The sequence below is a fragment of the Nicotiana sylvestris genome, chromosome 2, assembly GCF_000393655.2.
Source record: "Nicotiana sylvestris chromosome 2, ASM39365v2, whole genome shotgun sequence".
Classification (NCBI taxonomy): domain Eukaryota; kingdom Viridiplantae; phylum Streptophyta; class Magnoliopsida; order Solanales; family Solanaceae; genus Nicotiana; species Nicotiana sylvestris.
Genome location: NC_091058.1, coordinates 12,864,006 through 12,930,942, shown reverse-complemented (window position 1 = coordinate 12,930,942; position 66,937 = coordinate 12,864,006). Strand labels below are relative to the sequence as shown.

The window sequence follows — 66,937 nt, the reverse complement described above, 5'->3', positions numbered from 1 at the left end:
TTTCTTGAGGCCGAAATGGATCTTTATTTATGTCAAGCGATCTCACAACCATTGCGAGACTCAATGGATGTGCATAGCCATGTAAAATCACTTTAAAACCTTTTCAGTGTATGTTGATTGATGGACAAAAATTCCATTTGGTACATGCTCAATTTGGAGGCCAAGACAAAATTTTGTCTTACCAAGATCTTTCATTTCAAGTTCTTTCTTCAAACACTCTACAGCCTTTGGAAGCTCTTTCAAAGTGCCATGATATTCAAGTCATCAACATACACAACTGTGATGACAAATTCAGATCCAGACCTCTTAATAAAGACACAAAGGCAAATAGGATTATTTTTGTACCCTTCATTTAGCAAATACTCGCTAAGGCGATTGTACCACATCCTCCCTGATTGCTTCAATCCGTATAAGAATTTCTGAAGCTTTATTGAACAAGTTTCTCTTGAACGTTTATGTGCTTCAGGAACTTTAAATCCTTCAGGGATTTTCATAAAAATTTCATTGTCCAGTGAGCCATATAAGTAGGTAGTGACAACATCTATCAACCGCATATCAAGTTTTTCATGGACTGCCAGATTTATTAGATACCTGAAGGTAATTACATCTACCACAAGAGAATATGTCTCCATATAATCAATGTCAGGCCTTTGCGAAAATCCTTGTGCCACAAGTCGTGCTTTATATCTTACGACTTCATTTTTCTCATTTCGTTTTCACACAAAAACCCATTTGTAACCCACTGGCTTGACACCTTCAGGCGTTCGGACTATTGGTCTGAAAACTTCACGTTTTTTGAGTGAAGCCAATTCCGTTTGAATTGCGTTTTTCCATTTTGGCCAATCATTTCTCTGTTTACATTCATCAACAGATTTTGGCTCAAGATCCTCATCTTGTTGCATTATTTCAACTACAACATTATATGCAAAATTGTTGTTAACAACAACGTTATTTCGGTTCCACCTTTTTCCCGTAGAGACATAACTTATTGATATCTCTTCATTTTCATCATTTCTAGGTACTAGAACCTCCTGTGAGGTCTTATCAATTGCTATGTTATGATCAACTTGATCATTTGCTCCTTTCCTTTTTCGGGGATTCTTATCCTTGGAACCAATTGGTCTACCACGTTTAAGGCGTGGCCTAGACTCATTTGCATAATCATACTGTCCAGTTGGGACATCAACTCGAATTGGAGCATTTACAGCTGGAATATGCGATTTAGTAAACTCGTGGAAGGTTAGTAAATGCATCTGGCAATTGATTTGCAATGTTTTGCATATAAATGATCTTTCAAACTTCTTGTTCACATTGATTTGTGCGAGGATCTAAATGAGATAGAGATAATACGTTCCAATCTATATCTTTTTCTAGTTGTTTATTTTCTCCCCCTAATGTTGGAAAAACTGATTCATCAAAATGACAATCAACAAATCTGGTTGTAAATAAATCTCCTGTCATAGGCTCCAAATATTTAATAATAGAAGGAGATTCATAACCAACATATACTCCCAACCTTCTTTGGGGACCCATCTTTGTGCGTTTTGCTGGAACAATTGGAACATATACTGCACATCAAAAATTCTTAGATGGGAAATATTTGGCTCCTGACCAAAAGCCAATTGTAATGGGGAGACTTTATGATAACTGGTTGGCCTTATGCACACAAGTGCTACTGCATGCAAAATAGCATGTCCCCACACTGAAAGGGGAAGTTTTGTCCTCATTAGCAATGGTCTAGCTATTAGTTGGAGGCGCTTAATCAATGATTCTGCTAGACCATTTTGAGTATGAACATGAGCAACCAGATGCTCAACTTTTATTCCAGTGGCCATACAATAGTCAATAAAGGCCTGAGATGTAAATTCACCAGCATTATCAAGACGAATTGTCTTAATTGCATAATCTGGAAATTGTGCTCTTAACCTTATTATTTGGGCCAACAATCTCGCAAATGCCATATTACGAGTTGACAATAAGTACACATGTGACCATCTTGTAGATGCGTCTATCAAGACCATAAAATACTTGAATGGTCCACATGGAGGGTGTATAGGCCAACATATATCACCTTGTATTTGTTCCAGAAATGCAGGGGATTCAATCCCAACTTTAGCTGATGTTGGTTTAATAACCAATTTTCCTTGAGAACAAGCAGCACATGAGAATTCCTTAAATTGAAGAATCTTCTTGTTCTTCAATGTGTACCCATTTGAATTCCCTATTATTCTGCGCATCATGTTAGAACCAGGATGGCCCAACCGGTCATGCCAAATGGTAAAATCATTAGAAGTACTAAACCTTTTGTTTACTATGACATGTGATTCAACCACACCAATGTTTGTGTGGTACAATCCAGAAGAAAATGCGAGCAATTTTTCGTGTACATATCTTTTACCCGTTTTTATTGTAGTAACATAAAAGTATTCAACCTTTCCTTCGTTTGATGTCTCAACATGGTAGCCATTTTGGCAAATACCTTTGAAACTCAACAAGTTTCTTTAAGACTTACTACAATACAATGCATTATCAATAGTTAATATCGTTCCTCCGGGTAATAATAATGTCGCTCTTCCAGATCCCTCAATCAACTTTGTACTACCGGGTATTGTATTAATATAGGCCTTTTTCATAACAAAATAAGAAAAAAATTTCTTTTCTCTTAATATTGTGTGAGTTGTAGCACTATCCAAAAGATATAAATCTTCATTACTCATCTTGGATCCAATTGAAGATTGGGGAATTTTAATTTCTTCATAAAAAGAAATACATCATGAGATATACGGAAACAACTAACATCACCAACGACAACATAAGACAACTTAAGTATTACTTGAAAATAAAAACAACTTCAGACGAGACAAAAACACCGAAAATAAAAATAACAACATAATTGCATTCCCCAGTAAAATGATCAAACATTAGTTTTGATCTACAAAGAAGTATTCAACTTCCAAATGAGTAATATAATCGAGGCCTTGAAAATCATCATCATTCAAAGCAAGATTTGTCTCGGTATTATCATCATTTTTGTTTGAAGGCCCTGCCTCAAAATCATTTTTAAAGGTCAAATGTGACTCCACTGGAGCATTAACAGAAGATGCTCCAACATTATTTACCTTTCTTTTAAAGGAGTTTTGATAAAGCGTGACAAAATGCTCAAGTACACGACATTCAATTTTTCAATGACCTTTCATATCACAGCGGTGGCAGTTACCGTTTTTGCCTCATGAAGGATTGTTTTGAGAACTTATATTATTTTCTCGTTTGCCATGACCACCACGATGACGACTATTATATCGTCTCTTACCATTTTTATGCCCACGTACATTCATATGGCCATGATTATTATTCTGTCTTTTTTCAGACTTATCACGTCTAGCTGTCATATTCGCTTCATGAAGCGGAGCTGACCCTGTGGGATGGACTTCATGATTTTTCAGCAAACGAGTATTATGTTGCTCAGCCACCAGAAGGCATGAGATCAATTCAGAATACTTTTTAAAACCCCTTTCACGGTATTGCTGCTGTAATACCATATTTGAGGCATGAAAAGTCGTAAGAGTCTTTTCCAGTAAATCCTCATCATTCATAACTTCCCTAAATAATTTCAATTGGGAAGTTATTCAAAATACAGCAGAGTTATACTCACTTACAGTCTTAAAATCTTGCAACCGTAAGTGCATCCACTCATATCGAGCCCTTGACAATACCGTAGCCTTAAGATGATCATACTTTTCCTTCAGGCCAGTCCACAATTCAAGTGAATCTTTCACTGTTAAATATTCAACCTTCAAACCGTCATCCAAATGATGACGAAGGAAAATCATGGTCTTCGCTTTGTCCTGGATTGATGCCTCATTACCATGAGTAATGGTGTTACCAAGGTCTTTAGCAGCTAAGTGAATCTCAGCATCGAGAACCCATGATAGATAGTTCTTTCCAGAAATATCAAGTACCACAAACTCAAGCTTTGACAAGTTCGACATAGTAAAGACTATCAAAGAAGATAAATAATTAGAAATTATTAGGATAATAGCGTAAAGAAACAATTACACTAAACTCTTCTGATTCTGTATGATATTTAGGTGAAAAATACCAATCCAAAATGAATGATAATGGTATATTCGTCTATACGTCTATTGTTCCCAATGTACTGGATAATGAAATTTTATTAGCTCCTCTTAGCTATGAGATTATTACTAGGAATATTTACTATAACGTCATGAGATTCATGATTATTTCTGTTTTCCATTGTGTTAGAAGGATTATTTCTATTTTCCAAAAGATTTACACTTTTGTTCATCGATCTTTGTCAGTACTATATTCATGAATAAAAAAAATGATGTTCAAGTTTATATTATGATGAAACATCACAAAAATAAATAAATAAAGGAACCAGTATTCATTTGGTGGAATATACTCATATGTATATCTGGAAAAAAAACTAAAGAATTATTAGGCTTGATAATTTTGACAGTGAATCATAGAGATATACCTCGTAAAAAGTGGAGTTCAACCTTGAGGTTAGAGACTTCGTGTTAATAACGTGTTATAAAATAAAAGCAATTTAGTAAAACATTTAACATGAAATAAAAGCAATTTAGTAAAACATGAACAAAAATAAAGATAGAGAAAGGAAGAGATTTTCTTCTTCAATTGTGTGTATTTTCCTATCTATTACAAGACCTTTATATAGGCATAAAAAGTGAAGAAAATATGTCATGGAATATGTCATTGAACATACAAAATATGTCATTAAATATGTCATTAAGTATTTGAGATGGAAATCATGGAAGAAGAGTAGACATCCACCATAATGTGATATTTATCATATCAATTGTTAAGAATCTCAAGAACGAGTGTGTTAAAACTTAAAACATAGGTATCCCTGGGGATTTCTCTTCCTACTACTGGAGGTGCGAGTGGGCGTGTAAATAGCACATGCTCACTGGTCAACCCTCATGTCGCGTAACTCCTTTTTTCATACTTATTTTAACCCAAAAAGTAGACAAAAGGTACTTCTACTAATTAGTTTGTGTTATAAATATATTATATTATGGATGTTCATTTAGTACTCCGTTGTAAATAAGCTTCTTGAAGAAGCTTATCCATATGGGACTCCACCGTAAATATGTTTATCTATTTAAGTACTCTATTGGAAATAAGATTCCTGAAGAAGCTTATCACTTCGATACCCAGTTATGGATAAAAATTACCCCCGGTAGAAGATTATCCATATCGGGTATAATAAGCTTATCCTTTCAGTACCCAGTTATGGATAAACATTACCCCCGGTAGAAGATTATCCATATCGGGTATAATAAGCTTATCCTTTCAGTACTCCGTTATGGATAAACATTGCTCTCAGTAGAAGATTATCCATATCTGGTATAGTAGCAGCTTACACAGCAGCTTCCTTTCTTCTATAAATAGAAGAGATTTCAGTTCATTATGTACATCAGTTTGAATTCGAATAATATATCAGTTTCTCTCTATACTTGTCTTTACTTTACAGTCTTTATTTTATAACACGTTATCAGCACGAGACTCTGACATCTCGAGCAAATACTTTGAAAGTATTAGAGGTAAGAACTTTCTTTTCCTAAATAATGTCAAATCTTTCTAAACTTGAATTTGTAGCCCTGGATATATCGGGCAAAAGCTACATGTCTTGGGTGCTTGATGCTGAAATTCATCTTGATGTGATGGGTCTGGCAGACACCATCAAGGATAAAAATCAGGCATCAAACCAAGACCGTGCCAAAGCAATGATATTCCTACGCCATCACCTTGATGAGGGCCTGAAAATGGAATATCTCACTATTAAAGATCCAGTCATACTGTGGAATAATTTGAAAGATAGATATGACCACCTGAAGATGGTCGTTCTTCCACAGGCACGTTATGATTGGACTCATCTAAGGCTACAAGATTTTAAATCTATCAGTGAGTATAATTCTGCTATGTTCAGAATTATTTCCCAATTGAAATTATGTGGTGATAATATTACTGATCATGATATGTTGGAGAAAACTTTCACCACTTTTCATGCCTCGAATATGCTCCTGCAGCAGCAATATCGAGAGATGGGATTTAAAAAGTATTCTGAACTTATCTCACATCTTCTTATAGCAGAGCAACATAATGGGCTATTAATGAAAAATCATGAAAGCCGACCTATTGGTTCTTGTCCATTCCCTGAAGTGAATGAGACGAACTTCCACCAAGCTAAACGTGGAAGAGGTCGTGGCCCCAGTCGTGGTCATGGCCGTGGTCGGGGAAGAAACCCCAATCATGGTAATAATAATGCACCAAAGAAGCCTCCTCACCACCAGCAGTGGAAAAGGAAGGAACAAAAGCATGAAGCGGTGCAAGCGCCAAATGCAGAAAATGCATGCTATAGATGTGGAGGAAAAGGGCACTGGTCACGTACCTGTCATACGCCAAAGCACCTGGTTGAGCTTTATCAAGCCTCCCTGAAGAAGACAGAGAAAAATGCTGAAGCAAATTTTATTTTTGAAGATAATTTAGACTTCATGCATTTGGATGTAGCTGATTACTTTGCACTCCCAGAAGGAGAAACAAGTCATGTAATCGGTAGTGAATCTGTAGAAATGTAAATATTTTAATTTTTGTTGTTTGTAATAGATAGTATGGTTATGTAATTGTTGTACATAAATAAAAGTTATGCTTTGATAATGATGTTTACTATAATATATTTTATTTATGTTATTTTGAAGAATATGGATAACCCTCAAATTATGTTTGGATCAAAGACAAATCATGAAGATATTTGTGTTATTGATAGTGGAACAACTCATGCCATATTCAACGATCAGAAATACTTTTCTTATTTGCATAAGGAAAAAACAAATGTTTCAACAATTTCTGGTAATATAAGTTTGATTGAAGGCTCCGGAAGAGCCATAATATTTCTGTCTAAGGGAACAAAACTTATTATAGACAATGCATTGTTCTCCTCCAAGTCCCGAAGAAACTTGTTGAGTTTTATAGATATCCGCCGAAATGGGTATCATGTTGAGACAATAGATGAAATGAACAGGGAATATCTTTGTATTACAAAGAATATTTCTGGCCAGAAATGCATTGTAGAAAAGTTACCAACTTTATCTTCTGGCTTATACTATTCAAAAATTAGTACAATTGAAGCACACTCTATCGTAAACCAGAAGTTTACGGATTCAAATACTTTTGTGCTTTGGCATGGCCGTTTGGGCCATCCCGGATCAATAATGATGAGACGAATTACTGAAAATTCGAGTGGGCATCCATTAAAGAACTTGAAGATTCTTACAAATGACGAATTTTCTTGTGATGCTTGTTATCAAGGAAAAATGATCACTAGACCATCACCAATGAAGGTTGGTATTGAATCCCCTGCCTTTTTAGAGCGTATACATGGGGATATATGTGGACCTATTCACCCACCAAGTGGGTTGTTTAGATATTTTATGGTCCTAATAGATGCATCTTCAAGATGGTCTCATGTGTGTCTACTATCATCTCGCAACCTGGCGTTTGCAAAGCTATTAGCCCAAATAATTCGATTAAGGGCACAATTCCCAGATTATCCTATAAAGGCTATTCGCCTTGATAATGCTGGAGAATTCTCATCTCAAGCTTTTGATGATTATTGTCTATCCGTTGGGATAAAAGTTAAACATCCTGTAGCTTATGTTCATACTTAAAACGGCCTTGCATAGTCATTTATTAAACGCATGCAATTGATAGCAAGACCACTACTTATGAAAAAAAAATTGCCCACTACTGCTTGGGGGCCATGCTATCTTGTATGCAGCATCACTTATCCGTCTCAGACCGACACATTATAATAAATATTCTCCGTCATAATTAGTTTTTGGTCATGAACCGAATATTGTCCATCTACAAATTTTCGGATGTGCTGTATATGTGCCAGTAGCACCACCACAACGTAGTAAGATGGACCACAAAGAAGGATAGGAATATATGTTGGGTTTGAATCACCCTCTATTATTCGCTATCTTGAACCATTGACATGAGATTTATTTACTGCTCGATTTGCAGATTGTCGGTTTGATGAAACAAATTTTCCATAATTAGGGGGAGAGAAAAAGGAAATCAAAAGAGAAATTGTGTGGAAAATTTCATCATTATCTCACTTTGATCCTCGTACCCCTATATGTAATCAGGAGGTCCAGAAGATCATCCATTTACAGAATATAGCAAATCAAATGCCAGATGCATTTACTGATTTGAAAAGGATAACTAAGTCATATATCCCAGTAGAGAATGTGCCTATCTGAATTGATGTCCCAGTAGGACCATCTACTAGCATAAGAGATAGTGAACCTAAAGCACGCCTGAAGCGTGGTAGGCGTTTGGGTTCTAAGGATCAAAATCCTCAAAAAAGAAAATCGACAAATGATCAAAACGATACTATGAAGGGATCTCCTGAAGAGACCCAAAATCTGATTAGTTCTGAGATTCCTAAAGAAATCAATGAACCCGAAGCTCATGTGAGTGAGGAACTTTTAATAAGTTCGATCGGTGATGGGATTAATTTAAATCGATCTGAAATAGTGGTGGATAACATTTTTGCATATAATGTTGCACTTAATATTATGCAAGATAGTGAGGATCTTGAACCTCGATTTGTCGAAGAATGTCGACAAAGATCTGATTAGCCAAAATGACAAGAGGCAATTCAATCGGAGTTGAAGTCACTTGCTAAAAGAGAGGTCTTTGGACCAGTAGTCCAAACACCTGCTGGTATAAAACCAGTTGGTCATAAATGAGTTTTTGTGCGAAAAAGGAATGATAAAAATGAAGTTGAAAGATACAAAGCTCGCCTTGTTGCACAAGGATTCTCACAACGACCTGGAGTCGATTTTGATGAAACATATTCACCTGTTATGGATGCCATAACATTTCGATATCTCATCAGTTTAGCACTACATGAAAAGCTTGAAATACATCTAATGGATGTAGTTACAGCTTATCTGTACGGTTCACTTGATAATGAAATTTATATGAAAATCCCTGAAGGATTTAAAATGCCTGAAGCAAAATCTCAGGAAATGTATTCAATCAGATTACAAAGATCTTTGTACGGTTTAAAGCAATCTGGGCGCATGTGGTATAATCGCCTTAGTGAATATTTGCTGAAAGAAGGTTACATAAATGATGTTATTTGTCCATGTATTTTTATAAAGAAAATGGCATCAGAATTTGTTATACTTGCTGTTTATGTTGATGACATAAATCTTGTTGGAACTCCAGAAGAGCTCCAAAAGGCAATTGAATATCTTAAGAAAGAATTTGAGATGAAAGATCTTGGAAAGACAAAACTTTGTCTTGGTCTGCAAATTGAACATTTAGCAGACGGGATCTTTATCCATCAATCTGCCTATACAGAAAGGGTCTTAAAACGCTTTTACATGGACAAAGCGCACCCATTGAGTACACCAATGGTTGTTCGATCACTTGAAGTGAATAAGGATTTGTTCCGACCTCCAGAAGAGGACGAGGAACTCCTTGGTCCCGAAGTACCCTATCTCAGTGCAATTGGTGCACTAATGTATCTTGCTAATGCTACAAGGCCTGACATAGCATTTTCTGTTAATTTACTAGCAAGATATAGTTCTTCTCCTACACGGAGACATTGGAACGGGATTAAGCATATATTGCGATATTTAAAGGGAACTCTTGATATGGGTTTGTTTTATGCTAACAAAGATAGTGCAAACCTTGTTGGTTATGCAGATGCAGGTTATTTATCTGATCCCCATAAAGCTCGATCTCAAACCGGCTACGTATTTACATATGGAGGTATTGTCATATCATGGCGCTCCACAAAGCAATCTATTGTTGCTACTTCTTCAAATCACGCTGAGATAATAGCTATTCATGAAGCAAGTAGGGAATGCGTATGGTTGAGATCAATAATTCATTTTATTCGAGAAAAATGTGGTTTGGAATGTGAGAAAAGACCCACAATTTTATACGAAGACAATGCTGCATGCATAGCCCAATTGAAGGGAGGATTTATAAAAGGAGATAGAACGAAGCACATTTCACCAAAATTATTCTACACACACGATCTTCAGAAAAGTGGTGACATTGATGTGCAACAAATCCGTTCAAGTGATAATCCAGCAGATTTATTCACTAAATCTTTGCCAACTTCAACTTTTGAGAAGATGGTATACAAGATTGGAATGCGGAGACTCAAATATTTGAAACAAGGTTTTCATCAGGGGGAGTAAAATACGCGATGCACTCTTTTTCCCTTACTAAGGTTTTTTCCCATGGGGTTTTCCTTATAAGGTTTTTAATGAGGCACCTAGCAATGCGTCTTACTAAATATGTGTACTCTTTTTCCTTCACTGGGATTTTTTCCCACGTGATTTTTCCTAGTAGGGTTTTAATGAGGCACATTATCTTTTAATGAACATCCAAGGGGGAGTGTTATAAATATATTATATTATGGATGTTCATTTAGTACTCCGTTGTAAATAAGCTTCTTGAAGAAGCTTATCCATATGGGACTCCACCGTAAATATGTTTATCTATTTAAGTACTCTATTGGAAATAAGCTTCCTGAAGAAGCTTATCACTTTGAACCCGGTTATGGATAAACATTACCCCCGGTAGAAGATTATCCATACCGGGTATAATAAGCTTATCCTTTCAGTACCCAGTTATGGATAAACATTACCCCTGGTAGAAGATTATCCATATCGGGTATAATAAGTTTATCCTTTCAGTACTCCGTTATGGATAAACATTGCTCTCAGTAGAAGATTATCCATATTTGGTATAGTAGCAGCTTACACAACAACTTCCTTTCTTCTATAAATAGAAGAGATTTTAGTTCATTATGTACATCAGTTTGAATTCGAATAATATATCAGTTTCTCTCTATACTTGTCTTTACTTTATAGTCTTTATTTTATAACAGTTTGCACTTTCTCTTCGTCTGACCTTTAGTACATTTTTTCATTCTCTCTCTTCTTCACTGGAAGCAAACAGAGTCCGAAACCAAAGTGGTTTTTTTTTGGGACTCAACACACAAAAATAGGTAAAAAAAAATAACTAATGATCAATTTATATATAATGCATGTGTTGAATGCGCTATACCTTAACCGGCACATGCAAAACGCTATATTTGAATTTGACTAACCCTGAATAATTGGTGGTAGCACATGCATTCATTGCACTACATATATAACGCTTATAATGAATGCGCTATACCCTCAATTATTATACTCTCGCATTGGTTTTTTGCTTATTTAAGAAGTTTCATTGTTTCGCTAAAATCCATTCAGGATAGGCGAGTCTTCTGCATCTTTTTTATTTTCTTTTACTCATTCCGAAATATTTGTTTACTTAACTTTTTCTGCAATTTGTCATAATGTCCGAATAGCAAAAAATTAGGGTTGCATTATATTTTTTTGGGGGGGGGGGGTTGAGGTGATTGAGGTTGTCGTGGAGAATAACTCAGTACACTATAATTATTCTCCTCAGTGTATTGTTAAGTTGCCACTTACAATGGAGTACGATAGATTGGTTTTGTTGTTATAATAAAAATATGAGTGTGAGAAAACGTTCGGTTAATATCAAAGTAACCAGAAGATATTCATATTCTGTTATTCCGCAGGGGGTTGCTTGTTATGCTGAGTTTAACATCGAAAATGATGAAGCTCTGACAGATTTTTTGAGGACTCCGGATGAACACCGGAAACTTTTTGTGATAAAAATATTGGAAATGTACGTCAAGTTTGAAGACATTCGCAATATTGAGCTTCCGTAAAATAGGGATAACCATCAATCATCGGGTGGTGTTTTTGGAGCAGTTTTATCCGAACATGTTCCATTTGAAAGAGTTTAGCTAGATCTAAACTTATCTCCACGGGCGAATGAGTAGCGAGAACATAATTTCTCCCCAAGTTTACATAATCCACACGTGGAGTGGTAAATTTCAATTGTTGTTTGTATTAGTATGTTTTTTTTATGTATCATATTCGTATTAACATTCATGTATTTCATAGAGGGTACCGGCCAGATATGAATTTTACAAGTTATGAACCAACAGAAAGTTAGAATATGCCTAGTTTTGGTGTTTTGGATCATAGTGGTCATCCGGGAATCATCAACTACTTGATAATGTGCATCATGGGATATCAACAAATTTATGAGTTGTAAGTTAAGAGATAAAGTTTATATATAATGTTGGGGACAGAACCAGGTCAGTCTCCCAAAACCTTCAGATTCAGTAGCTACCTTGTTTATTTGAGGTCACAATTGGTTTGCCCATGTTATTCTATGTAGGGATCCAACTATCCACGACTCTTTTGGGGTGCCTTCGCTCCTGTACGGTATCAACTCTGTCTTGAGAATTAGTTTTGGAGGGTACATCTTTGTTCCTCGAGCAAATGCATCACTTCTGTGTGGTACTGGTAGGGCTCAACATGTTTTCTGATATTTATATGCTCTTCCAATTCATTCAGGTTATCCACCAAGTTTCTTGTGGTGCTGTTCCTGTTCAAATTTGGCTATGCCAGGAAACTCTCATATGCTGGCAGGCTTCAAGTAATCAATTCTGTCATATTTTCTATCCACAGTTTTTGGGGCTCTGTGTTCATTCTCCCACAGAGTGTAGTGAAAGAGGTGGACAGGATCTGTAAAGATTTCCTATGGGGAGTTACAGAGGAGAATAGGAAGATCTCCCCAGTAGCTTGGGCTAAAGTCTGCTTGCCAAAAAACAGTGGGGGTTTGAATGTTCAAAGGTGTAAGGAGTGGAATAAGGCTTCAGTTGGGAAGTTGCTTTGGCAACTTATTGTGAAAAAAAGACAGCTTGTGGGTGAAATGGGTACATGGACTATATATAAAAACAGATTCAAGTATCTGGGCTCATACTGCCCCCAGGACAGTAGCTGGCATTGGAGGAAGTTAAACTATTTGAAGCAGGAAATGCATACTTGGTTTCAGCAAGACCAGTACATTTTAAGCCAATCAGGACAATACTCAATTACGAAGAGTTACCTGGCCATTATTGGAACTCACAGGAAACTAGAAACTGCTGACATTATTTGGAATGCAATTGCCCAGCCTAAACACAGATTTATTACCTGGCTGGCTTATCAGAATAGGTTGCTAACAACAGTTACACATCCCAGTCAATGATACTAACTGCTGTATGTGTAATGATCAGGTTGATGAGACTGGGCACCTGTTAATGGAATGTAGTTGGTCAAAAGAAGTGCGAGTTACAGTAATGCAATGGGCTGGTGTTAAATTGTCTGGAGGAGATGTGTGTGCCCCTGGTTCTAAGGAGTATCAAAAAGGATAAATGGAAGCAATTCAAGAAGGAAGTACTTGCCGCTACTCTGGAAGCAGTCATCTACCACACCTGGAAGGCTAGGAACTGGAAAATTGTTAGATGAACTTATGTAAATACTGAGATTACAGTTGTATAGATTAAAAAAGAAGTAGTAGATAGGCTGGAAGTTTAGGAGCTCAAAGAAAGCACAAAAATGTAGAGGTTTTTTTGCAGGCAATAGCTGTATAGTTCAGACATGCTGAGGCAATTGCTCACAGTTTATTGTGAGAAGGTGCTCTTTAGTTGGTAACTGTTTGATTGATATTAATGGTAATTCACAATGTTATAAAAGAAAAACAGTGCAATACAATAAGAGTTTGAAAGGAAAACTACATATTGTACTAAGAAACATGCGAAAGGCATCTGGCATCTCAATATAGATCATCTCAATTATGTGGCATAAATATCTTAGACCTTCAATGTAAAACAAAATAGAAACAAATACTGCAGGAAAATTAAGTCATCACTAACACTTCTTATACAGACCGTCAAACATCTAGGTGGATTTTATTACCAAATCATAGCATCCACAATATTAACTTATATTAGAGGAATAACATTGATCCAATATTTCCTCTTACTTTAAGAAAGCTCCACAAGTATCTGTCCAGTGGGCATACAACTTCGCAGCGGCAGACAGACTCCACAAGAAGTTGGAGAAGAACTACGCTGTGATATTTGATGCAGCTTGAAAAGCTCGGATAAAGCTCTCTGGAGGTTGGCCACCACTCAACTGGTACTTGCCATTTAGCTGCCGAATATAACTGCTTAGTAATTTCTAATTCATGGATTAACATATCGAAAGTGCTCATGGCACAATGTGATAAGTTGTGTGGCATACCACAAAATGTGGAACCCCTGATATATTAGATGAGTACTGCTGAAGCTCTTCATTCACCTTCACATACCAAAAAATAGCAGCATTTACTGGAGATAGTACAAAATTTTGATCTATCTTGCTTCTGAACCAACATGGAGAGTAGTGAATGGGTGTTGCGAATTAGGTAACACGTGATGTGAATGACATGGTCCATCATGGAACAGAACATGGAAAGACTGGCCAATACTGCCAAGTCAAGATATCGTTGAGCTTGGCTGTGCGAGAAATGCTAATATAATTGAACGTGTCGTTACATGTTTCTGAAGCAGAAACTATCTGTCCCTCTCGCTCACAAACCTTCCGAGAGAAAGGAAAGAGCAAGAAAAACAGCAGGCAGACTCTTCGGGTTGACTATTAAATAAAAGCTGTGAAACATACCTCCTTTAGCCCATTGTTCGGATCCTCAAGGAAGTCAGCTGCCCCTTCAACACCAGCCTTTCTTGCAGCTTCTACAAGAAATTCCCTTCAAGTGGAAAATCAAATTTTAGCACATTAAACTCTAAATGATGCACTTTATACCATATACATCACGATATTTAGTATATATAACATCTGATTGTGTTCATAGAGCATTAAAATAAGTAAAGAAAGGTTATCGACAGTGATGCATCACTGTAATGATTAATGATTATCATAGTTGTAGTCAACATTGATGACATCGGACTATCTGAAGCAAAGTTTTCAATATTTAGTAGTGTCCTTAGCAAAAGCACATGACCAATGAATTGCAACTTTCCTCTCCTCAAACCTGACCTCCCCACTAACACCCAGGTATTCCAAAAAGAAAAGAAGGAGAAATAAGAGAAAAACAAAGAAATCGATTCTATTGATTAGGAAAATTGCACGAGCTGGTAAATCACTGGAAAAAGCTCATCAGTGATTTCTATTTGCTTGTAAGCTTCATGCTTAGCTAAATATCAGTGTTGGTCATTGAGCCAAGGGGATTATAAAAGGAAGAACCTTAAAAATCGCTGCTCCTGAGTCACTAAAAACAGGCAGGCCGAAAATCCTATAGAAAGGAAAAAGATAAAAAAAGTTGATTTTTGTTACTGCATAACAGAAGTATGTTAATGCAGCAAATCTTATGCTATCGGGAAGAAAGGCACTAACCTGTCACCTATATACCTTCCCTGGGTGAAATAGCCAAGAAAAAGCTCCTCAGCAAGATTATTTTGCTTGTCAAGCCCCTGTTGTCCTGCGAAATATAGAAGTCTGTGGCTGTCCAAACTACTTCCTCTGCATATCCAAAAAAACCAACCATTTTTTATAACACAAAAGTTTGCACTTCACAGCATTGAGTAAATAAGACACAGACTAATCAGACTTACGTAAGTCCTGACATGTTATATTCCAGCCCAAGGCCCTTAAAAACCTGCACGATTTTGAAAAGATTACAACAAGGCAATTCACTCCACAGGAAACTTTTCAAGACAATTTGTTTGGGCAATAAGAGAAAAGAAGAAAATATGAACCTCTGTCATTCTTGAAGTCATTTGTTCAGAGTGAGGCCCAAACTTACTTCTGTAGTAATCTTTCTTGTTAACCCCTTCTTTAGGCGCAGAAGAGTTGAGAAGATAGGGATGCCATCTAATCTGCAAAACAGCATTTTGCCAGTAAAAGTAAAGGAACCGGTTGAAATGGAAGCACAGATAACAGAATCAAACGGCACCTCAAAATCATACTGATCACTGGCTAATGCTATAGCTTTATCAAGGTTTCTTTTCCCCACAAAGCACCACGGACAGACAGTATCTGAACTGATATCAATTCGAATAAACTTCTTCCCGATGTTGGTGGCCATTGATTGACGCAGGAACCTGATTTCATACATTCAGAAACAGGTCATTTTAACTAACCTCATATCGTTCTTCTGTTATACGGGGTAAACCATTTTAGAATAAAGTGCAGATGAGTTTAGGTTCTCACCTCCCAATCTGTCCTACCTTATATGACAAAAAGAATTTGAATGACAGTGCAGCTCGTGATCACATGATGATCTATTGTCAAGTTCAAGAAATGAAATCACGTCCCCAGATATTAATCTTCTTTAGATTTTTGTATCGAACCATGCAACAGAGGAAAAAGTTTCTCACTAATAGAATGGGTCAATCTAGCCTTCTGGTGAGCGCACTACACCCATTTATTTTGGTTCAGACCTCGACAATTCTACCTACGCGCACGAGTTAAAAAAAATTTATATATGTGATAGACCGTCCGCGTTCTGATTTCACTAACTCTAAATTTCGCTGCCTCCATTTTAAATTATTGGATGTCTATGGTATAAAGCATGAACTTGACTGCTAATAATGGTTTTACACGTCCAAAACCAGAAAATTAGAATTGGCTTTATCCCTATGTTGAACAATGATTCTTCTTATAATCATGGTGTCCGAGCCAACTTATTCCATGGGTACCCGCTACCTCACTCCTAGTGAACTTTAAATCATTCTATCTCAATGTACTTTAGTCTTCAATTATTTGGTCTATAATATGATAGACGATATTTGAAAATTTTACAGGAAGGAGAAAAAATAAATATGAATATTTCAAGAATCCCAATTCATATCTCCCAAGAAATTGGCATCTTCTTCAAAAAAATATGAAGTTCCCAGATTAATAAACTAATCCACCTAAAAGTTAATATATATCCAGAAAAAGAAACTGCTAGAACATATACTCAAAGCTTCAGTTTCATGAGTTCACTTCTTGAACCAAAGCATAACTAAATCAAAATTTGATAAGCAGGAAAATAAAGAGAGGCCAATTTCAGAAATCTGGCGAAGCAAAGTGTTTCTAAATTCTAACACACATATATTATATGGAAAGTAACAAATGGGAAATTGTCAAATTTCAATTCAACCCATTAACTAAGAGTTAATCAGAAAGCTTACCTCGTGGAAATTGGGAATTTCGGAAGACTTAACGAAAGGATATAAATTACGTACTAATCTTTTGGCCCGAAACTAAAATCACGTCTTCTCCTTATGTTAATGTTCTTTAGATGGGGTTTTTTTTTTTTTTTTTGGTGTTGAAAAATGGTTCGTAATTGGTCAATTGTATAAAAAAAAAAACTACTACAGTCTATATGTGGTGTGAAAAATGAAAATGATTATAAGAAATTCAAAGTCTACGCTATGTACGTAGACGGGTTCCGGACTTATTATGTGAAGTGTGAACCACGTTCAATGATCATCAGTTTTTTTTTTATAGTAATTTAAACCAATATCATAGTATAAATAAACTTAAATAAAAAGATAATTTCCATTGACTGCTATTAATTCCCTTGGTCAATATAAACCAAACAAATAAAAGTTTTACACATCCTTATTCATCATGTGATTCAAAGTGAAAAGAAACGAAATGGTATTAGATTAATTTTTAAATATAGCATATGTTTTTTGTAGGCAAAATACATACTTTACCCATCGATTTTGTATTCAAATCCCTCTTACACACCTGTTAAACACGGAAATAGTGTTACGCATCAAAACTTTTAAAAGTGTGTCAATTACACACCTCTTTTGTCATGTGGCACACGCGTGTATTACACATAAAAGAGGCGCGTGAAAATTACAAAATTCATATGAAATTAAGTTTTTTTTTTCCCCTTTTTTTAACTATTTTCTTTTCAAATTAAAGAAGAAAAAAATATAACCCATGTCTTCTTCCCCAACCTACACCCCAGCGTTCCCCTCCCCCCTCCCCGTTTCGTTTTCTTTCCCAACCTCCATTCTAGTTTTGTCTACCCCCTCATGTTTGTCTCTCCAACCCCGATGACTAAGAAGAAAAAGAAAAAAAAAAGAAGAAAAGATGAGCTATTGGGTCTTGTAAAAATCATCATTGTTGACCTTTTGAAAAAACTTGAAAATTTAATCGGGTCTTGTTGATTTTGGTGTTCCATGACCTAAAAAATTAGTTTGAATTCGTGATTATTGTTGAATAAAAATTTACTTAGGTGATTAATTTTGATAAAATTCAAAAAACACCATTAACAAGTTTGAAGTTTTGGGTTTGAGCTTGAATTTGAAATTTGTATAAGGATTTGTGATGGATGTTGTTAAAACTTGCTAAAAATCGGGCAAAGAGTTGAATCTATAGTTAGGGAAAAATGTGCTTGTAGTGAAAGAGTTGGTGGTAGTATGGTAGTGGTGGAGAAGATGATGGGGTTGGGGAGATGAGGACGGGGTGGTATTTTTTCTTTTCTGTATTTTTTTCTTTGGGAAGATGAAGAGAGGGGGTGGAGTGGGGGTGGGGGCAGGGGTTTTTTCAATTTTTTTTTTGATTTATGACATGTGTCAGATGCTGATTGAAGCGTGTAATAACAATCTTTAAGCATATGTGGTCAAACAGCGAAGTGATGTGTAATTGACACACCTTTAAAAGTTTTGGTGTGTAATATTATTTTTGTCTGTAACAGGTGTGTAAGAGGGATTTGGGGACAAGGTCGATGAGTAAAGTATGTATTTTTCCTTTTTTGTAAGGCAGCCTTGGAGCAATGATAAAATAGTGTTTTATGCCTAGGTTCTCCACATCATACTCCTTGGGTTGCGATTTTTTTTGGACCCTGCGTGAACGCGGGATACCTTGTGCATCGTTTTTTTTATTTTTATTATTATATATTTTTTCAAACCGAACTAAAAAGTACAATATCACGTCAAGGCAGAGATAAGGTCTGCATACACGCTATCATCTCCAAATCCCATTATATAAAATTACACCGGATATGTTGTTATTATTGTTGTTATTAAAAGTACAATATCACATACTCTTCCAGTTTATGTGAACCTATTTCTTTTTTGGTACGCTCCAAAAAGAATGACCCCTTTCTAAATTTAGTAACAATATAGCTTAAACTTACAATTATACCCTTAATGAGAAGCTTTTATAACCGTAATTTTGACTTATTTAGTAACACAAATTCTAAAAGTCTTTATTTTTTCTTAAACTTTCTGCTCAGTCAAACATGTTCACATAAATTGGAACGGAGTTAGTAAAATTAAATGAAAGACATATCAAAATTTTGATCAAATAAAATGAAATATAGAGGGTATATATGAAAGTTGATTTGCAGTTAAAGGTCTAGAAAAATCGGTTGGGGCAAAACGGTCGGGCAGGAATCAGCACTGGTGCCTGCCCCTCTCTTCATCCGTCAACTCCCATTTTCTTTGGAGCTGAAACTGCAACCTTAAATTCTTCAAATTTCCCGGAAATATTTCAACCCATTTATATATCCTTATCCATTTCATTTAAGTTCTTCAACTTCTTCGTGCTTACATTTTCTGGTCAAAGTTTGAGACTTGGATTAATTCCATTTGCAAAAATAGCAGCAAAAGATCATTTCTTTAGTATTGTGTGATTTATTAGGTTAACTTTTATTCGTGATAGTTAAATTAAATGGATATTCATGAAATATTTGGGGAGTCCCGGCGGCCCGTGAGTCTACCAAACAAGAGTGCAATTTACGTTTGGGGTTACAACCATTCTGGGCAAACGGGTCGGAGGGACAAAGAGAGGAGCTTGAGGATACCAAAGCAGCTTCCTCCGGAGCTATTTGGATGCCCAGCTGGTGGGAATTCTCGTTGGTTGGATATTGCTTGTGGTCGTGAACACACTGCTGCTGTCGCCTCTGATGGCTCCCTTTTTACCTGGGGTTTGAAATTTTTGGCCTTTACATCCTTCATTTTCAATATCCATCTTTTATTTTGTTTTTTTGGGGTTGCTTTCTTGATTGATCATTAACAAAATTTACCCAAATTTTGGTCTTTTTTCGCCAAGTACAATTTTTTTTTTTTTTTTGGTTACAACTTCAAATGTCTGCATATTTTGTGTTTTTTCTTGACAGAAATTGGATTTAATCGGAGGGAGCCTTGGCGTAACCGGTAAAGTTGCCGCCATGTGACCAGGAGGTCACGGTTTCAAGCCGTGGAAACAGCCTCTTGCAGAAATGCAGGGTAAGACTGTGTACAATAGACCTTTGTGGTCCGGCCCTTCCCCGGACCCTGCGTATAGCGGGAGCTTAGTGCACCGGGCTGCCCTTTTAAATTGGGTGGAATCAAGAAAGAAAAACAGTCTTTAGTTTGATTAGGCTATCATTGGTCTGGTGACATTGCATCAGGCAAGATACAAATAAATCTATCGATCAAAATTTGTTTTAGAAAGAGTTTTCGAAGATGCTATATCCCATGAATGTGCTAAATACATGGATGTAAAACCTGTTGCGGAAGCCAAATGTATAGAGTGTGAATAAGTCACAACTACTATACCAAAAATTATGACAGCCACCAAATAATAAATAAGACAATAAAGCAATAATAAAGGGAACACCAGAATTTACGAGGTTCGGCTAATTCTGCCTACTCCTCGGACACAACCAAATATTTTATTCCACTCCAAAATACAAGTGAAATAATACTAAAGAGAGAAGATACAAATGCCTTAAACAGATGAGAAGGCAAATGAGAGGTGTGTTTCAATCCTAAACATTAGGCCTTCTTTTATAGGGGAAAAATCCCCCCAAACTTAACTCCCAACCAATGTGGGACTTTGGCATTTTGCCAAACTTCAACAAATCTCCACCTTGGCAAAATTCCACATTTTCAATTCTCTCTCAATAACAAATTTTGGTTGTGTCTTCATCTTCAATCTTCAGTGTTCAACAATGTTGATCAAATCCAAACAATGTTGAAACTTGACCGCAGTCACCACCTTTGTCAGCATATCAGCAGGATTCTCTGTAGTATGAATTTTCTTCACCGTGACTCCACCTTCTTCTATGATTTCTCGTACGAAATGATACCGAACATCAATGTGCTTCGTCCTTGCATGATAAACTTGGTTCTTCGCTAATTGAATAGCACTTTGACTATCACAAAAAATTGTGATACCTTTTTGTTCAACACCAAGCTCCTTTAGCAATCCTTGAAGCCAAATTGCCTCTTTCACAGCATCTGTAATAGCCATGTACTCTGCCTCTGTTGTAGACAAAGCAACTGTTGACTGCAAAGTAGACTTCCAACTAACTGGTGCCTTTGCAAAAGTAAACACATAACCAGTAGTTGATCTTCGTTTGTCCATATCACCCGCAAAATCTGAGTCACAATATCCAACTACAAACTGATTGTCTTCCTGCTCAAAAACTAACCCGACATCTACAGTATTATGAATATACCGTAGAATCCACTTCACAGCTTGCCAATGCTCCTTCCCTGGATTGTGCATATATCTGCTAATAACTCCAACAGCTTGTGAAATGTCAGGCCTTGTGCAAACCATTGCATACATCAAGCTACCAACAGCATTTGCGTATGGTACCTTTGACATATACTCTCGTTCAGCTTCATCCATTGGCGACATAGTAGTACTTAGCTTAAAATGGGAAGCAAGTGGAGTACTAACTGGCTTAGTCTTGTCATCTATGCCAAAACGTTGAAGTACTCTCTTCAAATATTCCTTTTGAGATAAACAGAGTTTCTTTGAACGTCTATCTCTAATTATCTCCATGCCAAGAATTTTCTTTGCCTCACCCAAATCCTTCATCTCGAACTCCTTCTTCAGTTGAATCTTCAACTTATCAATTTCTTCCGAATTCTTGGAAGCTATCAACATATCATCAACATATAGGAGAAGATATACAAAGGAACCATCTTTAAGCTTGTGCAAATACACACAATGATCGTATTTGCTTCTCTTGTACCCTTGCCGCAACATAAACTCGTCAAATCGCTTGTACCATTGTCTAGAAGATTGTTTCAATCCGTACAACGATTTTTCAAGTTTGCACACCATATTTTCTTTTCCAGCAACTTTGAATCCTTCTGGCTGAGTCATGTAGATTTCCTCCTCCAAGTTTTCATGTAAAAACGCAGTTTTTACATCCATCTGAACTAGTTCCAAATCCAATTGTGCTACCAAAGCCAACATAATTCTAATGGAGGAATGTTTTACAACTGGAGAAAACACTTCATTGTAATCAATTCCCTCCTTTTGAGCATATCCTTTGGCCACCAATCTTGCTTTGTAGCGAACATCTACTTGGTTAGGAAATCCTTCCTTCTTTGCAAATACCCATTTGCACCCAATTGCTTTCTTTCCCTTCGGGAGATTGGCCAATCTCCATGTATGATTCTGATGAAGGGACTGTATCTCATCATTCATGGCAATCCTCCACTTATCTTCTTCTGAACTTTGAACAGCGTCTTTATAAGTAGTAGGAACATCATCAGCTACAATTGAGGTTGCACAAGCAACCGTCTCTATGAGACGAACAGGTTTCGTTATTGTTCTTTTTGGCCTGCTGGTTGCTATTGATTCAAGTTGTTGTTGAGATTCCTGAGTTGGAATCTCCTCTACTGGCTCTCCTTCCAGAGGGTAATCTTCATTTGTTTCCTCCTCTGCTTCTTGTGTAGGAAAAATAAATTTTCCCTCAAACTCCACCTGCTTAGAAGCACCTTCATTTTGTTTGGTATCTTCTGTTACCTTATTTACCATAGCAAATTCATCAAAGGTAACATCTCTGCTGAATATTACTTTCTTTGTCATAGGGCACCATAAGCGATATCCTTTGACTCCAGAAGTAATTCCCATAAAAATAGCCTTCTTTGCCCTTGGATCCAATTTTGACTCCGTCACATGATAATATGCAGTTGAGCCAAACACGTGCAAAGAGTTATAATCTACAGCAGGTTTTCCGTACCATTTTTCAAATGGTGTTTTGCCATCAATAGCAGCAGATGGTAGACGATTAATGAGGTGACATGCATATGTAATTGCCTCAGCCCAAAATTCTTTGCCCAAGCCAGCATTGGACAACATACACCGTACCTTCTCCAGCAAGGTCCGGTTCATACGTTCTGCCACTCCATTCTGTTGTGGTGTATGTCTAACAGTGAAGTGTCGGACGATGCCATCATTTTCACAGACCTTATTGAAATGATCATTTTTGTATTCACCTCCATTGTCTGTGCGAATACACTTGATCCTCCTGCCTGTTTGATTCTCCACCATCGTCTTCCATTTGAGAAAAATTCCCAGCACTTCATCTTTGTTTTTCATTGTATACACCCACACTCTTCGAGAAAAATCATCAACAAAGGTTACAAAATAGTGCTTCCCACCCAATGAAGGTGTTTTGGAAGGACCCCAAACATCAGAGTGTACATAATCCAAAATGCCTTTAGTATTATGGATCGCTGTACCAAATTTAACCCTTGTCTGTTTCCCTTTGACACAATGCTCACAAAACTCCAAGTTGCAAGCCTTTACTCCTTTTAACAATCCTTGATCTGATAGAGTTTTCAAGGATTTTCCTCCAGCATGTCCCAAGCGCATGTGCCATAGCTTGGTTGCTTCTGCCTCTTTGTCGTCACTGGATGTCACTGTCGCTGTCCCAATAACTGTACTGCCACGATAGCGGTACATATTATTATTCTTCCGATTAGCCTTCATTACCACTAGTGCACCGGAGCATACTCTCATCACTCCATTTTCTGCAATGATTTTGAACCCTTTTGATTCTAGGGCTCCCACAGAGATGAGATTCTTCTTCAAATCCGGTACATATCGAACATCTATCAATGTTCTGATCATTCCATCATGGTTCCTTAATCGTATTGAACCAATGCCATATGAGGTAAGAGGGCTGTTATCCGCTGTGTGGACGACTCCATATTCTCCTTCTTGAAATTCCACGAACCAGTCCCTGTTGGGACACATATGATAGCTACAAGCCGAGTCCATCAACCATATGTCTGAAGATGTTGATGACTCTGTTGTAACTAATGAGAAGTCTGAATCATCACAATCAGCTACATTTGAATCCATAATGGCCTTTCCATTGTTATGTTTGGCCTTATTCTTCAACTTCGGACAGTCTTTCTTCCAGTGCCCTTTTTCTCGACAAAAGGCACATTCATCTTTGCTGGGTCTGGATCTTGACTTGGATCTTCCCTTCTTTGTCCTCGTTTGATTTTGAGGACGACCCCTCACAAATAGTGCTTCTCCTTCTCCGCCCTTCTGTTTTTCTCGCTTTCTTTGTTCATAGCTGTACAAAGCCGAACAAACTTCTCTGAGAGAAACTTCGTCATTTCCATGGAGTAGAGTAGTTTCAAGGTGCTCGTACTCATCAGGAAGTGACGCCAACAACATCAAGGCCAAGTCACCATCATCATAAGTTGTATCCATATTTTGCAAATCTGTAACCAACTTATTGAAACTGGTGATATGTTCATTCATCGTGGTACCAGGAACATAGGTGAAGTGAAACAGTCTCTTCTTCATGTACAATTTATTTTGACTGTTTTTCTTCAAAAATTTATCCTCCAGTGCTTTCCATAATTTACTTGCAGAAGTTTCCTTTGTGTATGGATATTTCTGCTCTCTAGCAAGGTAGGATCGAATGGTACCGCAAGCAACACGGTTGATAATTCTCCAATCTTCTTCTCCAATAACATCTGGTTTCTTTTCTTCAATGGCCAGATCTAGCCCTTGTTGAAAAAGGACATCTAGAACCTCGCCTTGCCACATCCCAAAATGTCCGGACCCGTCAAATATTTCGACCGCAAATTTCGCATTTGACACAATTCTTGTCATAAGCGAAGATGCCAATGATGACGTATTGTTGACACTTGATGTAGATTCTTCTTGTTTATTGTCTCCCATCTTTGACACAAATATTATTTAATAGCTGACGACACAAATCAAGATTATTTCCTTTCTGGTGTGGAAGATCAGACTAAGCTGCAACCACAGAGCATACTCAGACAGAACCTTGACTCAGTTACCAAGATAAATCTTTTCTGATGTGGAAGATCAGACTATGCTGCAACCACAGAGCATACTTAGACAGTACCTTGGCTCTGATACCAATTGTTGCGGAAGCCAAATGTATAGAGTGTGAATAAGTCACAACTACTATACCAAAAATTATGACAGCCACCAAATAATAAATAAGACAATAAAGCAATAATAAAGGGAACACCAGAATTTACGAGGTTCGGCTAATTCTGCCTACTCCTCGGACACAACCAAATATTTTATTCCACTCCAAAATACAAGTGAAATAATACTAAAGAGAGAAGATACAAATGCCTTAAACAGATGAGAAGGCAAATGAGAGGTGTGTTTCAATCCTAAACATTAGGCCTTCTTTTATAGGGGAAAAATCCCCCCAAACTTAACTCCCAACCAATGTGGGACTTTGGCATTTTGCCAAACTTCAACAAATCTCCACCTTGGCAAAATTCCACATTTTCAATTCTCTCTCAATAACAAATTTTGGTTGTGTCTTCATCTTCAATCTTCAGTGTTCAACAATGTTGATCAAATCCAAACAATGTTGAAACTTGACCGCAGTCACCACCTTTGTCAGCATATCAGCAGGATTCTCTGTAGTATGAATTTTCTTCACCGTGACTCCACCTTCTTCTATGATTTCTCGTACGAAATGATACCGAACATCAATGTGCTTCGTCCTTGCATGATAAACTTGGTTCTTCGCTAATTGAATAGCACTTTGACTATCACAAAAAATTGTGATACCTTTTTGTTCAACACCAAGCTCCTTTAGCAATCCTTGAAGCCAAATTGCCTCTTTCACAGCATCTGTAATAGCCATGTACTCTGCCTCTGTTGTAGACAAAGCAACTGTTGACTGCAAAGTAGACTTCCAACTAACTGGTGCCTTTGCAAAAGTAAACACATAACCAGTAGTTGATCTTCGTTTGTCCATATCACCCGCAAAATCTGAGTCACAATATCCAACTACAAACTGATTGTCTTCCTGCTCAAAAACTAACCCGACATCTACAGTATTATGAATATACCGTAGAATCCACTTCACAGCTTGCCAATGCTCCTTCCCTGGATTGTGCATATATCTGCTAATAACTCCAACAGCTTGTGAAATGTCAGGCCTTGTGCAAACCATTGCATACATCAAGCTACCAACAGCATTTGCGTATGGTACCTTTGACATATACTCTCGTTCAGCTTCATCCATTGGCGACATAGTAGTACTTAGCTTAAAATGGGAAGCAAGTGGAGTACTAACTGGCTTAGTCTTGTCATCTATGCCAAAACGTTGAAGTACTCTCTTCAAATATTCCTTTTGAGATAAACAGAGTTTCTTTGAACGTCTATCTCTAATTATCTCCATGCCAAGAATTTTCTTTGCCTCACCCAAATCCTTCATCTCGAACTCCTTCTTCAGTTGAATCTTCAACTTATCAATTTCTTCCGAATTCTTGGAAGCTATCAACATATCATCAACATATAGGAGAAGATATACAAAGGAACCATCTTTAAGCTTGTGCAAATACACACAATGATCGTATTTGCTTCTCTTGTACCCTTGCCGCAACATAAACTCGTCAAATCGCTTGTACCATTGTCTAGAAGATTGTTTCAATCCGTACAACGATTTTTCAAGTTTGCACACCATATTTTCTTTTCCAGCAACTTTGAATCCTTCTGGCTGAGTCATGTAGATTTCCTCCTCCAAGTTTTCATGTAAAAACGCAGTTTTTACATCCATCTGAACTAGTTCCAAATCCAATTGTGCTACCAAAGCCAACATAATTCTAATGGAGGAATGTTTTACAACTGGAGAAAACACTTCATTGTAATCAATTCCCTCCTTTTGAGCATATCCTTTGGCCACCAATCTTGCTTTGTAGCGAACATCTACTTGGTTAGGAAATCCTTCCTTCTTTGCAAATACCCATTTGCACCCAATTGCTTTCTTTCCCTTCGGGAGATTGGCCAATCTCCATGTATGATTCTGATGAAGGGACTGTATCTCATCATTCATGGCAATCCTCCACTTATCTTCTTCTGAACTTTGAACAGCGTCTTTATAAGTAGTAGGAACATCATCAGCTACAATTGAGGTTGCACAAGCAACCGTCTCTATGAGACGAACAGGTTTCGTTATTGTTCTTTTTGGCCTGCTGGTTGCTATTGATTCAAGTTGTTGTTGAGATTCCTGAGTTGGAATCTCCTCTACTGGCTCTCCTTCCAGAGGGTAATCTTCATTTGTTTCCTCCTCTGCTTCTTGTGTAGGAAAAATAAATTTTCCCTCAAACTCCACCTGCTTAGAAGCACCTTCATTTTGTTTGGTATCTTCTGTTACCTTATTTACCATAGCAAATTCATCAAAGGTAACATCTCTGCTGAATATTACTTTCTTTGTCATAGGGCACCATAAGCGATATCCTTTGACTCCAGAAGTAATTCCCATAAAAATAGCCTTCTTTGCCCTTGGATCCAATTTTGACTCCGTCACATGATAATATGCAGTTGAGCCAAACACGTGCAAAGAGTTATAATCTACAGCAGGTTTTCCGTACCATTTTTCAAATGGTGTTTTGCCATCAATAGCAGCAGATGGTAGACGATTAATGAGGTGGCATGCATATGTAATTGCCTCAGCCCAAAATTCTTTGCCCAAGCCAGCATTGGACAACATACACCGTACCTTCTCCAGCAAGGTCCGGTTCATACGTTCTGCCACTCCATTCTGTTGTGGTGTATGTCTAACAGTGAAGTGTCGGACGATGCCATCATTTTCACAGACCTTATTGAAATGATCATTTTTGTATTCACCTCCATTGTCTGTGCGAATACACTTGATCCTCCTGCCTGTTTGATTCTCCACCATCGTCTTCCATTTGAGAAAAATTCCCAGCACTTCATCTTTGTTTTTCATTGTATACACCCACACTCTTCGAGAAAAATCATCAACAAAGGTTACAAAATAGTGCTTCCCACCCAATGAAGGTGTTTTGGAAGGACCCCAAACATCAGAGTGTACATAATCCAAAATGCCTTTAGTATTATGGATCGCTGTACCAAATTTAACCCTTGTCTGTTTCCCTTTGACACAATGCTCACAAAACTCCAAGTTGCAAGCCTTTACTCCTTTTAACAATCCTTGATCTGATAGAGTTTTCAAGGATTTTCCTCCAGCATGTCCCAAGCGCATGTGCCATAGCTTGGTTGCTTCTGCCTCTTTGTCGTCACTGGATGTCACTGTCGCTGTCCCAATAACTGTACTGCCACGATAGCGGTACATATTATTATTCTTCCGATTAGCCTTCATTACCACTAGTGCACCGGAGCATACTCTCATCACTCCATTTTCTGCAATGATTTTGAACCCTTTTGATTCTAGGGCTCCCACAGAGATGAGATTCTTCTTCAAATCCGGTACATATCGAACATCTATCAATGTTCTGATCATTCCATCATGGTTCCTTAATCGTATTGAACCAATGCCATATGAGGTAAGAGGGCTGTTATCCGCTGTGTGGACGACTCCATATTCTCCTTCTTGAAATTCCACGAACCAGTCCCTGTTGGGACACATATGATAGCTACAAGCCGAGTCCATCAACCATATGTCTGAAGATGTTGATGACTCTGTTGTAACTAATGAGAAGTCTGAATCATCACAATCAGCTACATTTGAATCCATAATGGCCTTTCCATTGTTATGTTTGGCCTTATTCTTCAACTTCGGACAGTCTTTCTTCCAGTGCCCTTTTTCTCGACAAAAGGCACATTCATCTTTGCTGGGTCTGGATCTTGACTTGGATCTTCCCTTCTTTGTCCTCGTTTGATTTTGAGGACGACCCCTCACAAATAGTGCTTCTCCTTCTCCGCCCTTCTGTTTTTCTCGCTTTCTTTGTTCATAGCTGTACAAAGCCGAACAAACTTCTCTGAGAGAAACTTCGTCATTTCCATGGAGTAGAGTAGTTTCAAGGTGCTCGTACTCATCAGGAAGTGACGCCAACAACATCAAGGCCAAGTCACCATCATCATAAGTTGTATCCATATTTTGCAAATCTGTAACCAACTTATTGAAACTGGTGATATGTTCATTCATCGTGGTACCAGGAACATAGGTGAAGTGAAACAGTCTCTTCTTCATGTACAATTTATTTTGACTGTTTTTCTTCAAAAATTTATCCTCCAGTGCTTTCCATAATTTACTTGCAGAAGTTTCCTTTGTGTATGGATATTTCTGCTCTCTAGCAAGGTAGGATCGAATGGTACCGCAAGCAACACGGTTGATAATTCTCCAATCTTCTTCTCCAATAACATCTGGTTTCTTTTCTTCAATGGCCAGATCTAGCCCTTGTTGAAAAAGGACATCTAGAACCTCGCCTTGCCACATCCCAAAATGTCCGGACCCGTCAAATATTTCGACCGCAAATTTCGCATTTGACACAATTCTTGTCATAAGCGAAGATGCCAATGATGACGTATTGTTGACACTTGATGTAGATTCTTCTTGTTTATTGTCTCCCATCTTTGACACAAATATTATTTAATAGCTGACGACACAAATCAAGATTATTTCCTTTCTGGTGTGGAAGATCAGACTAAGCTGCAACCACAGAGCATACTCAGACAGAACCTTGACTCAGTTACCAAGATAAATCTTTTCTGATGTGGAAGATCAGACTATGCTGCAACCACAGAGCATACTTAGACAGTACCTTGGCTCTGATACCAATTGTTGCGGAAGCCAAATGTATAGAGTGTGAATAAGTCACAACTACTATACCAAAAATTATGACAGCCACCAAATAATAAATAAGACAATAAAGCAATAATAAAGGGAACACCAGAATTTACGAGGTTCGGCTAATTCTGCCTACTCCTCGGACACAACCAAATATTTTATTCCACTCCAAAATACAAGTGAAATAATACTAAAGAGAGAAGATACAAATGCCTTAAACAGATGAGAAGGCAAATGAGAGGTGTGTTTCAATCCTAAACATTAGGCCTTCTTTTATAGGGGAAAAATCCCCCCAAACTTAACTCCCAACCAATGTGGGACTTTGGCATTTTGCCAAACTTCAACAAATCTCCACCTTGGCAAAATTCCACATTTTCAATTCTCTCTCAATAACAAATTTTGGTTGTGTCTTCATCTTCAATCTTCAGTGTTCAACAATGTTGATCAAATCCAAACAATGTTGAAACTTGACCGCAGTCACCACCTTTGTCAGCATATCAGCAGGATTCTCTGTAGTATGAATTTTCTTCACCGTGACTCCACCTTCTTCTATGATTTCTCGTACGAAATGATACCGAACATCAATGTGCTTCGTCCTTGCATGATAAACTTGGTTCTTCGCTAATTGAATAGCACTTTGACTATCACAAAAAATTGTGATACCTTTTTGTTCAACACCAAGCTCCTTTAGCAATCCTTGAAGCCAAATTGCCTCTTTCACAGCATCTGTAATAGCCATGTACTCTGCCTCTGTTGTAGACAAAGCAACTGTTGACTGCAAAGTAGACTTCCAACTAACTGGTGCCTTTGCAAAAGTAAACACATAACCAGTAGTTGATCTTCGTTTGTCCATATCACCCGCAAAATCTGAGTCACAATATCCAACTACAAACTGATTGTCTTCCTGCTCAAAAACTAACCCGACATCTACAGTATTATGAATATACCGTAGAATCCACTTCACAGCTTGCCAATGCTCCTTCCCTGGATTGTGCATATATCTGCTAATAACTCCAACAGCTTGTGAAATGTCAGGCCTTGTGCAAACCATTGCATACATCAAGCTACCAACAGCATTTGCGTATGGTACCTTTGACATATACTCTCGTTCAGCTTCATCCATTGGCGACATAGTAGTACTTAGCTTAAAATGGGAAGCAAGTGGAGTACTAACTGGCTTAGTCTTGTCATCTATGCCAAAACGTTGAAGTACTCTCTTCAAATATTCCTTTTGAGATAAACAGAGTTTCTTTGAACGTCTATCTCTAATTATCTCCATGCCAAGAATTTTCTTTGCCTCACCCAAATCCTTCATCTCGAACTCCTTCTTCAGTTGAATCTTCAACTTATCAATTTCTTCCGAATTCTTGGAAGCTATCAACATATCATCAACATATAGGAGAAGATATACAAAGGAACCATCTTTAAGCTTGTGCAAATACACACAATGATCGTATTTGCTTCTCTTGTACCCTTGCCGCAACATAAACTCGTCAAATCGCTTGTACCATTGTCTAGAAGATTGTTTCAATCCGTACAACGATTTTTCAAGTTTGCACACCATATTTTCTTTTCCAGCAACTTTGAATCCTTCTGGCTGAGTCATGTAGATTTCCTCCTCCAAGTTTCCATGTAAAAACGCAGTTTTTACATCCATCTGAACTAGTTCCAAATCCAATTGTGCTACCAAAGCCAACATAATTCTAATGGAGGAATGTTTTACAACTGGAGAAAACACTTCATTGTAATCAATTCCCTCCTTTTGAGCATATCCTTTGGCCACCAATCTTGCTTTGTAGCGAACATCTACTTGGTTAGGAAATCCTTCCTTCTTTGCAAATACCCATTTGCACCCAATTGCTTTCTTTCCCTTCGGGAGATTGGCCAATCTCCATGTATGATTCTGATGAAGGGACTGTATCTCATCATTCATGGCAATCCTCCACTTATCTTCTTCTGAACTTTGAACAGCGTCTTTATAAGTAGTAGGAACATCATCAGCTACAATTGAGGTTGCACAAGCAACCGTCTCTATGAGACGAACAGGTTTCGTTATTGTTCTTTTTGGCCTGCTGGTTGCTATTGATTCAAGTTGTTGTTGAGATTCCTGAGTTGGAATCTCCTCTACTGGCTCTCCTTCCAGAGGGTAATCTTCATTTGTTTCCTCCTCTGCTTCTTGTGTAGGAAAAATAAATTTTCCCTCAAACTCCACCTGCTTAGAAGCACCTTCATTTTGTTTGGTATCTTCTGTTACCTTATTTACCATAGCAAATTCATCAAAGGTAACATCTCTGCTGAATATTACTTTCTTTGTCATAGGGCACCATAAGCGATATCCTTTGACTCCAGAAGTAATTCCCATAAAAATAGCCTTCTTTGCCCTTGGATCCAATTTTGACTCCGTCACATGATAATATGCAGTTGAGCCAAACACGTGCAAAGAGTTATAATCTACAGCAGGTTTTCCGTACCATTTTTCAAATGGTGTTTTGCCATCAATAGCAGCAGATGGTAGACGATTAATGAGGTGGCATGCATATGTAATTGCCTCAGCCCAAAATTCTTTGCCCAAGCCAGCATTGGACAACATACACCGTACCTTCTCCAGCAAGGTCCGGTTCATACGTTCTGCCACTCCATTCTGTTGTGGTGTATGTCTAACAGTGAAGTGTCGGACGATGCCATCATTTTCACAGACCTTATTGAAATGATCATTTTTGTATTCACCTCCATTGTCTGTGCGAATACACTTGATCCTCCTGCCTGTTTGATTCTCCACCATCGTCTTCCATTTGAGAAAAATTCCCAGCACTTCATCTTTGTTTTTCATTGTATACACCCACACTCTTCGAGAAAAATCATCAACAAAGGTTACAAAATAGTGCTTCCCACCCAATGAAGGTGTTTTGGAAGGACCCCAAACATCAGAGTGTACATAATCCAAAATGCCTTTAGTATTATGGATCGCTGTACCAAATTTAACCCTTGTCTGTTTCCCTTTGACACAATGCTCACAAAACTCCAAGTTGCAAGCCTTTACTCCTTTTAACAATCCTTGATCTGATAGAGTTTTCAAGGATTTTCCTCCAGCATGTCCCAAGCGCATGTGCCATAGCTTGGTTGCTTCTGCCTCTTTGTCGTCACTGGATGTCACTGTCGCTGTCCCAATAACTGTACTGCCACGATAGCGGTACATATTATTATTCTTCCGATTAGCCTTCATTACCACTAGTGCACCGGAGCATACTCTCATCACTCCATTTTCTGCAATGATTTTGAACCCTTTTGATTCTAGGGCTCCCACAGAGATGAGATTCTTCTTCAAATCCGGTACATATCGAACATCTATCAATGTTCTGATCATTCCATCATGGTTCCTTAATCGTATTGAACCAATGCCATATGAGGTAAGAGGGCTGTTATCCGCTGTGTGGACGACTCCATATTCTCCTTCTTGAAATTCCACGAACCAGTCCCTGTTGGGACACATATGATAGCTACAAGCCGAGTCCATCAACCATATGTCTGAAGATGTTGATGACTCTGTTGTAACTAATGAGAAGTCTGAATCATCACAATCAGCTACATTTGAATCCATAATGGCCTTTCCATTGTTATGTTTGGCCTTATTCTTCAACTTCGGACAGTCTTTCTTCCAGTGCCCTTTTTCTCGACAAAAGGCACATTCATCTTTGCTGGGTCTGGATCTTGACTTGGATCTTCCCTTCTTTGTCCTCGTTTGATTTTGAGGACGACCCCTCACAAATAGTGCTTCTCCTTCTCCGCCCTTCTGTTTTTCTCGCTTTCTTTGTTCATAGCTGTACAAAGCCGAACAAACTTCTCTGAGAGAAACTTCGTCATTTCCATGGAGTAGAGTAGTTTCAAGGTGCTCGTACTCATCAGGAAGTGACGCCAACAACATCAAGGCCAAGTCACCATCATCATAAGTTGTATCCATATTTTGCAAATCTGTAACCAACTTATTGAAACTGGTGATATGTTCATTCATCGTGGTACCAGGAACATAGGTGAAGTGAAACAGTCTCTTCTTCATGTACAATTTATTTTGACTGTTTTTCTTCAAAAATTTATCCTCCAGTGCTTTCCATAATTTACTTGCAGAAGTTTCCTTTGTGTATGGATATTTCTGCTCTCTAGCAAGGTAGGATCGAATGGTACCGCAAGCAACACGGTTGATAATTCTCCAATCTTCTTCTCCAATAACATCTGGTTTCTTTTCTTCAATGGCCAGATCTAGCCCTTGTTGAAAAAGGACATCTAGAACCTCGCCTTGCCACATCCCAAAATGTCCGGACCCGTCAAATATTTCGACCGCAAATTTCGCATTTGACACAATTCTTGTCATAAGCGAAGATGCCAATGATGACGTATTGTTGACACTTGATGTAGATTCTTCTTGTTTATTGTCTCCCATCTTTGACACAAATATTATTTAATAGCTGACGACACAAATCAAGATTATTTCCTTTCTGGTGTGGAAGATCAGACTAAGCTGCAACCACAGAGCATACTCAGACAGAACCTTGACTCAGTTACCAAGATAAATCTTTTCTGATGTGGAAGATCAGACTATGCTGCAACCACAGAGCATACTTAGACAGTACCTTGGCTCTGATACCAATTGTTGCGGAAGCCAAATGTATAGAGTGTGAATAAGTCACAACTACTATACCAAAAATTATGACAGCCACCAAATAATAAATAAGACAATAAAGCAATAATAAAGGGAACACCAGAATTTACGAGGTTCGGCTAATTCTGCCTACTCCTCGGACACAACCAAATATTTTATTCCACTCCAAAATACAAGTGAAATAATACTAAAGAGAGAAGATACAAATGCCTTAAACAGATGAGAAGGCAAATGAGAGGTGTGTTTCAATCCTAAACATTAGGCCTTCTTTTATAGGGGAAAAATCCCCCCAAACTTAACTCCCAACCAATGTGGGACTTTGGCATTTTGCCAAACACCTTTTATTTTTTTCTCTTCTGTTTCTTTTGTGCTCTTTCTTTCATCCCACAGACTAGAGTTTTTTGGAAGGCAGGAGCAGAGAGTGTTTTGTTGGTGGTATTTGTGTCATTATGTGGATTACCTCGATATCCCATTGGAAAATATCCAGGTGTGGGTTGAAAGAAATTAAGAAGTTGGGAGGACAGATCATGATGATAACAAATCCTCTAATGGCTTCTTCAAAACAAATGATGAATTCTCATGTAAACCCCGCTATCGTTTATTTTTTCCTGAACTTGATTTAATTCCCCTCGGCTGGTTAGCCATTTGCTATAACTGGTGTCTTTGAAAGCTATTACACTATTCTTACTGATTATAAAGGACTCTCCTGGTGGTCATTTACTGCGTTTCTTGCTTGATCTTACTATGCTTTTGTGTCTTTTCTACTCAAATAAATTACGTGTTGGTTGTTTTATGTTCCTTTAATCAAAGAGATATGCTGCAAAGAAGACGTCGCCACTTTATGCGATTTAAGTTGATATTGAACAGTTCATTTTACTTGTAAAGTTTAGCTCTTTGGGATGTACCTAGACTTTTAATTATTAGACAAGTGATTTCAGAAGCTTGGTCCTGCTTTTGTTCGGGAGGAAGTTGCTTTTCCTGTAGGAGAGTGGTATTAACTTCTCACTGCGACATGAAATAATTTATAGAACGCTCCTAATTTTTATACTTTCATACAGGGGCTAATGAATTTGGTCAGCTGGGTGATGGAACTGAAAATGCTAGGAAGCACCCCAAGAAAGTGAAGCAATTACAATCTGAATTTGTTATTAGCATTTCATGTGGAGCACATTGCACTGCTGCTATTGCAGAACCACGTGAAAATGATGGTACCATGTCAACTCGGAGACTTTGGGTCTGGGGGCAGAACCAGGTCAGTCTCACAAAACCTTCAGATTCAACAGTTACCTTGTTTTTTTGAGGTCACAATTCTTTTGCCCATATTATTCTGTGCAGGGATCCAACTATCCACGACTCTTTTGGGGTGCCTTCGCTCCTTCTACGGTATCAACTCTGTCTCGTGCAAATGTGTCACTTCTGTGTGGTACCAGTGGGGCTTAACCATTTATCTAGTCACATTTATGTTACAATAGCAGTTCTATTTTATCCTGAAGTCTCTATCCGATCTACGCCTACAAGCTTTTTCTTTTTTGTTAAGAAGTTGCTGGCCATCTTAAAGCAAGGGTTTTTATTGGGTTGAGGCTTAGGTTTGATCAATTTTTGAATAATCATTTTTTGTGTTATGTGCAAGCAGATTTACATTTGATATTTTGCAATAAGATTTATTGGTTATTACGTGCAGAACATTTATCATGTATCCACCATATCATGTATAGCTTATATACTTCGGTTATTACGTGCAAATGATTTAATTCAAGGTCTCCTTATACAAGCAGCGATTTGGCATCGCAATGTGCAACAAATTTTCTGATATTTATATGCTCTTCCATTTCGTTCAGGTTATCCGCCAAGTTTCTTGTGGTGCTGCTCATGTTGTGGCTTTATCAGAAGAAGGCTTGCTGCAAGCTTGGGGTAATTTGCACTTTCTTGATTCACCTGTATATACCAGTCTACACTTAATATATCCTCCCGATAATTTTGATGAAGTCGTTGCATAAGTGTATGGATCCGTGTTTGTGATCTATATTTTTCATTTGTACCTTCTCTATCAGGTTACACAGCGATAGAGTTAAAAACATATGGTGTCATGTATTAATGAAATTTTGTCACTGCTCTGGTAAAGCAGGCTATAATGAATATGGTCAGCTTGGGAGAGGTGTTACATCTGAAGGCCTTCAAGGCCCTCAGGTAATTAATGGATATGCTAAATTTCTCGATGAAGCCCCTGAACTTGTGAAGATTACCCAAGTGTCATGCGGGGAGTACCATACTGCAGCTATTTCAGAGAAAGGCGATGTGTAAGTGTTCATTGGACCTTTCTTGATGGAGATAAGTTTTGATGCGAAGCATGAGAATTGTTGTTATCCGCATGGCACAAGTGGAGGTGGATGTCTGGGAAAATGAACCATAAAGATACACACTACTTGATTTGCAGGATTTGGTTTTCCCATTTGTGAAACTTCTCTTATTTTCTTTTGAATCATCGAAAAGCCTGGTCCGTTCTGAAATATTACATTTTCGAATTTCTCATGGCTTCTGGTTTCAATTACAGGATTTTGTTTGATAGTATTCCTAGAAACTACCGCATCCATAAACACACACACGCGCATTAAAAGAAGAGAGATAAGAGGATTAGAGCAGAGGGACATCCCCCACAGTAGAACAACTACATGTTGAAAAGCTGTAGAAGATACTTATCAAAAAAGAAAAGCGGTAGAAGATTAGAGTTTGCTTATCAAAAAAGAAACGCTGTAGAAGATTAGAGTTTAGTTATTTCAGTTTCCAATTCAAGAAGGAATCTTTATCACAAAGCTCTTTGAGATAAGAAATTTCCTTCCAAAGGACCCCTTATAATAGTACACTATCATTTGCTTATGCCATAGTAAAAGCTAAGTTCTCTTCCTTGCTTGTTCTTTCCTATGTTGGTAGGATTTTTTGGTAAAAATTGAACTTTGTGCCATAAATTGAACTTTTTTTGTGTTATGGTAAAACCCCACCCTCGCTTCCACGAACATCCCTAACCAGAATCCAGTGATGACCCTTTCCGGTGGTGAAGAAAACTCCCAACCACTTGGTAAATGCTCTTGCCACTAGTGCAACCTCGCTTGTCACGGTAAAAATTAAACTTTCTGAGTCATTGTGGGTCTGAGTTAGTCATTGACCCTTCATCAAATGAATAAGAAGCATCACTACGTGTGTCTTCATGATGATCTGCCATCTCTCTGCTGCACCGCTCATTAACCTTTTTGGACTTAATGACCCACAGGGCTTGTGGACTAAAGCTGATAAAGTTGTTCCAAGGTTCTTTCTTTTTTTTTTTCTTTTTTTTTTCTGTTTGATTTCTTATATTTCATTGGAATCTTTGCTTTCATGTAGTGCCTCTTTTATAGAGAAGGATCAAAAGCTGTGTCAAATAACGGCGTTGATGTAATGAATTAGTGTTCTCCAAATTGAAAACTGCATTACCTGGTCTGCTTCTAGGATTGACCATTTGACATTTGGCCTTCACTTTTTTCTGCTCTATCTTTCATTCCTTGAAGTATCATATAACTTAGTGATGGTTGTGTTTTACTCATCAACAGCTGCTATAGATCATGTGATTTATACTCTTTTTGCTCCCCTCGTCCATTTCGTATGATTTTGATGCTCACAGACTTATCTTACAGTCATTTTGACTAACTACAGCTATACGTGGGGATGGGGAAGCGTGGGACAACTTGGGCATTGTTCCCTTCAGTCAGGTGACAAGGAACTTTTACCTAGGCGTGTAGTTGCCCTTGATGGCATAGTTATAAAAGAAGTTTCCTGTGGTGGTGTTCACAGCTGTGCTGTGACTGCAAAAGGGGCTCTTTATGCTTGGGGTGGAGGTCAGGCTGGGCAATTGGGAGTTGGGCCCCTAAATGGATTCTTTTCATGCAAACTCAATGAATCTGAGATGATGCTCCGGAATATACCAGTTTTGGTCGTTCCAGATGGTGTGCAACTTGTTGCTTGTGGGCATTCACACACGCTTATCTCTGCTAAAGATGGACGAATACATGGATGGGGTTACAATTGCTACGGTCAAGCGGCTAATGAGAAGTCAACATATGCCTGGTATCCGTCACCAGTTGATTGGTATGTTTCATGAGAGCCTATTGCTTAACTAGACCTTGAAAATGTTGTCATTTTTTATTCAAGCACCCGTTTGTTCAGGTGTGTTGGGGAAGTCCGGAAATTGGCTGCTGGTGGTGGACATTCAGCAGTGCTGACAGATGCATGTTCGCTGAAGGAATTGTGTGAGTTTCAGCTTGCAGAAACTGTGAATCTGTCCAATGCTTTAGAGGTTGAGGATATTGCCTCGAGAACAGGAGCTGATGCTTTAGCACGGCTTTGTGAAAGATTGAGGTAGAAATGCTTGTGAAGCATATATACTTTTGATTACTGTTAAAATGCTTCTATTTAAAACAGTTGCTGGCACTTTCGAGGATTAAAAACCTGTCTTCTTATAAAGTTTCCTTGCCTCCCCTCTTTACTCTTTTACAGGCATACTTTTTTTCCTTATTTATGCCGCATCATTGTCTCAACTGTTTTTACAACAATTACTCTGTCAACCTCAAGAAAGTTGGGGTCGGCTATCTGAATTCTCACTGTCGTAACTTTTTTCATCTCTTTGTTTGCATTTACAGGGAGCATTACTACTATGATGACGAGTATGGTGCGTGAAGCCATTGACAGTGTCAAAGTAATATCAAGTACTCCCCAGTTGGGGTTGAGTCTTGAATTCAAGTCAATAGTGAGAACAAACTCATTTTTTCTTCATCACATGCATTCTCTCGTCGCGGTGTGGTGCTTCATTATTAAGTTGGTAGGTTGTAATTGGAAATAAACTGTATATGGTAATAAACTTGTACATTTAACCAAACTCTAAATCAGTTAATAAGCTCGAGAAATTCCGTCTTCAAGTTGCCATCTCGTGACTATGTTAGAGGTAAAGTAATTGTTATATAGCTAGAGTTCTCTTAATGATAAATTTGAATCAATTTGTTCTAATTGGAATTATCGATCTTTTTGAATTGTAGAAGTTTTATGTTTGTTCTTTCTCAGATAACTGGAGTACTTCTGAATGGAAATCATTTGTTGGTGTTAATACTTTGGCACTTTGGAAGCTACTAGCAAACAATATCTTATTAGCAAAATTAGTGCTCAACCTGAATCTTTTACTTATTATTATTTTGTACAAATACGTGCTTTAATCACTGTTGTGTCGACTTCAATTTTAAGCGTCACTGAAAATTGGATTGTCTAAGGAGATGAGAAAAATGAAAATACGTTGGTCCTTTTTTTCATTAGGGCAAAATACAGCTGGTTGGTCGGCTAAAACTAATTGTCTTAGCTAGTTAAAAAGTATATAAAATATATTTATTATATATATAACACATATATATATATATATATATATATTTATTTATTTATTTACTAAAATTATACATTTCTCTTTTAAGGATTAACTTGAGGACCTATTGAGTTTAATTTTTACCCGGAAAAGATGTAAAAACAATTTCCAAAATTAAACAAACTTAGAAATCATCTGCAAGTAACTAAAAGCTTACCTTGTGGTCCTACCTTAATTTCTTAATCTTTCTGTGCTAAAGGAATATTATATTGATAAATTTTAGATACACTGCCAGTTTAACCTCCTTAATTGACAAATAAGGAAACTCAAGAAAGGGATAAAAGATTGAGGGTTTTATTAGCTTATACGTATATCATATGCTCTGAAAAAAAGGCTAAGATAAGGCTACATTTACCATTCATGGCGATAATGATCCATACAAGCTGGAAAATTCATTGTTTGGATCATATACAATTAATTATACATGGATATCTATATTATCTAGCTGTTGTAGAAGCAATGCCTACGTACTATAGTGTACAAGTACATCTACAACACAGTGGGATTCCAACTTCCAATATTACATCTTGTTTTTACCCATCATTGTTGACGTGGCGGATCATCCATGGCGGCATCAGGGAATTAGAACCATAGTGAGCTCGACCTCCATCTGTGTTCTTTATCCTTGTTGCTTCAAATGGTCCGCTGACATTATTAACTTTGATTATTTATCAGTTTTTATATTTAAAGAATTTCACAAATTGTTTCACCACACTTTATTTTAACACAAAACTGTAGGATTCATATAATTATTTATATATACTGACATTTTAAAGAACTTTCACAACTACTATCAGTGTTAGTTAATATATTGTAGCATTATTTTACAAGTTACTACTTAACTCCGCTTATTATGATCATTCATTCATTAGTAGTTTTATCTTTCACCAACCTAATCATGTAACATTATCAGTGTATAAAAGTTAAACATGTATATGAAGATGATTATTCCTTGAACATTGTTACCTCTGTGTGTGGGTGAGAGAGAGAGAGTACCCAATTGTTAGGTTAGGAAGTTGGTGAGATTGTGGTGGAGGCTGCTGAGGTAGCATAAAGGTTGCTGAGTTTTGGCCTGAATTAGGTTGTATTTTCCCACTTTGCACCTTCTCTTCGTCTTTCAGCTGTTTTCAGTTCAAATTTTTAATGAGCCCACAAGGATACTACCGAGTTGAATTTATTCAACATGTAACATCAATCTTAAGATGTTAGGAAACAGGTTGTACATGGTGTACCTTCTTAGTCATCGAGTTGTTTTGTTCTTGCAGCGCTTTCTCCTGCCATAAAGTGTAAAATTAGTCAATACCCTCAGCTCATAGTGGAACATTTACTTTTATTATGGATGACAGTACACATGTTTTTTTTTAAAGGGCAAAGGCCTAAATATGCCATTGTACTTAACGAAATGGCTTATCCATGCCACTCGTTAATAGTTGGGTCTATTAGTGCCACTGACGTTACATCACTGGCCTATCTATACCACTATTCATTAACGGACAACTCATCCCATATTAAAAAATACGAAATATAATTTTTCAACACCAAGTTTGACACGTATCAGCTACCCAATAACCCAAACCACTACATAACTCTACCCCATTTCCCTCTCTAACCCCAGTTACCCCAGAAAATAAATGGGGTTGGGTTAGTTGGGGTAACAGGGTTAGAGTAGGAAGTGGGGTAGAGTTATGTAGTGATTTGGGTAGCTGACACGTGTCAAACTTGGTGTTAGAAAATCAGATTTCGCATTTTTTTAATATGGGATGAGTTGTCCTCAGTGGCACTAATAGGCCCAACTATATATTAACGAGTGACATGGATAAGCTATTTCGTTAAGTACAATAGCATATTTTGGCCTTTTCCCTTTTTTTAAATTAAAATATTCTGTGTTAGCACAATTATAACAAGTAGTATAACTAGATGGAGTATCATTACCTTTTTCTGCAGCTCAGAAATGGACTCGTGCATCAGTTGGTTCTGCATATTCAAGTGACATACTTGTTGAGAAATAGCTTATGTCAGGATAGCAATAAAAAAAACTATTTCAATTCGTTGAGAGTGTAGAATCTTTACACTGTCATGTTACTTTAAAAACAACATGTAATCGTTAATAAAAACTAAAATTAATAATCTGGAAATTAAATAAGACATGTTATGTGCTAAATAACATGTTATATACACGGATAAGGTAATTCATTTTTTTCTTTACAATGTCGGTATATATAAGTTTAATCCTAGTAATGAGAAGCAAGAATTAGTGCTACTCATTTAAATTTTTGAACTATGTTATTCTTGGTGAATAATTGCTCACCTTCCTGCTTCGTATTCGCTTCAATGCTGTATCCATCTGTTGCTCTAAACTCTGTAGCTCTCGCAAACTAAGAGGGTCCAGATCCTGGCCCGTATAATGCCTACAGATTTTGATGTAAACACAGATTTTATATGATTACAGCAAGAATTATTGTTGTTCATTTGAAGTTTTAAACTATGTTACTTATTCTTGGTTTTGTATACCAATCTCATAATTATAACTTCAGTAGAATCTGATCGTGTTACACTAATTAAATATATATGAATACTTGTGGTTGATGTTAAAAGAAGTACCTTATGTTTCTTTGTATAAGTTCAATCCTTGACATGAGCTTCGGGTACTCCAGAGTCCAATTTTCCTACAATAATTCATCAATAGAATCAAATATAGAGTCAAACCTCTCTATAATAACATTTCTATATAATAGTCATTCACTATAAAAGTTAAGTTTTTTCGGAACCGATTTTAACATTACGTTATAATACATGTTCTTTATAACAACACTTTACTGTAGCAGTAAAAAAATATCGGAACAAACGAGCATGTTATAGAGATGTTTGACTGTATAGGAAAACCAAGACTAAAAAATAAATAAAGACAGCTGAGCTAACAACACTTCACTAAAAAAATATCGGAACAAACAAGACGGTTATAAATAGATTTGACTGCATGGGAAAACCAAAACTAGAAAATAAATAAAGACAGCTGAGCTCACTAGGCGTTTAGACAATATCTCAATAGAAGTTAAAAGAAGAGTATTTGAAGTTGCAGTAGAAAAAATTGTGGAAGTTGATACTGTGTTCTAAACATGAGGAACTTTGGTGGGAAGAAAGTTTGTGGGTGCAAAACAGTATTTCACTTGAAATGTAACTTCACACTAATAGTATGATTTCATGAAGTTTAAAATGTGCCAATTAGTATTTACAAGCAGAAGAGAGTTTTGGAACAACGGTAAAGTTATCTCTGTGTGATCGGGTCGAGCCGTGAAATCGCCTACATCACACTCCTTGGGTGCGGCCCTTCCTCGGACCCTATGTGAGTACGGAATGCTTCGTGCAACGGGCTATCCTTTTAGTATTTACAAGTACTCTTGCTCTAACTTCCAAATGAGGGTTTCAGAATCAAAGCTAGCTCATGGAGCCGCTTTTTTTTATTGCCAACAATGACAACTCAACGGACAAATCGAGAAAAAGGAAAAAGTTAAACAAAATGAAGGATTTGCAGATTACCATGGGATCAACGTCATTGGCATTCAACTTTCTCTCTGCATATGAGTACCTTTCGTATCTTTCCAGAATACTTTCCATGCTACACAGAAAACACTTTGAAAATCAATAAAAATATGCCTTGAATAATTAAGTTAGACTACTAGGGGTGTACAAGAAATTAGTGATTAGGTCAACTAACACATCTAATAATATAATGATGAAGCTAAAGCTAAAGTTATCAACTACGTATCTTTGTGAGTGTTGTATCTTATACGGTTATACCAACAAAGTATCACAGTCTTTCTTTTTTCCTTATTATTAGTGAGTCGTGTTAGGACCGAAATAATCAGGTGTAATACAGAAGTTAGTAAAGCAAGCCTTCAACGGCGATAAATCATACAACAAAAGAGAAATATATCAAAAAAAGACACAAACATTTAACGTGGTTCAGTCAATATAATTGACCTACGTCCACGGCGAAGATGAACAATCCACTATAATAAAAGAGAGTACAAAATATTGAGAGAACAACCTCACGAAGAGGCAAACCAAGTGACACACTAACACTTGTCTCGTAAAGTTCTCCTCCTAAATACGACTTTCAAACCCCATATGGCTATATTGTGGATGCTATTGAATGAGAAGAAAAGATCCTCAATTTATAGAAGTCCAAACCTTTTCCTACAAGAAAAAGGACTATCCAAACATGGAAGAATTATAATTTCCTTCAACAAAAAGAAAATTCAATTATGGTAAATATGTTGTCATTTCCTTCAAGAAATAAAAAAATCAAATATGATACGAAAATCAGGACAACACCTAATAAGTCGCTCTATATAACTTAGCCAATACATTATAGACATTATATTATCTCTTCATGAATGTATTCACGGAAAATTGGGTCTTATAACCTAAACAGAAACCTTTTTAAAAGATTTCTGTATCTGTTTTTAGTCATATTTGAAATGATAAGGATATCAAGCAATTCTCAATTCAAGAGCATTTCAATTCTTAACATTGAAAATAACTATTTAGCGCAAAGGCAGATATTTGTGGCTTGAACATCATAGGCGAAGAAATTTAGAATATATACATATAATTAATTACACTTATTTTGAACCATCTGTCTTTGTTTAACTGTTAGATAAGATTTCTTATTTTAGTTATTAACTAGGTTAGGATTTCAGTTATATACCATGAAAGCGTAAGAAACTCTTATTTTTACGATACTAATCTCACTTTTATTAATTGTTTACATGGAATTATCTTTTAGGTAATCTAATAAAAGTTTGTTTTTGTATATGTATTGAAGTTATTAAACTGATCGATTAGATTTTTCTGATCCCACGCGTTACTGAGAGAGTTCCTCGTACTAATAATGAATGAACTGACAAAGAGGCACAAGGCTCTAGGATCTCCATTTCAGACAAAGGTTGTCTTGGTTTCCCAAACTCAACACTCTCTTAATTTTAAGAGATGTCTTTTCTTCAGCTTTTTTTCTTTTCTTTTTTCCCTTCTGATCCTATTAGATTTTCCAAATAATTAAATGTTCCCCACAATTAGCTAAAACTTTTCAGTTCTTTCACAGACAAACAGACTAAAGAGTAAACACTGGTGTCAATTTAATCGGTTGAGTATCAGTGTATCACATGTGTATCGATGGTTAATTACATCTGACAATAGTTGTACTTTTATGTTTCTTTTCTTGGTGCGTATGCGATCCATAAGTGCATACGATAATGTCAAATTTGTCTAAGAACCAAAACACCACCATGGCTACCTGTACAAAATAATAAATCTTTTCATTACAGCCTCGTTTGTTCCGATATTTTTTCGTTGCTATAGAGAAGTGATATTATAGAGGACATATATTATAACATAAAAATCGGTTCTAAAAAAAGCTTGAGTTTTAGAGTGAATATATATTATATTGTGATGGTGTTACAGAGACGTCCGACGGTAACATATTTATGTGGTTAGGAATTAAGGGTAATATCGATATGTCTATTTGATTTACTTTTCTGGTTGATTCGTCTGACATAAATTATAAGCTTCAATGCTTCGCACATTAAGAAATAGAAATCTAATTAAGTACTCCATAACTTTTCCTGATTGCAGTTAAAATGCATTGCAATGACCCAAAACAAAGTCATCACTTAAAACTTAAGTATACTCTAGTGATATTAATAGCAAGTAATAAGAAAGGGGTATATATAATGATTAATGCAAAAGAGAATAACAATGAGTTTAACTGCACATAGAGACAACTTTAGAAATTGTTTTTGTTTTTTTTTAATCGTCCCAGTCCAGTTTGTCTCTGGTTTTGAATTAATATTCGGTTTAAGATAAGAATTAAAAGATTACCTGGACTCGGAGGAGTACTCAAAGAGCTTGCCTTTGGTGGAGAAAACGATTAAGGCAACATCAGCATCACACAAAACGGAGATCTCATTTGCTTTCTTCAACAATCCAGAGCGTCTCTTCGAGAAAGTGACTTGCCTGCTGATCTTGTTTTCGATCCGTTTCAACTGAACCCTACCTCTTCCCATCTTTGTACAAGATTAGTCGGACTAATGAATTTCAGATATTGAATGGTTGAAAAAAAACTTTTTGTGTTTGGAAGCAAGAAAGTGAAGAAGAAAAACCCTAAATCCAAAAGTAGTTTATTCCTCAGGAAAGAAAGTGGTTGAGGATGAAGTTCTTATTGATATGATAAGTATTATTGAATCATTTCGGTTGGCTTCTTGGAGCATTTGAGGAATTAATTTGGCGGATGCTAAGTAAGGTTGAAAGAAAGAAGACTAATTAAGGTTGTCCCCTACCATATGAATGAAAAAGAGGTGTGTTTGGATTAGTGAAATTAATAGTCCGTTTGGCCAAGCTGCAAAAATCAACTTATTTTGATAAGTATGCTAACTTATTTGTAAAGCATTTCTGAGCAGCAGTTAGTGTTTGGCCAAGCTTTTAAAAATTACTTCTAATTATATTTTTCTAAAAAGTGCTTTTCAAAAAAGAAGCTATTTTTTTCTTTTTCTCCAAGACTGCTTTTGATACTATGCAAAAGCATTTTTTTCCCTCTAAAAAATTGGCCAAATACTTCAACTTTAAAAAAAAATATTTTTTTGCTTGGAAAAGCCTGGCCAAACATGCTATAAATTATGGAGCATATATGGGGAAGAAGCACGAGGACAAGGGTGGTAGGGGATGGGGGTGTTCTTGATTGAATGAAATGAAAGGGCAACAAAAAACTGATATGATAAAGTGAAAACAAGAGTGGTTTGGGGTTGTTGCGTTGTCGAGTAGTGATTGGATATGGATACAGTGAAGGGTCTGGTGGTTAATGTTTCGTTTAGGGCCACAGGTTTTTGGTACAAACCACAAGACAAAATACAGCAGTTGAGGGCCATTTCTTAGTATAAGCCAAATAGCCCAATGCCTATGATAATACTTTTATGTACAGTAAATGGGGCCAGTCTTACTCACTGACTATTTCTCTGTACAGTTTTTTTTGTATACTTTCGTTGACGGCGCTTTTACGTCCTCGTTCCATAACATACAGTACCCTTTTCCCTATGTACTATATTGTGGGATCCAAGTCTCACATACTTGCAAGTTGTGACCTGTACATTGTGTCCCTTTTTTTCTTGGAATTTTTACAGTATATATAGCCGTGTAATATGAATATTGTTACCTAATCGGTTAGGTATATAATTTGCCTATTTTTCTTAGACCCACATATAGACATGTTGTATATGCTTACACTATTATGCTTACACTATTATGTTAAGGCTATCTATAACAACACTCATGATTTTTCATACCAAGTTTAATATGATAACTTGAAAAAAACAATAGTAATTTGTTATACTCAATTAAATTGCATTAAAAGTGCAAAAAAGAAGAAGACATTATCAATGAATAAAACTTGAATTTATTTATGCACGCAACATCTATGCGTAACGAGAAACTATAATAGTAAGGTGTGCCGATTTACATAAGGGAGATGTCATAACACTTATGTTTGTGTCAAATACAGTAGTATATTATTAAAGCAATAAGCAAATACTGTAATGAAAGAGGAGTTCGATTCACAAATCATCCTGTATTCACACATGATCGGGGAAAGGCCGCATCAGTATAATGTAGACATTTTCAAATAACAATAACAACTAATACTACTACAATAATGATGTCAAACATCGTATTTGTTAACTTGAGCTAAATCGACTAATGCAAACAACGCAGCACATGCAAGTGCATTTCTCTTTGATCAATTTTGAAAGAATCAAGAAAGAAGAGAAGAACTGGGTACATACTAGAGAGAAGGGCGGTTATGTTCGAGTGAATCATATTTCCAAATTCACTGTGCTATACAACAGCCCTCTCACGTGCCTAATTAACATCCTTATTTACATATACAACTAACTATCCTAAACTTTCCTCAATTACAGTTTGACCCTTGATTCTCAATATTCCCCCTCAAGCTAGAACGTGAAAAACATCAAACACTCCAAGCTTGGAGAGTGTTAACTGGTGTTGTGCAGTTCCTAGGCCCTTGGTCATCAAGTCAGCTAGTTGTTGCTTGGAAGTAATATAGTTGGTAGTGATCAAGCCTGCTGATCACGCCCAACTCTAGTCCTAAAAAGTATAAGCGATCGCTGCAAATATAATTCAGTCTAAAAGTCCGAAGTCGAATCCCACAGAGAACTAAGGCTTAACTCCAGCTGTTCAATATCACTAAGAAGACAAGTTTGAACAATTTCTAACTATATATATTAAGATTCTTGTGTTTAACTAATTAACTAACAAATTAAAATAGTAAATTAACAACTAAAGATACTAAGGGTTAGAGACAAGATTAAGGAGGTCTAGAGTTATGATTTCCCCAATTGTCGGAATCTTTCCCGCTATGTCTTCTATAATTTCGCCTAAGTATTCTCTACCGATCATGAGCGCTCTGCTTGTTGTAATTCTCTCCCGAGTAATTACGATAATTTACTAGACATACTCTCCCGAGTTACGCTAGCTGGTTTTAATTACAGCTCACTTAGATCGCACTCAAGGTTTCGTTATCCCTAATCCCACCTTTAAACCCTTGGTTATTGATTGCTCACATACGTCGGGAGTGATGTTGTTCAACAATTACCTAAATATGCACTCTTTTCCGAGTAATACATACTAAATAGGCACAGCTAATTGAGGATCCTATCAATTAACTACAACAAGAACGTAGTTGAACAAATAGAGATTATGCTACGGCTCAATTATATAAAAACATAACAAGAATTTATCCTAAAAAAGGTTCCATCAAAATCCTAGATAACAAATTAGTTATTCATAATAGTATGTAAAACTACAATACTAAAAGTCATAACCAACAATGAAAAATAGGAAGAGGAAGGAAAAACTCGTAGAAGAATTCTCCGCCTTGCTCCTATTGTGTCTCTGCCTCCTTAGGTCGAATCTATGTCTCAAATCTGTCCAACCTCCTCAAAATAGAGTTTTTACATATATTTATACCAAGTAGGGTCGGGCCTAGACGAAAATACCTTCTCCCGCGCGAAATAGGACAATTACTCTGTAAAATTTGAACAGCCGCGCCGCAGGCTGCGCCGCACCATGCGGCGCATTAGTGCATTTTATCAGCAGCCTCAACTTTTCGCATCAGGCAGCATTTTACACTGCTGCACCGCGCCTTGCGGCGCGGCAGTGTAATTTTTTCATAGTGAACTTATTTCGTCCTCTTTTAACATCCGGACTTGGTGCACGACCTCCGAACACGATCCCGGCTTAATGTATTGGGCTTTTACTCAGACTTCAAAGCTCTAAATTGATCAATTTATCTCCAAATTAACTTTTGAGCTCAGGATCACTTCCTACAATGTATAAAATACGTACTAAGTGCAATTCACTATCAAATGAACTCAAACACACATAAAAAATGCAATCATTGGCATGTAATACTATGGCTAAAACACGAGTTTCTAGCCTAACATCACCTGCCTTGATCCTTTCTCTCACAAATTGACAATCGATTTCTATATGTTTTGTCCTCTCATAAAAGATACGATTTGCTGCTATTTGTAACGCAACCTTGTTGTCACAATGTAGGTGTACTGGCTTCTACACCTTCACTCCCAACTCTCCCAATAATCTTGTCATCCAAATCACTTCTGCAACTACAGCTGCCATGCTCTTACATTCTGTTTCTGCCGAGCTTCTACTTATTGTTTGTTGTTTCTTAAATTTCAAGACAACGATGAATCTCCTATATTCACAACATAGCCTGTGATTGATCTCTTAGAGTTAGGACAAGCAGCCCAATCTGAGTCACAGTAAGCTGTGAGTGTGCGAGTTTCTTCTTTTTCCAAAAGTATCCCAAGGCCTGGTGAACCTTTGATATACCTGACAATTCTCATTGTTGCATTCAAATGAGATTGTTTTGGCTATTGCATAAGTTGGCTCAGAACTTGTACAACAAAACATAGGTCTGGTCTTGTGATTTTCAAATATAGTAACTTTCCTATTAGTTTCTGATAGGCTGCTATATCTTCCAATTCTGAAACTTCAGTGATTCCCATATTCTTACCATAGTCCACAGTTGTTAGCTTGTGATTGAGTCCCACTAGTGTGGAAACAGGTTTACAACTACTTAGACTTATACTGAGACCAATTCCAGAGCATATTTTCTTTGGTTAAGAAGTATTCCTTCCTTTGACCTCATCACTTCTATACCAAAGAAGTACCTTAGTTCCCCCAAGTCCTTCATCTTGAAGCTTCCATGTAGCAAATCCTTTGCCTTTTATATCAGGTTAGCATTACTACCTGTAATTAATAACTCATCAACATATACCAGAATAATCACAATATCAGCCCCTCTTTTCTTGGTGTAAAGAGAGTGATCATATGGACTTTGTACATATCCAGCTTGCATGAGAGCAGTGGTTAGTTTTATGTTTCACTGTCTAGAAGCCTGTTTGAGTCCATATAGGGATTTCAACAACCCGCAGACCTTATACTTCCCCTGTTGTTGGAACCCCTTAGGCATCTCCATGTAGATATTTTTCTCCAAATTACCTTGGAGGAAGGTATTATTAACATCCATCTAGAACAATTGCCAGTCTTTTGATGTTGCCACCCCAATTACTATCCTAATTGTAACCATTTATTCCACATGTGAGAAATTTTTATAGTAGTCTCGCCCCTCATGTTGAGTGTAATCCTTAGCTACTAACCTTGCTTGAATCTATCAACCTCTCTATTGGCCTTGTATTTAATCTTGTATACCCATTTTGACCCGACTATTTGTTTTCTTGGTGGTAAGTATACCACCTCCCAAGTTTGGTTATTCTAAAGAGCTTTACCCTCTTGCTTCCTTGACTCAATCCAACTTTTGTCTGTTGTAGCTTCCTTGAAGCTTCGAGGTTAAGTGAGAACTAAGAAAGCTTCTAAATAAGACTGATATGGGGCAGACAGATGTGGAAAACCAACATGGTTGGATACATGATATTTGTGACCAGTTATTCCTTTGGTAGGATTCACACAATCCTTTATCTAAATGAGAGGAACTGCCTTCTTCTAATGCCCATTGGTAGTGCATGATAGAGCACTATCCCCTGGCACAACTGCGGGTACAGGCTGCTCACGAGTTTTAGTAACTGCTGGCTCGGGCTGCTTACTGGCTTCATCAACTGACTCAACAACATCTGGCATATGATGATCATGTAATTGAGCATCAACAATATCAATATCAATATCAACATTATCTTCAGGGAGTGAGCCATCTGTAGGAGGTACTATAGGTGTGGACTGAGCATGATGATTAGTGTCAACATTGTTATATGGAGTAGAAATTTGATCTAGTTGAGATATAATGAGCTGAGTTGGTTATTGGAGGAATGTATCACCTTCTTCAACAGTTGCCATTTTGAAAGGGAAGCAGGCTTTTCTGAATTGAATATCTCTACTGACAAAAAAGGACTGTGTCTCCATGTCATATAACATGTATCCCTTCTGAGTTTCAACATAACCTATGAAGATTGCCTTCCTTACCCTAGGTGAAAACTAGTCTCCTCTAGGCAGATTGCTTGCATAGCATAAACAACCAAAAACCCTAGATGATCCAACTTTCTAACTTTGCCATATAACAATTCAAATGGTGTTTTTCCTGCCAATACTAGTAAAAGTATTCTGTTGATCAAATATATAGCAGTCTTTACATATTCACCCCAAAATATGATAGGAACCCCACTCTGAAACTTTAGTGCCCTGGCTACTTCTAGAATATGTTTGTGCTTCCTTTCTACCACCCATTCTGTTGGGGTGTATAAAGACATCTACTTTGGTGTAAGATTCCAAGAGACGACAGTAATTCATTACACTGAGTATTAAAGAACTCAGTCCCATTATCAAAGCTCATAATCTTAACACACATACCAAACTGTGTCTGAATTAAAGACGGAAAATTTTTAAGCGCAACACAAACTTCACATTTTGATTGAATTAAACAAGCCCAAGTGTATCAACTGAAACCATCAACAACCATAACCAAATACCTTTTTCTATTATAAGTGGGTACCTTATAGGGTCCCCAAATATCTAGATGAACAAGTTCAAAAATAGCAATGGACTTGGAGTTGCTAACAGGAAATTGCAACCTATATTGCTTAGCTAAATGACAGATACTGCAAGACTCTAATTGTCTAGTATTTATTATGTCTTGTAGAGATAAAATGTGTTGCATAGCTTTCAATGAAGCATGACCTAGCCTAAGTGTCAAATTGTATTCTCTATGTGTTATTTTGATACCGATCCGGCTGCTACTGCTGCACCCCTTTCCTTCAACGCATATAGACCTCCAGACTTCTTACCAATCCTCCAATATCTTGCCATTGTAAAGCTCCTGTAATAAACAGAAATCAGGGTAAAATCCAATAAAACATCTAAGGTTCTTTGTTAACTTTGCTATAAATAATGGATTAAACTTAAAATCTGGCACACATAAGACATCCTTAATACACTGAGATCCTAAAATCACTACATTCTATGTGTATGTTATCTCAGCTTTGCTTCTTGTTGGTAATTGCACACCATTTCTTTCTTTTGTCTCTAATTCTTTTGCATTGTTCAAAACCTACTTATTGCAAGTAATGTGGTGTGTTGCTCCAGAGTCTACTATTCACTCTCTTAAGAAAGAGCAACAATACCTGTCATGTTGATAGATCTCTTTCCACAAGATGAGTTTTTCACCAATTCCACCAGTTGTTTAAATTATTCTTCTGTTAGGAGGTGCCTTTGTGGAAGGCTTCCATCACTGTTGTTTTCCTCTACAGTTGCATTGTTGACATAGGTTCTTCATCCTGTTCCCGGTGGTTTCTTTTTTACTTTTGAAATCAGCCGAATATCCAACAATTTTATAACAGTTTTTCTTTGGGTGTCCTTTGTATCCACAATGCTCATAGACTAGTCCTGTTTTCTTAGGCTTGAAACTTTGGGTTCTCCTTGCTAACATAGTTAAAGGATCCCTGTTTACCTCACCAATGCCAAGGATTTTTGACTCTTTTCCTGTGTTATTATGGCATATGCCTTATTTACAGTAACTACAAGTCTTCTCAGTAGTACATTACTTCTCACATTACTATAACTTTTGTTCAATCCCATTAAAACTTGTAGTAACCTCTGATTAACTAGATGTTTTATGGATGGACTAGCTTCTTCACAATCACATGTAGATAAAGGAACTAACACATCTAGCTCACTCCGTAGGTCATTCATCTTTAGGTAGTAAGTAGTTACAGAATCTGTACCTTGTTTCAAATTTGCAATCTCTATCCATAGATGATATATTCTAGTCAAATTGCATCTATCAAACCTTTCCTTGAAATCGCTCTATACTTTCTTCGCACTAGATGCAAACATGATGCTAGCCATCAACTCAGCTGCGACAGTACTACCAATCCATGAAAGTACAATCGTGTTGCACTTCTCTCATTGTTGTACATGTTCACCCATGAATATGCTTTTTCACACAAGTTCCATCAATGAATCCAAGCTTACTTTTGCCCAAAAGAGCTAGCTTCATTGCCCTATCCCACAAGGCGTAATTCTCAGGTCCAGTAAGTTTGATTGGAACTAAAACTAGTCTTGGTGCAGCTGTCGCTTGAAGGAATAACGGGTGATTGTGTTCGAGTAAAGATACTTCATTTCGTGTCATCGCGATTGAGTCGAAAGACAACCGATTTCGTCAAAGTTTTCTTCAATGGTCGTCGAAAGTTGCATCGGAGCTCTGATTTCATAATCGCCGCTCTGATACCATATTGACTTGAGCTAAATCGAGGAATGGAAACAATTCGCAACACATACAAGTGCAACTCTCATTGATCAATTTTGGTAGAATCTAAAAAGAAGAGAAAAGTTGGGTATTGACTAGAGAGAAGGACAGTTATGTTCGAGTGAATCTGATCTCCAGATTCACTATGCTATATAACAGCCCTCTCACGTGCCTAAGTAACATCCTCATTTACATATACAACTAACTACCCTAAACTTCCTTCAATTACACTTTGACCCTTGGCTCTCAATAGTATTGGGGTGAATGAAATGGAATTTTGTGCCTGATTGATTGGAAAAAAAGGATTGCAACATTTTCAACACAGTAACATGTTCTTATCATACAAAATATCGGATGCAAGCATATAACCACAAGAAAAAGACCACAGTGGCACGCCGCACGCAGCTTAAGGTTTAAGGTGGCCTCCCCTCGTCAAAAAACAAGAAGAGGCATTATGCTTATAATTTGGTGGTCCATATTTTGTTTAGGGATAAGGCTAAACATTAGGTCTTTCTTTAAACAAAAAAAATTACTGTAACCAAGATGAAATCTTCTTTATTAGTCTGACCATTTAATGAGCTGTAAAAATGTACTAAGTTTCTTCAAATCCCAGGAACAAATTGTTTCCTAGTAAAGATACTTCACGCGTTACAAAAATAATTTTGGAATCACAGGGGACCATGATATGCAAACAGCCATATTCTTATAAAATACTTATATAGTACAGAAGCAACTGGTTTTCCAAGTCCTTCAAATTTTCCCTATACCACGGTTTAAATGGGGGACCATGACATAAAACCACAGAGAGCTATTTAAATTAATAAAAAAATTACGTAAAATAATTAAAGTATGTATGAAAGGACGATAAAGCATTAGCAGTGTTAGAGTTTTTTGTTTTATAATAGTGTCAGTATACTGATTTAGAAGAGACATTACTCCGTTAATTCTGAATTACATTCAAATGTCAAATCCCTACCTTATTACAATTGTTACTCTGAATGAGGACATTGTATCATTGTCCTTAAGATGAGAAGACAATCTTAGCCATTGTACTTTTTTCTTATTTTTAAAATTTGTCAATTAGTTATTACTCTATTTCTTTTGATAAAGGCGAGGTAGCAATATGGTATTAGTAGACTTGGCCTTGTTAATTGCCTGAAAGTACAATTGGCCTTCTAGGGGCAAAAATCGTGCAAAAAAGTACAACTGACAACTATAGGAGTTGTATTGTATTTATAAAGCAGTACGTAATTTTAAAAGACAAGAATACCCTTAATTAGTATGGTAACATAAAACATTCCTAGCCTACCATGGTAAAGTATACATATATATAGTATATATTAACACTTAGTTCTGCATGACAATATGTCCCTTATTTTCCATTTTTGATACTCCACTTAGTTATGTTTTTATCGTTACTTAGGGGAATGCGAATTTACTTTATACACTTTCTTTCTCATTTTTTGCAAACACCAAGTTTGTGTTATCGGCATAACTGTGGCGGAGGCAAGATTAAAATAAATTGTAGCGAGTTGGAATTGAACCAATGACCTTACAAAAGTTTTGAACCCTTTGATCACTAAACTACGCTTTTAGGCTATGTTAAAGAAATTCAAAACATAATATATAGAGGTAAAAACAGATTTTGCCTTATATATAGTATATTTTTCCGAACCCTGGGCATAATTACTCACTTCAGATAAACCTTTATAAGTTAGGATTTTGAAAATGATATCCCAAGACTATATATAGCCGAATATTTCTGCGTTCGGTATGTTTTGTTATTTATTAAAATTTATATGTATTGTAATCCATTACTCAAAAGGTCACTCAACTATCCGAAATTATCTAATAAAGTCATATTTCTTTCGTTTGTAACTGAAAAGTCACTTAACTATGTCTATAGTACTCAGAAGGTCACTCAACTAGATTTCTTAAACTTTTGATTGTCAACTACCTATTTTGCCCTCATATTATCAACTTTTGTCTTTTTTAACTTTTGTAATACTATAATTTTTCTCTCTCTTTATAATCTACACTATGCACTTACCTATAGAAAAATTAAAATTTATTTTAATTTTTTAAAATATTCTAGCATATATAATATCAGATTTATAAAATAATTGAGCATAATTTTCAAGAATATATAATGTATATTATAAAAATATCATTATTCTAAATAATTATTTTTATATTACGTGCATAGAATATATATTTTAAAAATATTTATTTTCTTTTATTCTCAATTGTGTAAATAAATATTTGAGTTTTTGTTGTTAGCATCAAAATTGTTATTATGAACAAATTGTTCTAATTAAATTATTTACTATGCTCAATATTTTATTCTTCCAACATTATATATGCTTAAATACTATTTTATTTTCATTTCATAGGAAAGTCCATAATTTAAATAAAAAAGAGAAAAATTCATATAATTAAAAAGTAAAAATATAAAAGTTGATAATTTAGAGGGCAAAATAGGTATTTGACAATCAAAAGTTTGAGAAATCTAGTTGAGTGAACTTCTGAGTGCTATAGGCATAATTAAGTGATTTTATTATTACAAACGAAAGAAAAATGACTTTAGTAGATAATTTCGGATAGTTGAGTGACCATTTAAGTAATGGACTCCAAAAATACTATATGACAGTGAATAAAAAAGTACTCATTACAAAAATAAAAATAAGACAAGCTGAACTTTAAAAAAAAACAGTAAATATATCTCGATATGTGTCATTGCACATTTGCACTGTTGACCAATTCTACCACAAAGTTCCAACTAATTGACCAAACTAGCCCTACTGATATTAGGAGCTTGAGCTAGAATAAAAGAAAACCGGTAGAGAAAGGACGGAGCATATTCTAATTGTTATGGCGAATAGTTTGACACACTTATTTAAATTTAATTTTTTTTAGTAACAATACAATTTTAAAATTGTACTTGAAATATTAACGATGTATAAATGTTTATAGTAAATGTAAAACAACAGCTTCCAAAAAACTAGTAGTAAAATGTTTGTTATAGTCGATTAAACTCTCGCTTCTTTGGCTTTAGCTTGAGACTTGCTATTGGTTTGGATCGGGATAGAGAATTCGAATATGAAATCTCCATTGCTATCTCTAATTGGTGCACTCAACATGGCCACTCTAATCTTCATGTGAAGATTGATTCACTTATTGTCACAAACATTCTCGTTAGACAAATGCCATGACCCGGATTTTCTATCGTTGGGATCGTGATGACGCCTACTAGTGAAAGCTAGGCAAGCCAACTACTCTGATTAATTTACCCTTTTCACCCGGACGACCTGAGTAACCACCATGATAACTCTGGAGCGGAGGTGCACTGATAGGAGCTGGTGATGCACGGTAGGACTGCTGATCTGAATATTGCACATAAGAACCACGACCACCTGGAGCACCGTGAGAAGCCTGAAGTGCTGAATGAAACAGCCTGGGAGGATAGCCCCTATCGAAAGAATCCCTGCCTCTAGATGTGGAACCACTGAATCTTCCAGAATGATGGGGTCTCTTGTCAGACCCCTGACCACTCCCCTGTGATAGAACCATCTCAACTCGTCTGGCCACATTGGTTGCATCCTGGAAGGAAATCTCACTCCCTGTCTCCTTAGCCATCTGGAATCTGATAGGCTGAGCTAGTCCCTCAATAAACCTCCTCACCCCCCCCTCTCTCTCTCTCTCTCTCTCTCTCTCTCTCTCTCTCTCTCGGTGGGAAGTATAATAAGAGATAATGGGCCAAGGCAATGAATCTGGTCTCGTACTGAGTGACAGTCATAGAACCTGTTGGAAACGCTCAAACTGCCTCCGATAGTCCTCCCTATGAGTGATAGGAAGAAACTTCTCTAGAAATAGCTGAGAGAACTGGACCCAAGTCAAAGCAGGTGACCCAGCTGGTCTGGCCAAACAATAATCCCTCTACCAAGTCTTGGCAGAACCTGACAGACGAAAAGCAACAAAGTCGACCCCATTGGTCTCCACTAGCCCCATGTTCCGTAGAACTTCATGACAATTGTCCAAATAGTCATGGGGATCCTCTGAAGATGTACCGCCATAGGTAGTAGTGAAGAGCTTGATGAACCTGTCCAACCTCCACAAAGCATCAACAAACATAGCTACTCCATTATCGGTCTGAGCCATACACCCGACTGAACTACCCCAACTGGCTGAGCTGCTGGAGTTTGAAACTGAGGAGTCATCTGCTCTGGAGTGCGAGTAGTGGGAGTGTATGCTTCTCCCCCATCCGGAAAGACGACTGGTGCTACAGGAAGTAAGCCTGCCTGAGCGACACTCTCCATAAGGCCCATTAGACGGACCAGAGCATCCTGGAATACTCGAGTAGCGATGAACCCCTCTGGGACCTGAGCTGGCTCTGCTGGAATGGTCTGGGTTGGAGCCTCATCATCAAACTCTACCTGAGGCCCCGCCGCTGGTGCTACTGCTCTGGACTGAGCCCTGGATCTGCCTCGCCCTCTAGCACGGCCTCTGCCCCTCGTAGGAGCTGCCACTAGGGGATCCGACTACTGATCAGCGGATGAAGAAGCATATGTTCTAGCCATCTGCGAAAGAACAAAGTAGAGGTTCAATTAGCATTGAGAAATCAAATCGCACGACAGAAAAGAATAGATGCGAAGTCATTCCTAAACTCTGTAGCCTCTGAGCGAGAAGCAAAGACGTCTCTGTACCGATCCCTTAGACTTTAATAAGTTTGTCCGTGAATTGTGAGACCTAAGCAACCTAGAGCTCTGATACCAACTTGCCACGATCCGAATTTTCCACCGTCGGGATCGTGATGGCGCATACTAGTGAAAGCTAGGCAAGCCAACTACTCCGATTAATTTACCCTTTTTATTTTTTTATCTTTTAACAATTTACAAGTTAACATAATATAAACAACGGAATATTAATTCAGAAGAACAGAATTAAAAATTTAACTTAATACAAACACGAATCCATAATAGTGTTCTACCCAGAACTGGATTCACAATCTCACGAACTGTCTAAGAATACTACAAATAGTGGTCTGAACAAAGAAAATACACATTTGTCTCAGAAATAAGTAAAACAGAATGAAAATAGGATAGAAGGGGACGCCAAGGCATGCGGACGCCTGCAGGACTACCTCGGGTCTCCAATGGACTGAAGGCAGCAACCTCGAACTACGGTCCGTAGGGTTCAGTACCAGGTTCTGCACAAAAGAGTGCAGAGTGCAGTATCAGTACAACCGATCCCATATAATAGTAAGTGTCGAGCCTAACCTCGACGAAGTAGTGACGAGGCTAGGACGCGACAATCATATAAACCTGTGCAATTTTATCATATACGAGAAACGATAATAATAAGAAGCAATAATAACAAGAATTTAACAGAATAAAGCAGGAAAAGGGGAAACATGCTAGGGGGATCTCAGGTTATGACAATAATAAAGTACAATAACAAAACATCTATCAAACTTGAAGCAACGGAAACAATTACACCACAACAAGTGCGCGGAATCACCCTTCGTGCTTTTACTCTCATCCTCACCATAGAAATTAACAGAAACGGCATGGCATCACCCTTCGTGCTTTTACACTCTCATAAACATGGCACAACATCACCCTTCGTGCTTTTACTCTCAATAATATGGCACGACATCACCCTTCGTGCATTAACACTCACAATATCGGCACGACATCACCCTTCGTGCATTAACACTCTCTCACAATATCATGCACGACATCACCCTTCGTGCTTTACACTCTTCCTCACCCAAACAAATGAAATAATAACATTCCGGCAAGGAATCAACAATAAAATCAACAATAGAAATAATATCGTCCCGGCAAGGGAGTCAACAATATAAACAATATCATCCCGGCACGGGAATCACCTATAACCAATCCAGTTTTAACAGTTACTTTAGAAAATAAACCTCAACTTGAGCCAATATTCAACAATTGCCAATTATAAAAAATTTATCATAGGTCTTGTTCCACAGTGCTAATCATCAAATTAAGCATGATCAATACAAAATAAAATCATAACAATCTTAATATAAGACTCATGGGCATACTTGACACCAACGTATAGATTCTCGTCACTTCACTTATACATCGTACTCGACACTAACACATAGCAAATAAGACACAACACCTATTCCCTCAAGCTAAGGTTAGGTCAAACACTTACCTCGAATTCCACGGCCAAACTCAAGCCTCAAATACCGCTTTTCCTTTTGATTCCACTTTCAATTCAATTGTATCTAGCCAATATTAACTTATTAACATCAATTGAAGCTCAAGAAATCAATCCAAAATAAAAAAACTACGGATTCCCAACATTCTTCCAAAAAGGTCAAAACCCGACCCTGGGCCTGCTTGGTCAAAACTAGAGGTTCAAACTAAAACTCATTCACCCATTCCCCCACGAGCCCAAATATGCAATTAGTTTTGGAATCCGACCGCAAATCGAGGTCTAAATCCCCAAATTTGTAAAATCCCCAATTTTCCAAAAATCCCTAATTTCTACCCTTAAAGAACAAGATTTAGGCCTAGAAATTTGATGAGTGTTGATGGATGTCACACCTCCTTTTTCGCCCGCGCCGCCCGCGAAGGGGCGCAGAAGGGAGTTTTTTCCAATTAAAGGACAATCGAAACGGGATTTATTTATTTATTTCAGAGTCGCCACTTGGGAGATTTATGGTGTCCCAAGTCACCGGTTGAATCCCGAATCGAGGAAAAGAATGACTCTGTTTAACAGTCTGCGCACCAGAAATCCGGATAAGGAATTCTGTTAACCCGGGAGAAGGTGTTAGGCATTCCCGAGTTCCGTGGTTCTAGCACGGTCGCTCAACTGTCATATTCGTCTTGATAATCTGGTTTATACAATTATGAACTTATGTGCAAACTTTAAACTCTTTACCGCTTTTATTATTATTATTATTTTTAGAATTGCAACGTCGTGAAAATGCGTTTCGAACCACATCGCAATCAATGCACCCATGGTTGTTGACACATTTTGACTCCGTTGAGATTTGGATTTGGGTCGCATAAATGCGCACCCGAGTTTAGAGATGTAGTATTATTAAAATCGTGCCTAAAGAATCTAACGCTTTATTACTTTGGAGAAGGCCGTGAAATTTGCTAAACGGTCCATCTCAAAATCTAAATATTCAATTAAACATTTATTGAGGGCCCCACAATTTGTGCGTTTTATTGGGCGATGCTCATCTCATTTATTTTAAAAGGACAATCTTAAAATGCTTACATTTTTCTCTATTAAATTTTGTCTCTATAAAATGAAAGAGAAAAGGTCTTAATTTATTTACATGCTTGAGTTGTTATAGTTAGGTTTCGAATATGATTCATAAAATCTGAAAATGATGCAATCAGGACAGTCCGTTGCCAATGCGGGCCCAGGCCCAACGTGTATGGCATAAAACTAGACATGTGTCATCTTATTCACATGTTACTACCTAGTTACATTATACTAGGCATGTTCACAGTTTGTCAAATTAAAAAAAAACTTAGCAATCTAATTTTAATCCTAGACCATTTACATGCTGAAATTAACCAATAGTATTTAATTAAACAATATTCCTATAAGTTCCGAAATGGTCTATTCGTTTGATGAACTAACGTGCTTTTTAAGACATGGTAATCATCCAACAATAACGAATTAACTAGACAGAGTTAATACACCATTTATTTATTTTTAGGCAATATATAGATAGTTCGTCCGCTAAGCTATCGTCAGATGTTCCACTATATATATTAAACAGCTACATGATTCTGATTAGAGTAAGCTAAATAATTTATATATACAAATAAAATTCAGAATATAATTAAAATAAATTTAGAACTTCAACTCTTCATTTTCGTATTCATGCTTCATGTTTCAGTTTACAGTAATCAGCGTGTTAGTTGTGTACCTGATATTGGAAGCAAAAGAAAAGGGAGATCAGCAGAAATTTAGTAGAATACAACAACAGCAACACCCAGCAACCAGTAACAACCAGCAATGAGAAACCAGTGACAGATTTTAAAATCAAGATAAAAATCCAGAAACACCAACAACAATCAACGGACAGAAGCAAAAGGAATCTTTTCAGCTTTGAAAGACTAGTTAATGTTTAGCCCTTAATTTCTGAATCCGTATATCAGAATATTTAGATTGTATATCAGGTGTATACTACTCTCTCTTTTAATTTCCAGAATGTTTTTCTTTGTATTTTTGGAAGTCTTAATATTTTCGGAATTTTTCTCTCTCTTCAATATTCAGCTCCCCTCTTCTTCTTTTTTCCCTTTTTTCTCCTCCTAAAATCTGTTCAAGTCTATCCTATTTATCTCTCATCCCAAACTCTTTAATCAATTAATCAAATAATAAAAACAACCACTTTCTCTTACCAAATCCACTACTACATAAAAAATACAATTATTATTTATTTAATCAACTTTTCTTAAGCTCCGCAATCTCACTATGTCTTGTTCCCCATTTTTTATTAAACAAGTGCATTATTCCCCACCATTATGTCTTGTCCCCCATTATGAATTATTTTATTTATTATTTTAATATTATTAATTTATTGGACACAACACTCAAAAATAAAAAAATTGTTCAGATTTTCAATTCCAAAAATACCCCTCTGAACTTACTGAAATTACCATTTTACCCCTGAAAATACTGCAATTGACCAATCTACCTGGTCAGCTGTAACCAATTGACCTAATCAATTCTAACCAAAATATAGCATCTATAACCAATTCCTAACCAAATTTTATGAACAAACTCAAACTAAATGATGAACAACAAAGAAAACTGGAATTATTTTGATTGAACAATATTTTTTAACAACAAACCTATCTTCAGATTCAACAACAATAACAAACAAATATATTCAAATCATTGAGCTCAAATTCAAATTAAACTTAAACAAAATAAATAAACAGATTCAAATCACTAAACTCAAATAATCAATTGATCTTCAAATTAAATCCAACAAAATTACAACAAAGATACATGATTCAAACTAAATCAAAAAATTAAAAACCAAAACATAAACTCACATTAAATCACTGGATTAAAACGAACTTCAAACAAAAAAAATGAGTGCGAATTTAAACAAAAAAGATGACGGATTCAAACGATTTACACTAACACTCTTCTATATTAAACTACTACAACAACAACAACAACCCAGTGTAATCTTACAAGTGGGGTCTGGGGAGGGTAATATGTACGCAGACCTTACCTCTACCCCGAGGGGCAGAGAGGCTGTTTCCAGGAGACCCTCGGCACAAAGAGGCAACAAGAGACACTATATTAGTACTATCAATAGACTCATAATAAAACACCATAAAATAATAAAAACACATTAATTGAACTGAAGAAATAATTAATTGAACTTCAACTTAAATCTAAACACATTATAATTAAACTATCAATTTCTATCTAAAAATAAATAAGAAAAATGAAACAAACTGAATAAAAAATAAAGAACAATCAACACGAACAAAAACAAGAATCAAACATTTAATGATTTCAGATCCGGAAATATCAAACAAATTACGGACGGGAATGAAACTTAAACCAACTAACCGGAAATGAATGACGATCGAAGAAGATGGTTGTTTTGCGTCGTTTGAAGACGACGCAACGACGAATTCAGAAACAAGAACGCAGTAGCAACGACGAAGCTGGAAGAAGCAGAAGATGAAGTTGTGGTCGTTCATGACTGGTTTGATGGCGATGAAGAAAACGAAGATCGAAATAGTAGGGTTATGGGTAACGATGGTCGTGACGATGACGGGGTTGCTAGTCGTTTGGAGACGGACTGGAGCTGGAGCAGCAGTGGCTGGACGACATGCTGCTTGCTGCTGCTCGACGGAAAAAAGGTGGTCGATGAGTCTACGAAGACGATAAATCCACGAGGGGGGAGCAGCCATGGCAGCTGGAGTTATCGTGGTTGATGAGGTGAGTCGAGGAAGAAAAAGACGCAGCGAGGGGTGGTTGTTTGTCGAGGGAGGCAGCCATGGTTGATGATGGGCGTTGGAGAAGAAGAAGAAAGTTGTTTGGACGTGAAGGAACAGAAGCAACAGGTAGCCATGGTTGGGTTTTGGTGAAGCTTGAGGAGGAAGAAGGAAAAGAGAGGAGGGGGGGGGGCGGGTAGTTTAGGGTTTTTTAGGTTTGGGTTTTCAGAAAAAATGAAAAGGAAGGGGGTTGAGATTTGTTTGGGTTATGGACTGGGTTGACCGGATCGACCCGGTTTGAAATGGATCGGGTCGTAGGTGTTTTGGGCCTAAATTTATAATTGAAGAGGAGACCCAATTCCGATTTTCTTCTATTTTTTGCTCTCTTTTCTTCTTTTATTTTTCTTAAACTGAAACTAGATACTAAAAATCCTTAAATTATCATATATAACCAAATTAATTTATAAAAGCGCAAATCAACTCCCAATAACAATTAACACACAATTAAATAATAATTACGATAAAATCACACAATTTGGACATTAAATGCTAAAAATGCAACGTACATTATTTTTACGATTTTTTTCTTTCTTGTAAAACAAACTTAATTACTTCTAATTGTGGAATTAAATCCTAAGTGCAAATGCGACATATTTTGTATTTTTTATTAATTTAACAACTAAACATGCACAGACAAAAATACAAATAATTATCCAAAAATGCCACGAATATTCAAAAAGTGCGCACAAAGGAAAATTATTTTATTTTGAATTTATTTGGGAGTAATTCTCATATAGGGCAAAAATCACGTGCTCACAGCTGCCCCTCTTTGTCCGAAAACACAAAGAGTTTTCGTGCAAAGATAAAGTTAGCGGATACGAGCGATTTTTGCCCGTTCGAGTACTCCATGCGAAGCATTTTTTTAAAAAAGATTTGACCGAACCTTTGCTTCAGAGGTTTCCTACATATCCTGGGCTAAACAGGAATCAGGTCAATATAGTTCGGGAAGTTTTGGTAGCTGGGACTACCATGGGACTGCAATTTGCTGTTACTGTTGCTGCATGCTGTTATTACTATTTACCGATCTCCTTATTACACCGTGCTTAAAAGAAAAATCAAGAAGCTAGGCTAGACTACGGATTACAAGATCCCATCTATCTTCTATTTATTCTTGATGCCTTGATTTCTTGTCGGCTTGCGTCGATTCCGGTGCTTCTTTCTTCCGAGAACTGACGGGGGATGACACCGGCCTCTTGCTTTCCTGAACATCAGTTTGCATCTTTTTGTTCTGTCTGCTTGAGGATGCGGCTTCCTGCATTATGCTGTGGATCTTTTGTTGTAACCTTCTGCCTTTTGGTGGGTTACGGATTTCAAGACATGAAATGTAAAGACTGAAAAATATTTTGTTGTTATACAGGTGGGCGCCTAATGCTAAAGACATGAAATGTATTCCCTTGTTATACAGGTGGGCGCCTAATTTGTAAAGACATGAAAAGTATTCCCTTGTTATACAGGTGGGCACCTAATTTGTAAAGACATGAAAAGTATTCCCTTGTTATACAGGTGAGCGCCTAATTTGTAAAGACATGAAAAGTATTCCCTTGTTATACAGTTGGGCGCCTAATTTGTAAAGAACCCAAAATATCCTATTCGAGGGCGGATGAACCCAAAAATATCCTATTCGAGGGCGGATGAACCCAAAATATCCTATTCGAGGGCGGATGAACCCAAAATATCCTATTCGAGGGCGGATGAACCCAAAAATATCCTATTCGAGGGCGGATGAACCCAAAATATCCTATTCGAGGGCGGATGAACCCAAAATATCCTATTCGAGGGCGGATGAACCCAAAAATATCCTATTCGAGGGCGGATGAACCCAAAATATCCTATTCGAGGGCGGATGAACCCAAAATATCCTATTCGAGGGCGGATGAACCCAAAAATATCCTATTCGAGGGCGGATGAACCCAAAATATCCTATTCGAGGGCGGATGAACCCAAAATATCCTATTCGAGGGCGGATGAACCCAAAAATATCCTATTCGAGGGCGGATGAACCCAAAATATCCTATTCGAGGGCGGATGAACCCAAAATATCCTATTCGAGGGCGGATGAACCCAAAAATATCCTATTCGAGGGCGGATGAACCCAAAATATCCTATTCGAGGGCGGATGAACCCAAAATATCCTATTCGAGGGCGGATGAACCCAAAAATATCCTATTCGAGGGCGGATGAACCCAAAATATCCTATTCGAGGGCGGATGAACCCAAAATATCCTATTCGAGGGCGGATGAACCCAAAAATATCCTATTCGAGGGCGGATGAACCCAAAATATCCTATTCGAGGGCGGATGAACCCAAAATATCCTATTCGAGGGCGGATGAACCCAAAAATATCCTATTCGAGGGCGGATGAACCCAAAATATCCTATTCGAGGGCGGATGAACCCAAAATATCCTATTCGAGGGCGGATGAACCCAAAAATATCCTATTCGAGGGCGGATGAACCCAAAATATCCTCAAAACTTGAAATTGTCTTACCTCCATTTGTTTTTCAAAAAATCGTGCTGTCTTGCTATCCCTTAAAACTTGAATTGATTTACTCGTTCCTCCGAGAAAATTTTCGACAATGACAGAAACTTTTCTGCCCCAGTTTTGATGCTTTTACTTGTGGCATGGTTTTCTCCATTAATAAGTTTTCCTTTTCCTGTTTCAAATCAAAGGAAATTTGTTAGTTTTAAAACATGGTGAGTCGTCGTGCCACTCCTACCGGGGATGGTTTTTCCCTTTCTCCCTTCCCCGCTATGTGTTTCATTATGCTATCAAAACTTGCTGGGTATTATTTTGCTGGGGATGAATTTTCCTTTTCTTCCTTCCCCACTCTGTGTTGTCCGACCCTCTTGGAACGTGGTCGAAAATCTGTCGAGGATGCTTCTTCATCTTGATGATCTGCTGGGGATAACACTGCAAACCGCTGAGTACCACTGCTGGGGATAATCACTGCTGAGGATAACTCTGCTGAGTAAAATATGTTATCTTACTCCTTCCAAAACTACTTCCTTTAAGTAGGATGTTTCATTCCTCTGCAAACTGTTTCCTTTTGCAAAACTGGGTTTTCTCTTCTTTTTTTTTCTATTTTTTTTATTTTGTCTTTGTTTTGTTAGCTTCTTCCTTCGAAGACTACCTCCCTTAAAACTCATTTTGCCTTTCCCCGAAAAACTGCTGGGGATACCGCTT

The 66,937-nt window shown here is 37.2% G+C and overlaps 3 protein-coding genes across 6 annotated transcripts; 1 reads left to right on the top strand and 2 right to left on the bottom strand.

Moving 5' to 3' along the window:
* Positions 1 to 13,751: 13,751 nt before the first annotated feature.
* LOC104224422 (uncharacterized) lies at positions 13,752 to 17,314 on the bottom strand. Of its 2 annotated transcripts, XM_070167708.1 has the most exons (9): positions 17,159 to 17,303; positions 16,194 to 16,264; positions 15,937 to 16,084; positions 15,740 to 15,859; positions 15,596 to 15,639; positions 15,378 to 15,503; positions 14,646 to 14,730; positions 14,229 to 14,285; positions 13,752 to 14,138 (listed from the first exon to the last, which is right to left on the bottom strand). In XM_070167708.1, the coding sequence occupies exons 3-9, from the start codon at positions 16,066 to 16,068 to the stop codon at positions 14,052 to 14,054; spliced, it is 651 nt and encodes a 216-aa protein (XP_070023809.1). In that variant the 5' UTR covers positions 16,069 to 16,084; positions 16,194 to 16,264; positions 17,159 to 17,303; the 3' UTR covers positions 13,752 to 14,051. The 2 variants fall into 2 exon arrangements, with proteins under 2 accessions (XP_070023809.1, XP_009774377.1); XM_009776075.2 differs by lacking the exon at positions 16,194 to 16,264 and having other exon boundaries at positions 17,159 to 17,314.
* A 2,015-nt stretch (positions 17,315 to 19,329) lies between these two features.
* Positions 19,330 to 39,498, top strand: LOC104224384 (ultraviolet-B receptor UVR8). Its single transcript, XM_070167707.1, has 8 exons — positions 19,330 to 19,917; positions 35,503 to 35,696; positions 35,780 to 35,827; positions 36,283 to 36,355; positions 36,570 to 36,741; positions 38,129 to 38,560; positions 38,639 to 38,830; positions 39,112 to 39,498. Exons 1-8 carry the CDS (start codon positions 19,662 to 19,664, stop codon positions 39,146 to 39,148), a joined length of 1,404 nt encoding a protein of 467 aa, XP_070023808.1. The 5' UTR covers positions 19,330 to 19,661; the 3' UTR covers positions 39,149 to 39,498.
* A 715-nt stretch (positions 39,499 to 40,213) lies between these two features.
* MBP20 (agamous-like MADS-box protein FUL-L) lies at positions 40,214 to 46,197 on the bottom strand. Of its 3 annotated transcripts, none has more exons than XM_009776012.2 (8): positions 45,759 to 46,197; positions 43,416 to 43,494; positions 42,480 to 42,544; positions 42,187 to 42,286; positions 41,811 to 41,852; positions 41,111 to 41,152; positions 40,845 to 40,999; positions 40,214 to 40,523 (listed from the first exon to the last, which is right to left on the bottom strand). In XM_009776012.2, exons 1-8 carry the CDS (start codon positions 45,941 to 45,943, stop codon positions 40,412 to 40,414), a joined length of 780 nt encoding a protein of 259 aa, XP_009774314.1. In that variant the 5' UTR covers positions 45,944 to 46,197; the 3' UTR covers positions 40,214 to 40,411. The 3 variants fall into 3 exon arrangements, with proteins under 3 accessions (XP_009774314.1, XP_009774315.1, XP_009774316.1); XM_009776013.2 differs by having other exon boundaries at positions 40,875 to 40,999; positions 45,759 to 46,086; XM_009776014.2 differs by having other exon boundaries at positions 40,405 to 40,536; positions 45,759 to 46,086.
* Between the last annotated feature and the right edge of the window lie 20,740 nt (positions 46,198 to 66,937).

Excerpts from the sequence above, each read along its gene's own strand:
- LOC104224422 (XM_009776075.2), bottom strand. The coding sequence starts at position 16,068 with ATGGCCACCAACATCGGGAAGAAGTTTATTCGAATTGATATCAGTTCA. Across the intron at positions 15,860-15,936 it reads GTGATCAGTATGATTTTGAG|ATTAGATGGCATCCCTATCT; the intron begins GTGCCGTTTGAT and ends GCTGTTTTGCAG. Across the intron at positions 14,139-14,228 it reads CAGGGGTTCCACATTTTGTG|CTAAATGGCAAGTACCAGTT; the intron begins GTATGCCACACA and ends TATATTCGGCAG.
- LOC104224384 (XM_070167707.1), top strand. The coding sequence starts at position 19,662 with ATGGATATTCATGAAATATTTGGGGAGTCCCGGCGGCCCGTGAGTCTA. Across the intron at positions 19,918-35,502 it reads TGGCTCCCTTTTTACCTGGG|GGGCTAATGAATTTGGTCAG; the intron begins GTTTGAAATTTT and ends ACTTTCATACAG. Across the intron at positions 38,831-39,111 it reads CGGCTTTGTGAAAGATTGAG|GGAGCATTACTACTATGATG; the intron begins GTAGAAATGCTT and ends TTGCATTTACAG.
- MBP20 (XM_009776012.2), bottom strand. The coding sequence starts at position 45,943 with ATGGGAAGAGGTAGGGTTCAGTTGAAACGGATCGAAAACAAGATCAGC. Across the intron at positions 43,495-45,758 it reads GAGTACTCCTCCGAGTCCAG|CATGGAAAGTATTCTGGAAA; the intron begins GTAATCTTTTAA and ends TTTTCTGTGTAG. Across the intron at positions 42,545-43,415 it reads CCAATGACGTTGATCCCATG|GAAAATTGGACTCTGGAGTA; the intron begins GTAATCTGCAAA and ends GAATTATTGTAG.